Consider the following 71,821-nt stretch of genomic DNA (forward strand, 5'->3'; position numbering starts at 1 on the left):
GAATGTTGTGGTAACTTCACACCTACCCGTCTGTTTATATAGTGCTGCAGGTAAGAAGGTGAATCGTCAGGATTTTTACACCAGGCAAACAGTTGCTCGCACCCGCTTCACGGTGGGGCGCAAAAACCAAAATAGTGAACCTGCATGGTGGGACCGCTACGCACTCGAAAACTGTATCGTTTCTCGACAACGAGCTCAGGGAAGGTGTTTTTCGGACCTCCGGTTTCCTGAAGCCTAAGAGACTTTTTTCCCGGATCAAGCTCGTTACGAAAAACGATCTAGCACCACGAAGGGGCTACTGTTGGGACCATGCTTCGTCGCCGAAGGTCCTGCAGAAAAAGACAGCTTCAGCTGAAGCTGCTCGTACGTGACGCCGAAGGCACCATTCATGAAGCTTCGGTATTACAGCATATCCGAAGATGAAGGGTCGAACCGACTTAAAGATAGAATGACCTTTTAGTCCATAAGGGTCTGAGTCATTGTTGTAAACTTTTATGAGGGGCATGATTGTAATTTCTCACAGGCTGTGTCCTGTGCCTATAAATAGTGAACAGTATCCCTTTACTGTGCACGCATTCCTGTGATTGCGAACGCATCATTCGGGAATTATTGTTTATCAAGGCAAAGGTATAAATGTATCTAAACATTGTATTCAAGTATCTTAAATTCATATAATAAGATATGTGAATGATGTCATTTATTTTCAATATATTTATCTTTAATGTTTCATATTTTACTTTACTTTGTATTATCTTTATAAGTTTAATTACGAAGGTGAAACCTTCGTAATATTATGTTTGTGACCTTCGTCCGAAGTTCATTAAATGCTTGTGGAGATAATGCTTCGACGGACGAAGGGCATTGATATTTAACATTTTATGTTGCCTTGTTCTTAATTCATAGCATTTGAGAACAAGTCCCCAACAGTGTGCAACGGACAGTGTCCGGTGCACCAGGGAGAATCACTCTGAACTGCTCAGCTTCGGGAATTCGGGGAGGCCGCTCCGCTATAATTCACCGGACTGTCCGGTGTGCCAAACGGAGCAACGGTCGTCCGCGCCAACGGTCGTCTGCAAAGGAACAATGAAACGCTACAGTGCGCGCCTGCGCACGCAGAAGTCAGAGCAGGCGTCAGATGGCGCACCGGACAGTGAACAGGACCTGTCCGGTGCACCACCGGACTGTCCGGTGGCCCTGCTGTCAGAAGCTCCAACGGTCGGAACCCAACGGCCTGGTGACGTGGCTGGCGCACCGGACTGTCCGGTGCGCCATACGACAGAAGCCTTCACCAACGACCATATTGGTGGTTGGGGCTATAAATACCCCCCAACCACCACACTTCAATGCATCCAAGTTTTCAGCCATCAAACCTCATACAAGAGCTCTAGACTTCATTCCAAGACACAAACAAAGAGATCAAACCCTCTCCCAAGTCCGGAATCACTCCAAACAAATTAGTGAGTAGAGAGAGAGACTTTTGTGTTCTTTTGAGCTCTTGCGCTTGGATAGCTTTTTCTTCTTCCTCCTTTCTTGTTCCCAAGATCATTGTAATCAAAGCAAGAGACACCAATTGTGTGGTGGTCCTTGTAGGGACTTAGTGTCCCGATTGATTGAGAAGAGAAGCTCACTCGGTCTAGGTGACCGTTTGAGAGAGGGAAAGGGTTGAAAGAGACCCGGTCTTTGTGACCACCTCAACGGGGAGTAGGTTTGCAAGAACCGAACCTCGGTAAAACAAATCACCGTGTCATCCGCTCTTATTTGCTTGTGATTTGTTTTCGCCCTCTCTTTCGGACTCGTTTACATTTCTAACGCTAACCCCGACTTGTAGTTGTGCTTAAACTCTATAAATTTCAGATTTGCCTATTCACCCTCCTCTAGGCGACTTTCAGTGCCTCGAGATGCTGCATTGGTTTTAACTTCTCCGTCTCCTACGGCGGCCCCGAGGAGGCGCGGTACTGGCGCGAGCGGCGGTGAGACTTCTCTGCACACAGAAACCGGCGCACCAGGTGCATGACATGTGGGCCTGGGCCCTCATGTCAGAGGTTGGACCGCTGGTTGCAGTGAAGCCGAGGGTGCGCACAACCGCGAGGCGGTTGCATGCTCCTTGTGCGACGGTTCGCCTTCTTGACTGTTGGTTGCGGCGAAGATGAAGGGGCGCACAACCGCGGGGCGGTTCACCTTCTTGACCGTTGGTTGCGGCGAAGATGAAGGGGCGCACTACCGTGGGGGGTGGCATGCTCCTTGTGCGATGATTCGCCTTCTTCGTGCTTCGGGCCAGCTTGTATGACATGTGAGGCCTGGCCCCGTGTCATTGGATGGGAACCTTGGTGCGCATCGGGGGAGACCTTGCCCGTGACGCTTCGGGGCTGTGAATCATCTAGGCCCCTTTGGTGTTGTTTTGGTAATTAATGATAACTGCTTGTGGACTAACGGTTCTTGGAGAAATAAGAATGCAGGGTTGGACCACATAGAACAGCAAATGTTGGAGAATCATAAGCATTGGTTGTGGATCAGATGGAAGCAAAGGTATAATATAAGTTTTGTTTTTGCCGGTCTTGAGGAGTTTAGAGAAGATACCTGACCGGATTAGTAGGCTAGATAGCCGTACTATTAAGAGGGGTCAATGTCTTTGATCTGTGTAATGCTTAGTGCCTCATAGAGCATCAAGTAGTTGCATTTGCATGAGGACTAACAGCGCTTCAAATTAAGTGAGTTAAAAGTTCTTTCAAAAGCAAGTTTGAAAATTGCAAAGTGTTGGATGCGCGGACCGTCCGGGCCTTGAGGGCGGACAGTCCGCGATCCACCAGAGGGGTCCGAAGTCTAACCACTTAGGCAGCCACTTTGTTCTTTTGCACTGCGGACCGTCCGGGCCTTTGGGCCGGACCGTGCGCAGTCATGACCAGAGAAGGCAGGTTTCGAGCCAGTCCCTGAATTATAGAGCGGACCGTCCGGCTGTGATGGGCGGACCGTCCGCAAGTGTCAAACATGTTTTGGATAGGGACTGTGTGATTTTGTAGATTTATACTACGGACTGTCCGGGGGACTAGTCCGGACAGTACTACCTCAGGTCTCGGACCGTCCGGATTTATAGGCGGACGGTCCGCGCGTGTTAACTGTTCTTGGTCCGAGGCTCGGGTGCCTCATGCTGCCAGGTCGCGGACGGTCTGGCCTTGGAGGGCGGACTGTCCGGACCCACCTTTTCTGACAGTTCTGACAGTTTTCAAACGGGAATTATAGCCGTTATATGTACGGCGGACCGTCCGGCCCTAGGGCGCGGACCGTCCGCGTGTGCGCAGAACATGTGCTTTTTGCACATAACAGTTGGATTTTGATGGAGGGGTATAAATAGAAGGGTAGCTCGTATGAGAGAGCCCTCTTGGCCATTCCTTGCACACATTGAGCTCATTTGTGATCCTCCAACTCACTCTCTCACACTCTTTGCTTGAGATTGCATTCTAGTGAGAGATTGAGGGTTCCTAGTGCATTTGCATCATTTGGTGATTCTTGAGGCACTAGGTGGTACACCGAGCAAGCGTCATTGGCTTGTTACTCTTGGAGGTTGCCGCCTCCTAGACGGCTCGGGTGATTGTCTCCGTCGAGCTCTCCAAGAAGATTGTGGAGAAGCCGCGGTGTTGATTGTGAGGGGTTTGCGCCTACCTCGCCGGAGCGGCAAAGGTGACATTAGTGGAATCGAGGTATTGAGTGATTTCTTGTCCACTTGGCTCAAAGATCAAGTCGTGACTTGATAGAGGAGCAAGTGAGAGCTTGAAGTCCACCTCAACGTGGATTAGGGGTGATCGGCAAATCACCGATACCACGGGATAAATTTCGGTGTCTCTACCTTCTTGCATTACTTATTGCCTTGCAAGTAATTAGTGTTTTGCATATTGTTCCTCAAGTATTCAATCACCGTAGTTGTTTCTCATACATTGTTTACTTATTGTCACTAGGGAATTTATTCCTCTTGTTATATTGATTAAATTTACCTAGTGTTTTTTGATTTTAGTCAAAACCGCCTATTCACCCCCCTCTAGCCGGTGTTCTAGATCCTACAAGTGGTATCAGAGCCGAGGACTCCATTGTTTGTGGATCTAATCATCCCGGAGTGGAACAAAATGGCTAGTAACAACAATGTGCATATTGGGAAGCCACCGCATTTTGATGGGAATAATTATGACTATTGGAAAATAAGAATGTCAATGCATCTTAGAGCAATGGGTGGAAAAATTTGGCCAATTGTCAGGGATGGATTTGTTGTGTTGAAAGAAGATGAACCATCCGTCAGTGATAATGAGAATATCCTCACAAATAATCAAGCCATGAATGTCTTTTGTGATGCTCTTGATATAAATGAGTTCAATCGTATCAAGAATCTCACAACCGCTCATGAGATTTGGATTAAGCTAATGGAAATTCATGAAGGAACTACAATTGTGAAGAGTGCCAAACTATATGTGTGCAAAGGGAAGTTTGAGCAATTTATTATGAAAGAAGATGAGAGTGTATCTGATATGTTCAATCGGTTAAATGAGATAGTAAATGAACTCAAGGGACTTGGTTTTAATGTACCGGATGTGGATTTCACTCACAAGTTCCTTAGATCACTTCCGGAGAAATATGAGACCATTGTGACAATGTTAGTAAGGAGTGATCTATCTACAACTTCTCCAACCGAAGTATTGGGAGAAATTCTCACTCAAGATATATTTAAGAAGTCGCAAGCCGATGCTTTAAGTTTGGCAAAGAAGGTGAAAAATGAATCAATTGCTCTCAAAGCTAAGGCCTCAAAGGCAATTGAAAAGGAAGATAGTAATGATGAAGAAAATGAAAGTGAGAGTGATGGTGACATGGCTCTATTTGTAAGGAAATTCAATAAATTCATGAAGATGAAGAGAGGTCAACCTAGAAGAGGTCAAACATCTAGAAGAAATGCTTTCAATGATAGAAAGTGTTTTGAGTGTGGGGAACCCGGTCACATTGCCATGAATTGCCCAAGCAAGAAGAAGAAGGGTAAAGATGAAAGTGACAAGAAGAAAAAGAAATACTTTAACAAGAAGAAAGATGGCAAAGCCTACTTAGTTGAATGGGACTCGGATGATAGCTCGGATGATGATGATGACACCTCATCCAAGCTTAATGCCGGAATTGCCATAAAGGAAGCTCCCTCACTCTTCTCATCCCCCCATTGTCTCATGGCAAAGGGAGATGCTAAGGTAAAAATCATCACCGATTTAAATGATATAAAAGATGATGATGATATCGATGATGTTGATGATGATGGCTATTCATATGATGATCTTGTTAGAATGTTAGGTGAGGCCGATGACTACATGCACAAAGAAAAAGAAAAATTTAAGACCTTGAAGGAATTGTATAAAAACCTCCAAGTGTCTTTTGAGGAGCTCAAGACCTCTCACAATGACCTAAAAGAAAATTGTGAGAAGCTTGCGGATGCTCAAAAATCATCTATTGTGCATGAAGTTAAGGTGGTCACTAAGGATATTGGAGTCACTTGTGACTTACTTGATAGTCTTACAAGTGAACCACTATCTACTAACCCTATTTGTGATAAATGCAAAATTTCTCTCAATGATAACATTGCTCTTGATGAATCAAAAATTATTGTTGAGAATGAAGTGTTAGTAGATAGAGTAAACACTCTAACTCATGACCTAGAAAAGGCATATGGTGGTAAGGCCAAATTGAATTTCATATTGGGAAGTCAACGATGCTCTCTTAATCGTGAAGGTCTTGGATATGTTCCCAAGAAAGGAAAGAATGCTTTTGTAAAGCAAAAGACATTGTTTGTGAAAGAATGTGACAAAGTGTGTCACAAGTGTCACAAAAAGGGACATGTTAGGAAAAATTGTCCCAAGTTCAAAAATGTATCCTCAACTTGTTTTGAGCATTGTTATGTCCTTTCTCATAATGCAAAAGGTGTTCATGCTAAATTTGTTGGTACTTCAATTGTTGGAAACAAAAAGAAAGCTATTTGGGTGCCAAAGACCTTGGTCACTAACATCCAAGGACCCAAGCAAGTTTGGGTACCTAAAAGAGATTGATTTCCTTTTGTAGGTAAACTACAAGGCGGGAGGGAATCATTGGGTGTTAGATAGTGGATGCACTCAACACATGACCGGAGATATGAAAATGTTTACCCAAATGAGTGAGGAAGATTGCTCAAATTATGATAGTATCACATTTGGAGATAATCGCAAAGGAAAGGTTAAAGGTTTGGGTAAAATTGCTATTTCAAATGATCATTCTATATCAAATGTGCTCTTGGTTGAGTCTTTGAATTTTAATTTACTTTCTGTAGCTCAATTATGTGATTTAGGATTTTGTTGCAATTTCATGGTTGAAGATGTTATTATCTCTAGTGTTGATGGTAGCAATCTTAAGTTTAAAGGTTTTAGACATGAAAACCTTTTATCTTGTTGATTTCTCATCTAATGAGGCAAAGCTCACAACTTGCCTATTCTCAAAAGCTTCACTAGGTTGGTTATGGCATAGAAGACTTGGTCATGTTGGAATGAAGCAACTCAATCGGTTAACCAAGCATGACTTAGTTCGCGGCTTAAAAGATGTGAAGTTTGAGAAGAACAAATTGTGTAGCTCTTGTCAAGCCGGGAAGCAATTGGCAAACACTCATCCAAATAAAAGTCAAATGTCCACTCATCGACCTTTGGAATTACTTCACATGGATTTATTTGGGCCCACATCTTTTGTAAGTATTGGTGGTAATTCTTATTGTCTTGTGATTGTGGATGACTATTCAAGATTTACTTGGGTTTATTTTCTTCGAGACAAATCTAATGTGTTTGAAACATTCAAGTCATTTGCTATATTGGCTCAAAATCAATTTGATTTCGACATCAAAAAGGTTAGAAGTGATAATGGGTCAGAATTCAAAAATGCGAGAATTGATGAATATTGTGATGACAAGGGTATTAAACATGAATTCTCTTCCAAATATACCCCGGAACAAAACGGTATTGTTGAAAGAAAGAATAGAACTCTCATTGATATGGCTAGGTCTATGTTAGCGGAATATAGTATATCGGATTCTTATTGGGCCGAGGCAATAAATACCACTTGTCATTCATCAAATAGACTATATTGTCACAAGCTTTTCAAGAAAACTCCATATGAATTGCTCATTGGTAGAAAGCCAAATATCTCATATTTTAGGGTATTCGGTTGCAAATGTTATATTTTGAGAAAGGGAAGCCGGCTTTCTAAATTTGAGAAGAAATGTGATGAGGGTTTTCTTCTTGGATATTCATCAAATAGTAAAGCTTATAGAGTCTTCAACAAAACTCATGGTATTATTGAGGAAGCATATGATGTTGAATTCGATGAAACAAATGGGTCTCAAGATGAGAGTGATAATCTCGATGATGTTGGGGGAACTCAATTGATAAATGCAATGAAAACAATGGCCATTGGTGAAATAAAAGCAAAGGAAGATGATGATGAAAATAGTGTGGTTGTCATTCCTTCATCCTCAACTCTAAATGAGGAAGATCACCAAAGCCAACAACATAATGAAACCATGGATACTAATGATCAAGGTACTTCAAGACTTTCGGTTCCTCCTAATGCTTCAACTAGCAATTATCAAACGGTATCAAGAATTCATCATTCCATTGTGAAGGATCACCTGGTTGATCAAATTGTGGGTGATATTAGTAAGGGTGTTCAAACTCGCTCTCGCATAGCTTCGTTTTGTGAACATTTCTCTTTTGTATCTTGTATGGAACCTAACCATGTAGATGAAGCTCTACTTGATGTTGATTGGGTGAATGCAATGCATGAAGAATTAAATAACTTCGCTCGAAATGAAGTTTGGGAGCTTGTTGAGAGACCAAAGAACCACAATGTTATTGGTACAAAATGGGTGTTTCGCAACAAGCACAATGAAGATGGTGTGGTAGTAAGAAACAAGGCAAGATTAGTTGCACAAGGATATACTCAAATTGAGGGATTGGATTTTGGGGAGACATTTGCTCCCGTGGCAAGATTAGAAGCAATCCGGATTCTTCTTGCTTATGCTTGTGCACATAATATCAAGCTCTACCAAATGGATGTAAAGAGTGCTTTTCTAAATGGTAAGATTAGTGAACTAGTGTATGTTGAACAACCTCCCGATTTTGAGGACCCCAAAAGACCTAACCATGTGTTCAAGCTTTCTAAAGCTCTTTATGGGCTTAAGCAAGCTCCACGCGCGTGGTATGAAAGGCTTAGGGATTTCTTGCTTTCCAAAGACTTCAAAATTGGGAAGGTTGACACTACTCTATTCACTAAAAGAATTGGCAAAGACTTATTTGTTTGTCAAATCTATGTTGATGATATTATTTTTGGATCTACTAATGAATTATTTTGAGAGGAATTCGGAAAAATGATGTCAAAAGAATTTGAAATGTCTATGATAGGAGAATTGAGCTTCTTTCTTGGCCTTCAAATCAAACAATTAAAAGATGGAATTTTTATAAGTCAATCAAAATATTTGAAGGACATGATCAAAAAGTTTGGATTAGAAAATGCAAAGCCTATCAAGACTCCAATGGCAACAAATGGTCATCTAGACTTAGATGAAGGAGGTACTATGGTTGATCAAAAACTTTATCGTTCAATAATTGGTAGTTTGCTTTATATTACCGCATCTAGGCCCGATGTTATGTTTAGTGTATGCATGTGTGCTCGATTTCAAGCTTCACCTAGAGAGATTCACTTGAAAGCCGCTAAAAGAATTCTAAGATATTTGAAGTACACTCCCAATATTGGTCTATGGTATCCCAAAGGTGCTCAATTTGAATTAATTGGATATTCGGATTCGGACTATGCGGGGTGCAAAGTTGATAGAAAAAGCACCTCCGGTTGTTGTCAATTTCTTGGTAGATCTCTTGTTTCATGGTCTTCTAAAAAACAAAATTCGGTTGCTCTCTCTACCGCCGAAGCGGAATATATATCGGCCGGAAATTGTTGTGCTCAACTATTATGGATGAAACAAACCTTATTGGATTATGGAATTATTTTCAAAAATGTGCCTCTCATGTGTGATAATGAGAGTGCGGTAAAATTGGCTACCAATCCGGTCCAACACTCAAGAACTAAGCATATTGATATACGGCATCACTTCTTAAGAGATCATGTTGGCAAGGGAGATATCTCTATTTATTCAATTGGCACGGATGATCAATTAGCAGACATTTTTACAAAGCCTTTGGATGAAACAAGATTTTGTTCTCTAAGAAGTGAAATGAATGTGATCGATCTCTCAAATGTGGCTTGAAGTTGATTACGCATGTGTCGTGTTGCATCTCGATTCTACATATGCTCTTTATGCCTTTTATTTGATATTATTGATGCATTTTTCATTCTAACTTGCTCTAGATAGTTTAATGCAAAAATTTGCATAACTCAATTACATAATATGAATATGCATGCACACTAACTCTTGGATTGGTCGAAATGTCCATTTATGAGCACCAATTCGGATTTGAAATTCAAAATCAGAAAGTGGACAGACATTGGAAAACTGAGTATCAGGCCGCGGACCGTCCGCCCATGGACCGCGGACCGTCCGCGTAATCAAGAACTGGACAGTCCGATCAGCAATGCAGACCGTCTGAACTCATCAGGGCGCGGACCGTCCGCCGCCCCTGCGCGGACCGTCCGCGACAGGCAGTAAAAACAGGCAGAGACCGCAGACTTGTCATTTGTGTTACTTGCTCCTTCCCTCTTGCTCTCCACTGGCCAATAGTCTCCTTTGTCGATTGTGCGCGGACGGAGAAGTGACGTTGCGCACGGACAGTCCGACAGCTTGTGGCAACGTTCGATCAACATGTCTTCATCACGGTATTTCATAAATCTTGTGGATTTCATCAAATTTCTTCAAGTTTTGAGATTATTTGGGTTTCCTCTCTGATCTGAAATTAAGCAGTAGTTTTACAAATCTGATTGGTGGGATTGTTGGTATTACTCACTATGAATGCTGTGCAAAATTTTGAACTCGGTTGGATGGGTATTCTCTGCACAATCCTCACTTCAACATTTGTGGCGGCTAGGGTTCTTTGGAGTCACCCCTGGTCGGTCGCGGACCGTCCGCCTGGTGGGCGCGGACCGTCCGGCCCCCTAGCGCGGACCGTCCGGACCCTGGCAGAGCAATGCAGTTCTATTCCTTTCTATTGTGGTGATTTGTATCAACTATTTATCTATGGATGTCTGTCACATTATTGTAGTGGTTTTGGTGGTCTCCGCAAGAAACTTGCAGGTCGCTTTAAATCAAAGCGCCCTCGTGGAGATGATGATGACTATACACCGACCACTGATTCAGAGGCCCAATCCTCAGCTGGGGGCACTGAATCTATGGATACTGAAGACTTTCCCCATGTCCATCCTGATTATCCCATTGACACCTCTGGATGGACCTATCCAAAGCGAAGGTTTTCTATGGCTGAGTACTGCTCAAGGCGGACTGTGAACCAGTACACTCTGCCATCTGACACCAATATTCAATTTTTCCACACTCAGCTGCAGTTTGATGTCTTTTGGGGCACCTTGGTGGATACAAATTTTCATAAGCATCAGGTGATTGATTGGTCCTTCTTGCTAAGTCAATCAGTAATGGAGGGTCTGATCCCTAAGTTTGAAACGTGTGGACTGTATCAGTTTATGGGGCAACACACAGACTTCAATGAAATGGCTGTTAAGCAATTCCTGGCTACCTCAGAGATTGATATAGAAGAAGAATCTATCACTTGGATGACTGGCTTCAAGCGCTATTCTGCCTCTTTTGCTGACTTTGCCACTGCCAACAGTCTGAATTATGGCACCATTTCTGCTGGGCTGGATCTCTATACTGAGGATAATTTTGAGGATTTTGTGCAATTCTATGAGCCAGCCAGGCTAGGAATACCCAGGAGGTTTGGAGAGACAGCAGGACTCAGGCATCATCCTGCTGTAATCAACAAGATTGCCAGAGTCACCATTCTTCCCAAGAGTGGTGATAAGAGTAAAATACGAGATAAATTCTGGAACATTATCCAGCACATCATGAATGGTGAAGTCATGAATATTGTTCTTTTCATGATGAGACAGCTTAATGATTTGAAAATGGACAAGAATCAAAATTTAGCATATGCTCCTTACATTATGGCTCTCATCAAATCCAAGACAAGATTTGAGGGCCCCTGCGAGATTGTTCACACACCATTCAGACCTTTTAAGAATGAGATAGGGTTTCTCACCAGGCCACTCACTCCCTTCCCAGATAATGAGGAAGACCCTGGCTATGAGGGTGGAGCAGCTCCTGATGTTGAGGGCGCGCAGATGCCTCCTCCTCCACCTCCTCCTCAGCCTCAGCAATATTGGGAGCCTGGTCCAGGCTACTTTGATCCTTATTTTCACAATATGCAGCAGGGGCTTGAGACTCATATTGATACTCGCTTTGAGGGCATGATGACACATGTGGATCACCGCCTAGATGACATGCAGTCTTGCTTTGACAGTAACTGGGATGCGCTCAACTCTGAGTTTTCTGAGTTTTGTGATCATATTCACACTAATGTCACTGATCCTATCATGACCAGGCTGAATAATATGCAACAGAGTTTTCAAGATAACATGGGCGCTCTCTCCAGCCAATTTGACAATCTTTCTACAAATGACAGCATGCATGATATCAGTCAGAGGCAGCAGCAACTCCAGCAGGATTTTGGCCAGTTCTCCTCTCTATTTGACACTTTCAGCACTCACTACTACAACATGCATCCTCCGCCTAGTGATCAGTGAGGCCTCTCCTTTGTGGCAATTGATGCCAAAGGGGGAGAGAAGTGATGAGAAGAGAAGTTGTCAGGTGTCTCCTTCAGGGGGAGTTGGTGGTCTATGTGGACATTAAGACCATGCATATGCATATTTACCTTTTTATGTCGCATGCATTAGTTTATGTCTTACGCATTTGGAACTGGCTTGAACTATTAACTCTATGTCGTATGTCTGTGGACTATTATCTGTAATATTATGTGGGTTGAACTATGTTTTAGTTCAAATTACTCTGTGTGTGGTTGATCGAGGATATTGCTGCGCTTAATCTACGGATCATCTCTTGTATGCTTTGATAACCATGATTGTAGGAAACTCTCCATCAAACTCCGATATATTATGTGTGTTTTATCTTCAGCTTCAAATAATCCTGCACACACTAAGGGGGAGCCTTTCTTACATACTGAGTTTTTATTGGGATTTATCTATCTCTCGGACAGAACTTCAAATCTAGATAAGTCCTATGAAACTCATCTCCAAAAATCTATCATATACCTTAGGTATGAGAGAGATTTGGAAAAACTAAACTTCTCTTTAATATATTATGTAGTTTTGTCATCAATTACCAAAAAGGGGGAGATTGTGAATCATCTAGGCCCCTTTGGTGTTGTTTTGGTAATTAATGATAACTGCTTGTGGACTAACGGTTCTTGGAGAAATAAGAATGCAGGGTTGGACCACATAGAACAGCAAATGTTGGAGAATCATAAGCATTGGTTGTGGATCAGATGGAAGCAAAGGTATAATATAAGTTTTGTTTTTGCCGGTCTTGAGGAGTTTAGAGAAGATACCTGACCGGATTAGTAGGCTAGATAGCCGTACTATTAAGAGGGGTCAATGTCTTTGATCTGTGTAATGCTTAGTGCCTCATAGAGCATCAAGTAGTTGCATTTGCATGAGGACTAACAGCGCTTCAAATTTCGTGAGTTAAAAGTTCTTTCAAAAGCAAGTTTGAAAATTGCAAAGTGTTGGATGCGCGGACCGTCCGGGCCTTGAGGGCGGACAGTCCGCGATCCACCAGAGGGGTCCGAAGTCTAACCACTTAGGCAGCCACTTTGTTCTTTTGCACTGCGGACCGTCCGGGCCTTTGGGCCGGACCGTCCACAGTCATGACCAGAGAAGGCAGGTTTCGAGCCAGTCCCTGAATTATAGCGCGGACTGTCCGGCTGTGATGGGCGGACCGTCCGCAAGTGTCAAACATGTTTTGGACAGGGATTGTGTGATTTTGTAGATTTGTACTACGGACTGTCCGGGGGACTAGTCCGGACAGTACTACCTCAGGTCTCGGACCGTCCGGATTTATAGGCGGACGGTCTGCGCGTGTTAACTGTTCTTGGTCCGAGGCTCGGGTGCCTCATGCTGCCAGGTCGCGGACGGTCCGGCCTTGGAGGGCGGACTGTCCGGACCCACCTTTTCTGACAGTTCTGACAGTTTTCAAACGGGAATTATAGCCGTTATATGTACGGCGGACCGTCCGGCCCTAGGGCGCAGACCGTCCGCGTGTGCGCAGAACATGTGCTTTTTGCACATAACGGTTGGATTTTGATGGAGGGGTATAAATAGAAGGGTAGCTCGTATGAGAGAGCCCTCTTGGCCATTCCTTGCACACATTGAGCTCATTTGTGATCCTCCAACTCACTCTCTCACACTCTTTGCTTGAGATTGCATTCTAGTGAGAGATTGAGGGTTCCTAGTGCATTTGCATCATTTGGTGATTCTTGAGGCACTAGGTGGTACACCGAGCAAGCGTCATTGGCTTGTTACTCTTGGAGGTTGCCGCCTCCTAGACGGCTCGGGTGATTGTCTCCGTTGAGCTCTCCAAGAAGATTGTGGAGAAGCCGCGGTGTTGATTGTGAGGGGTTTGTGCCTACCTCGCCGGAGCGGCAAAGGTGACATTAGTGGAATGGAGGTATTGAGTGATTTCTTGTCCACTTGGCTCAAAGATCAAGTCGTGACTTGATAGAGGAGCAAGTGAGAGCTTGAAGTCCACCTCAACGTGGATTAGGGGTGATCGGCAAATCACCGATACCACGGGATAAATTTCGGTGTCTCTACCTTCTTGCATTACTTATTGCCTTGCAAGTAATTAGTGTTTTGCATATTGTTCCTCAAGTATTCAATCACCGTAGTTGTTTCTCATACATTGTTTACTTATTGTCACTAGGGAATTTATTCCTCTTGTTATATTGATTAAATTTACCTAGTGTTTTTTTGATTTTAGTCAAAACCGCCTATTCACCCCCCCCCTCTAGCCGGTGTTCTAGATCCTACAGGGGCGCGAGTGGGGAAATCTGCCTTTAAAAAGGGGTTCATCCCTCGAGTAGCAGTCATGTCTTGCTTCTCTCCCACTCGCGGTGTCCTTTCGCCTCCGAGCTCTCTGCACCCCTTTGCCTTCAAGGTCTCTGCTTCGCGTTGCCGTAGTTTGCCATGGCCTTGTGACTTCATCCCGAGCGCGCCTAGACTGAGTGAGTGCTCGAGATGGTATACCGCCTGCTTGGATGGAATGCGTCGTCGCTTGGCGGAAGGATTTGCGCCGGCGTCATCCACCCCGATGAACTTGCCGCTAAAGAGTTCATGCCTTTTGTCCTCCCTAGCGGGCTGGTGCTACCAGTCTTGTCTTTCCTCTGTTGGAGGTGCGCGGTCTTGTGGGAGCAGCGCTCTTCCACCGGTGCTTGGCTTCAAGGATGTTCATCAGCCTCGCGGTGGTGGAGAGCGAGCTGAGCCGCGGCTTCGCCTCCACATGGGCTGGTGGCCCGCCTCTTCCTCCAGCATTCGGAGGAAAAGGATGATCACCAGCCTTGTGAAGGAGGCAAACTTCGGCTACGCGGTCCCGGTCAGACCGCAAGCACTGCCTTTCGCCGTGCTCCTAGCTCCATGGCTTGGATGGTCTTGTCCTCACCCCCGTAGGAGGACGGGGGCGAGGACCTCTTCGCCATGGCGCGCACGCTGAGGTGGTCCCAGCGCAGAGGTGGTCGCCGCCGCTGGTGAGGCTGCCCGGTGCAGAGGTGGTTGCCTCTGCTGGCGAGGCTGCCCGGTGCAGAGGTGGTTGCCTCTGCTGGCGAGCCACTCGGAGCTGAGGTAGTCGCTGCCGCTGGTGAGCCGTCGGTGCAGAGGTGGCTGCCGCCGCTGGCGAACCGTCGGTGCAGAGGTAGCCGCCTCTGCTGGCGAGCCGCTCGGAGCTAGCTAACCACGCGGCCCTACTGGTGTGGAGGTAGTTCATACCTGTAGAGTAGAGATGGAGCTAGGACTCCACTTGAAGGTGGATGTAATACTTTCGCTTTTTGTAAGGTACTTTTGAGTACTATTTATCAAGCAGTATTAGCAGTATTAGTAGTATTAGCACTTAGTTGTCTACCACTTGTCCCTGTTGTGTGTGGTGTAACTGATTCCTCCTTGGTACCTGGCCCCCCCTGGGATGTAGGCTCGATTTGTCGAGGCTCCAGACCAGCATACCTAAGAAAGAGTTGGCAATGGCCCCCAGGAGGTAGCCTCTACTGGGACCTGGGCCTGCACATAGCTTCGGCTAGGGAGCATTATTAGTACACCCACAGGACCCGCCATCTGACACTAGCCATCCTTTGATACATGCTCGGGACCTGCAGGGTCTAGTCTGGGAGGCCAAGTTGTGCGTCCGGACCCCTTGGATGGTGGTTCTAGGTACTAGGACACCCGTCGTAGAGTGGTGGAGAGTGCAGGCCCATGGTACGGAACCAGGCTGAGCGGCTACACGGGCTCCGGACCACCCCAGGAGACAAGTGTCTATTCTCTAGTTCCGGACCCCAGGTTGCCGGACCCACAGGACTTATAGCTCCAAATACTAGGGTACCCGTCATAGAGTGGTGGAGTGCGCAGGCTTTCGGGTACGGGACCAGGCTAAGCGGCCACACAGGCTCCGGACCACCCCCATGGAACAGGCTCCCGTTCTTTAGAACCGGCCCCCAGGCTGTTGATCTCTCCTGCTTTCGCAGAGAGGTCCTAAACTGCAAGCCTGGCTGTTCAATTCGGATGTCATTATGTCTGATGGAATGGGAACTATTTGGGTGGGTTAGATAAAATAACACCCGAAAAACTGCAAGGTAAGACCATGGAGCAGTAGAATAAAACTATCATAGAGGCACATCTGAGGGGGTAAATCTTTTCTTTATAACTTGTCATGCATGGGTGCAGACCAACAGGCCAGGCTTATGAGGGCGGACCTCACCGGGTTGGCGTACACGTATGTGTTACCTAGTTACAAAAGGGAGAAAAATTCGACCCCTCAAATTTGCTCCTATGGATAGAACTTACAGAGATGCTCCAGTGGTCAGGAAGAGGTACTCCTTCAGTCATAGCAAGATAGTCATCCCCGGGTCGGTGTATTCCCGTCACCTTGAAGGGTCCTTCCCAGCTGGGGGAGAGTTGCAGAGCCCTTCTTGGCTTGGTACTTGCCGTAGGACTAGGTCCCGACCCTCGGTTCCCATCTGCGTTTGATGAGGGAGCCCTCGTCCTCGTGCTGTAGCCATTTCAACATGGACTTGTCAGAGGCCTGGACCCGTGGGGAGTCCAGAAGGGTTTCCGAGGGAAGGCAGGCTTCGGCCCCGTAGACCGGGGAGTACGGGGTCCCTCTGGGGGTCCATCTAGTTGTCGCCACCGGAGTAGGAATCTCCGGCGAAGACATCCTTCAGGTCCCCCTCGGGTGACTGATACCCGAGGTCCCGTTTAGCCGCGGCCACCTCGCCGTCGTCGACCTTTTCTTTGCCAGGTCGGCGACGAGGTGGGGAGTCGTCCTTGGAAGACTGCTCGCGCCGCTCGCTGACGCGTTTCGCGAGGTCAATGATCTCGCGACACTCCACGACGCTGTGGCGACCATTGGGGTGCAAAGGGCATGAGCCGCTGTTACCCCTCTGCGGCCGTGGGTGTTTGTTGCGGTCGCCCCGGCCCCCGATCGCAGCTGCAACAACTAGAGCGGTGGACCGCGGCTTCTGGTGGTCGTGGTCCTTCTTCTTTTTCTTCTTACCGTCTCAGGGGACGGCACCCGAGCCACCCGACTAGGCATCCCCGGTCTGTGGGGCCGAGTGCCATGCACGACCCTCGGCGGCTCTAGCGCATTTGTCAGCCAGAGCGAAGAATGTGGGGACAGTCTCCACGTCATGCGTGGCCAACTTCTCCAACATTTTCTCATCACGTACTCCCTAGCGGAAGGTCGTGATGATGGAAGCATTGGAAATGCGAGGTATAGTACCTCGCACCTTGGTGAAGCGGGAGATGAACGTCCGGAGAGTCTCCCCGGGCTCCTGCCTTACCGCGTGGAGGTGGGCCTCCACACCGTGCTGCTAGTAAGCGCTGGCGAAGTTCGCAGTGAACCGCGTGTAGAGCTCTTCCCAGGAGTAGATTGACCCTGGGGCGAGGTTCATGAGCCAAGTCCAGGCAGGTCCAGACAAGGCGACATGAAAATATGTCGCCATCACAGCGGTGTTTCCACCTGCTGCTGTGATAGCGGTGACGTACACCTGCAGGAATTCCGACGGGTTTGACGTATCGTCGTACTTTTCCGGCAGGTGTGGCCAAAACTTGGATGGCCATGATGTCGCGCGGAGATGATCCGCGAGAGCGGCGCAGCCTACGCCGGCCAAGGGGACACCCGCTTGGGACCAGGTGCCCATTGGGGCCTGTGGTGCTACCGCAGCAAAGTCTTGATCAAGGTTACGACCCTCGATGTTTTGCCGGCGCTCGCACGCCCTCTCTAAAGAGACCCGGGCGTCCTCTCCTGCACGCCTGCGGTTGAGTTCTGCCCGGAGATTGTTGGTCTGTGCGCCCCTCACTGAGGGTGAGCGCACAGACGCCGACGCCTCATGTTGGTGCCGGGATGACCGTGGCCTCGACCTGGCCGAGGTAGAGTGTGCCATGCCGAGCAGTCGGTCGACGTCGTCCCGCCACTGCTTCATGGCCCTCGGTGAGGTCGTGGAGCTTGGAGGGTGACGCAGCAACTCCCTGGCTGCTGACAATGCTCCCGAAGCCGTCCTCGACGGAGTCCGGGATGTCTGCGCAGTTGTGTGCTAACGTGCGGCATGCACAGCAGCAATGCCCGACACTGGGCGGTTGGAAACCTGTGGCGCGGAAGAAACAGCTTCTTCCTCCACCAGGAAATCCGTTGAAGTCTCGGTGTGGTGCTCAACGATTTGCACCATCATGCTGAGCGAGAAAACAAGCAAAAACCTAATGCCTAGCCCCCTACCTGGCGCGCCAAATGTCGGAGAGGGAATTCTCCGGCCGGGTGGCGGAATGCACCCACCCTAAATCCTAAGATGAGAAAGGGGCTTAAGCGTTTTGCCTGTCTTGCTAAGCGATCACCGAGCACATGAACACGCGAGGATTTAGAGTGGTTCGGACCACCGGAGCGTAACACCCTACTCCACTGTGTGTTGGATTGCTGTGGAAGCTTGAGAGCTGAGAGTCTCAGTTGGGTCTAAGTTTGGTCTCCCAGAGCCTGTGTTGTAACGTTGCATGCCTCCCCTTTTATAGCTAAGGGGGGCATGCAGTGGCGGAGCACCCATTATGGCCTACTATGGCTAGAGTCATACCTAAAAATCATGTTTGGTGTAGTGGTAAGTGCATACTACTTGCAATCAATAGGTTCCAAGTTTGAATCCTACATGTTACATCATTTTTTTTATTTTTTATCCTTTTTCAGCCATACCTAATTATTATTCCGTCCTCCGCCACTGGAGCCATGCACAAGGGTACTGAGCCCCGACATGTGGGCCCAGGAACATAACGGATGTAGTACTTGGAGCCACTAATATTCGTCGCTCGAGCAATCTTCTTGCGCCCTGACATCCGAGATCTGCGTAGTATCGACGTGCAGGGGAAGCTTCTCGTATAAGGGATGATGGACACAGTGCGCCGCACAGCACGGGTGCACTGTTTGACAATGGACTGGACAGGCGCGCCGTCTACAGGATGGCCCTGGCGCCACCTGCCAGTGGAGTGGACAGAACGCATTAAATGCTGAGGGGGCACATCGCCTGTCAGCAGGGTGGACAGGCGGCGCGTCCTCTCCATAATAAATGCAGAGACCGCACGGCCTAGAGGCCTTACGTCAGGCTCCGCCCACTGGCTTATGTTACGGGCAACAAGCCACGTGGCAGCAGCAGGTCTCCGCCTGAGCGGGGAGCGCAAGCGCACAGGATAAGGCCTGACACGTGTCAGTACCAGACCCTTGCTTATGCCAGGGTATCGGAGGGATCCGGACCCCGTCCAAGGGACCCGGCACGCTACTTGGGAGTTCCGTACCGTACTCGGGGGTCTGGTTCGTGCGTACAGGGATCCGGCGCTTCCTCGTGGAGGTCCGGTCCAACTAACTGCATCCCGGGATATACTATCTTTTCTGGCCACGTGGCGCCCCTTGAGCCGTCCACGTGGTGGGGTCAGGTGCTGTTCACCGCGCGGCTAGAGATCGCCGCACGGGCACCGTGTCTTCATACTGTAGTAATGGGTACCCATGATTCAGGGTACCGACAGATGTATTTCCTCTTTTCTAGCTAGACTTGTATAGTGCATTTCCTCCTTTTCTAGATACATAATATATCGAGATATATACTATGTCTTTATATTAAAAAAATAATATATTTAGAGAAGTCAAAATGCTTTATTTGTAAAGGATTTTATATAGTTTTTTACATTGTCAAAGTTCGCCTTTGCTAGACTCTATTTGAGACTTTTTTCGACCATTTCTCGAAACAAAACTGGATTTTAACTTCTTGGAGATTTAGGGTGCGTCTTGATGATGCCCAGTACCTACATTTTTCTCTCTCAGACAGCCTCCTATGGTCACTGTCGCCACAGGTACCGTACAACCTTGACCTTGAGGGAGAAGAAGCTCTTGGGTTTGGCCCTGTCGTGTCTTCCCTCATCGAGAGGATGAGGAGCGTCATGTCCTCCCTTGTTGCAAGGATGAGGAAGCATCGATTCGGAGAAGCTCCTAGGGCCGCCATCGTCGCCTTGTCATCTCTCGTTGACCTTCATCTTGAGGATGGACAACACTAGATCTAAGGCAGTGGTGCGTTATGGCAAGCCTAGAGGATTAAGCGGCAAGCTAGAGAAAGGGACAAGAGGAAAAAGATTAGACTGTCTCCGGACAACAATGTCTCCTAAATTTCGTTCTTTATAAAAATAAAAAAATATTCATTGTTCTTTACCACATTCTTTTAAAAAATTTGTCTTTTATATTTTTTCTATCTTTATCAACGTTCTCTAAATTTAATTTTCTATATCTATATTACTAAGATCTTGTTTGGTTTCAACTAGATTCTTAGAAAGTGGTTTTTAAAAGCTGCAAGTCCTCAAACAGGTCATGTTTTTATTTAGTTTCTAAAAACTAGTTTTCTGATTTCTTAAAAACCAAGAATCTGGTTATCCCTACTAAAACTAGTTTTTGGATGACTAATTACGTGTTACCAAGAAAAGAATTACTAACAAATACCCCTACTTTATCCGAACTGTTGGTTGTGTGTGCCTTCTTCTCCATTTGCTTTTTTCCCTAAAGTTTCTCCGTCCTGGCGGCTGAGGGCTGCTGCTTCGTCCCTGGTGGCGGCTGAGGGCTGCTGCTTCGTCCCTGATGGCGCCTGATTGCCTGGGCGCGATCCGCCCGTGCTTCCCATAGCGTACTCCGTCCCTGGCGCCCCCAGTGAGGTCCGTCCGTGGCGCTCCGCCTCCCGTCGTCTTCCGTCACCACGCTCTGGTCGTATCCCCGCCGTAGCGTCGTCCAGGTAATCCACTCCAGGCTCTTTTCTTACTTGGCTATAGAGCCCAAGATGCACCGCCTGCTTTGCTGATCCGTTTCCTCTGCAGTGCTGCCCTGCAGACCGCACATCTGTCCACCTGCTGTGTGGTTTGGTTCCCTCCATGGATTCTACCAATCCGAACCATAAAGATGACGAGTTCCCATAGAATTCGACCGCGAACGGGACAAATTTTGGTTCCAATATGTACAACCAGCTGAAGAAACCGGTTATATTATGGCAATTGAGACCTTAGATTTAAGTACTATTGTAATCCGTATGGTTCTTGCTATTAATTTCTAGGCATATGAAACAAATACCGATGAGCGTGCAATTCCTATATATTAAAGCTATGTAGCTAGACGCACAGCCACATAGGCCACGTCGTTCAAATTTTTGTAAGCCATCCGATACAAGATCGTTGGTTACCAGGCGCGGGAGCAAAGGTAGCCAACCACACGACGGGACTCTTCCAGATGGAGACGAAACACCACATGGCGGGGGAAGGAAAAGAGCGATCAGATCTCAGACGCCGTCGTCCGTCTCCGCCAAGCTGCATCGCCTCAAACGCTTTGTCCCGGCCATCACGCCGGCCATGGCCGCCATGTCGAAGAAGGCGACTCTCCATCCCTTCCGAGTTCCGAGTTCATGCTCCCCTCCGCCCCTGGCATGTAAGTTTTCGCCAAACCTATCCGCCATATCCCTTCGCTCCCTCCTCCTTCCAATGTGGACTGACCAGGTCCGTTCGTTTGCCTCAGCATGCCACGTCCCGCGGACCGTACTATCGCCTCCACAGCCGTGGTCGCTCGGCCACACGTACCGGTCGCTTCGCCTGCCGTCGCTGTTGCGACAGCCGTGATACCTGCCTTCATCAGCAACACGTCCCAAACCGACTAAGCGTCCCGGGCCACCGCGATACTTCATTTCCGAAATCGCTGCGGTGGCAGCAGTTATGCCTGCCTTGCTCCAAATATATAGCACTGTGAGACGAGTAGCAAATCAAGTTGAAGCCATCGGAAATTGTCAAACCTCTTTTTTCTCTCTCTTTTTGGTATGTTTTGAGTCCATTTTGGCTGGACCTAGAAATAATGGCTACGAGTTGGTCCACCCTGGCTTCCAACATATGAAACTTCTTGCATCTTCGTTAAATTGTGCTAATATAATGTGTGTTTCATTTTGTTTTGTCCTGCTACAGGGGTGAAGTCTATGTGGGAACACTGAACCTGCAACCGAGACCGTAGCGATTCGACAATATCACTAGAGGATCATACTTCTACTTAGGGATGGCAAATTTACCCGCGGGTTCGGATATCCGACCCATCGGGTTCGGATTCGGGTACGTAATTTGATCCACGGGTCTTGTCCGTACCCGACCCGTGATACAATCGGATCGGGTACGGGTTTTATCTCTTGCCCGTGGGTACCCGGTGGATATTCAAAATTTGTGATACAGCTTTTTAGCCCACCAAAAAAATCAGCCCAATGACCTACCTCATCAGCCCACGGCGACACGAGTGCTGGGCTGCTGTCCCTTAGCGCAGGTACTGGCCTAGCTCGTCGCAATTATGAGTAGTGAGCTAGTATGATATGAACGTGAACCATATGCAGCGTAAACCAGCTGGTGCATCATCAGTCGCTAGCTGATATTACTAATATAATGAAAGCTTGTACAGACGCGAGCGAAATAAAATGGTGGGAGCTGAGAACACTCTCTACACATATAAGGAGTATAATTGTCATTGTCGAAGGAAAAGTAGAAACCATTTTTGAAAAAATGATGGATCCAAACATTCCTATCCAGTTTTTTTCCTAACAACCGTTTTCTAGAAACCAAGTCTAAAAACCAGTCAGTTTTTAAGAAACCAGTGTGGATAAAAAAAAGGCCCTAAAATTATCTTAAACAATTTACTCATTCTCGTCCCTATATTCAAATTCTACTCTAATAATAATACATTCTACAATGTAGAACAATGTTTTGTATAATTATATAGGTAAACTGTTGGAGACAGTCTAACAAATTTTATAAACTACATTGTTTTTTTTTTGGTCATTAGCATACAAAAAAAACTTTAATTTGATATGTCATGAAAAAAACATGTTACAAATTTTTTGTTCAACGAATAAATTATTCATCGTTCATAATTACGAACGCAATTTACCAAAACTTTAAATTATACATTTTTTTTGCACACAAACAGGGAAAAAACGTTCGAGTGTGCCTCAATTGAATTATAGAGAACTTCAAAAAATTTAAGATTCTACTAGCATACATTATCAATTAAGCTAATAAAATATTTGCACATTCATTTCTATATTATACTAATGTACGTCAAATGTCAAATGAAAAAGATCATTCGTAAGCCTAAACAAAAGTTGTATTCGTCCAAATACAAAAAAAAAATGAATAGTCCGGTGGAGGAGCTCGTGCGAAGAAGATGGAGGCCGCGATGAGCATAAAGGACATTCCACATTTGAAAAACGCTGGCTATCCGCTATCATAGCGAACGGCTTATAGTACGTTGTTGGACACAGAGAGAAGCTCGTGATCCGCTAAATATAGGGTATCATCTGTTGTGGATATAAAGGAGCAATATGGGAGACCCCTCAACTCAAAAGGATGGCTTGCCAAGGCTCAAAGAGCTCGTTTAAATTCATTATATACTTTAAAATTGAGTTTAGTATAAGTCGTATTATCAAGGGTAAAGGTGTGCCTGAAAGAACAAAGTGCCCATGTCCATCTACATATCAAACACACCCAACGACAATCAGATGCTCGAAATTCCTATTCCTTCTCCACGCTCGGAGGCGGAGCCTATGGCCTATGGGTGGAGCCCCCGTGTTCTATCTAATTGGGCGGCTATGGGGCTGAGGGGGGTATTTAAACTCTCCCCTCTCCCCCAACGGTCATCTTTTCCATTCCCTCTACTCCAACCACCACTGGCTCTCCCTTGTCTTCCATTGATGCTCCAACAACCCTAGTCCAAGAACCTGGGCGTGTAGCCCCTGCTTTACATCAGAAATCAGACAAGACGATTTATTCAAGTAAATTACAAATTCGGAACTAGGATGCACACAGCATTAAACTACAAATGTTATACACGGTGATCTGCACATGTATGCAGATCGCTACAGAGCATAAAGTTCAAAACATGCACGGAAGCTACTATGCTAGTTTGCTACTGCACATACAAGGAAACGAATGTAAGAAACAGAAACCAGTTCTAACGCAGCTCTCTTGACTCGGACCTATCAGCCTGCCTATCGTCATCCCTGCCACCATGTCTGCCATCAGGCCTATCATGGTTCCTTTCATTATCCGAAGGCTGCCTATCAAACTGTCGACCATTTCTCTCATTGTGATTCTCATATCGCCTCTCGTTGCCTGAATTCTGCCTATCGTAATGCCGATCAGTCCTGGATGGATATCCCTCTGTGTTTGTTGAATGGGAGAATCTGCTATGTCCCCTTGACCCCCCATCGCCACCAGAGCGTGACTTCCATGACCTTCCGCCTGAGTCACCACCACTAAAAGCACCGCGGTGTCCAGAGTGCCTGCCCCCATTCTCTCTCTGTTGATTATTCCAATTAGGATTACCATTTGGTGCGTTCCAGTTCATGTTGTTATTTGCCTGACCTGGATTTCCCTGCACAGGAGCACTCCAGCCAACATTTTGGTTCATGTTTCCAGCTTGTTGGTTTCCCCAGGCAGGATAAGAATTTGCACTTCCTGCTGCAACACCACCCCAAGGGGCCATTGGGACTCCTTGCATCTGACCTCCCATCATAGGAGCCGCATTTGGAGTCCCCTGGCCTTGAGTTGCAGCCCAGATCATGTTCATGCTGGTGTTTCCTGGATTTGGTAACCAGCCCATGTTTGGAACTGCATTTGGCTGCGTCGGCATGGCTACACCCATGTTGTAGCCTGAAGCACCTTGAGCTGATGCTACCCAAGGCATATTCATATTGCTCTGTCCCACCATTCCCCAACCTAAGCTTGCGTCACCCTGAGGTGTATTTCCCCAGGTTAGATTTCCAGTTATCTGAGACTGGCCAGGTGTGTTCGCCATTTGTGCAGGTACAGCCCACCCACTGCTTTGATTATCACTGCGAGCAGTGGTTGTCAATGAAGGCTGTACTGATGCAGCAGATGGTGCTGACATCATCTGTGATGGCATCATTGACTTGGAGAGATCAATTGATGACATATGGTTTCTTGTGTCTGCAGGTGATACAACAACAATGCCATTAGGTTCATTAGGTTGGCTTACACTTTTCTTAGTAAGAGTAGAATCTGAATATGACTGAAATCACTGAATGTGTGGAAAAGTAAAAAAAAACAGAATCTGTGATATCTAAAAGTAAAAGGGAAAGCGAACATGGCACAAAGAGCAAGCGTTAAGCTGATACTTTCAAGTTGCTGAGCGTTTAGTTGCACTGGTCCAAGCTGTGCATCCTGTGGTCCGATAGCTGCAAGGGGCAAACAAAAAAAATGTTTACATCAAATACAAACATTTCTGTACTACAGTTTCCAGATCTCAAATGCATCGCACCTATTAAGATATAGGCACGACTTGATCTAAACAAATTTAGACCCCACAAATTTGGTTCCAGTTTCACAGTTCTGGGCACAACTCGAGGGATTTAAATGGGTGATTGACGAATTTCACTTAAACAGGAAAACCTTTTATAAGGGCCTACCTTCAGCCGAAGACCTCACTCTTCCATGTGAAACATCTTCTCCTGATTTGGATTCAATTCCATCAGCTAATCTGTCATCCGTTTGCGGTAAAGAAGACAACATTTGGTTCTGGGAAGTCAAATCTGAATTAACCATTTCTGCATTTGCAGTTGCAGGAGCCATTCCAGTAGTTAAATGACCCATATTTTCTGCAGCCACAATATTTTGTCCTGAAAGGCTTTGCATGGCAGGCTGGGTAGGTGTCAAAGGACTTATTGCAACCCCAAACTGACTTGACGTGGCATTCCAACTCCCAGTAAGAGATTGCTGGCTTGTGTATGCTGCATGGGAATTTTGCATTCCATAATAACCTTGTGAGCCAGAATGGATCATGGTTGTTCCAAGGTTCGTTGAACTATAATCATGTCTTTGATCACTGCTTGAGAAAGACTTTGCAATTACTGATTTTGGAGTTTGTTCATCAGCTATTGTGCTTTGCTCAAGAGGGGTTTTGTTAATTTGAGACAAACTAACATGTGGTGGTTCCCATGGAGGAAGGTCTTTCTCAAACTTCCCTGCCAAAGCATCAGTCAATAGAATGGAATCATCCTGCTTCTCACTAGCTTTCCATATTTTCAAACTAGGAGGGAAGTACCCATTGCTGTTCCATTTCCGCAGCTGTATGATTGAGAAAGGACCTTGGATTTTATTAGAAGGATCCATGTACAGCCAGATCTTCTCAGACTCGTTAATGGCTGATTGAGATGCAGTTTTTGCCCCTGAACCTATGTTAGTAGCTAGACTTCCAGATGAGGCACCAGGTGACCCTTGTGGAGCACTGCGCGTGGTGCCTTCCAGTCTAACGGTTTGTGCATCAATGTTCAAGCCCTCTGGCTTATTTGTATAACCAACACTTTCTCCTTGAGAAGAATATGTGGACCTCCGTGAAAGGGGTGATTCCATATGAGAACTCGATTCAGCCCTTGTGTTTCGATTAGATTCCCAGTTAGTTTTTGGATCTCGCTGTGCAGCATTTCTACCATCTCCTTTACCTGGAGACACAAGACTACCATCTTTCCTCAAGAAAGAACTTCTGGACTTATTGAAGCTACCTATACAATAAAATTATGGAAGCTCATGTCAGAGTTGTAATAATAATATCAGAAGATGATACAATGGGAGGTAAAATACTTCTTTCAATCTCCTGCTCCTGTTCTTCCGGAGATTCATAATATGGATCCATTGCAGGGTCAGCATGTATTTCAGGTTCTTCATTGAGCCTACGAGCACGCTCCTCAGGAGTGCTTAGCAATTTCAGCTTCTCTACACATTCCCTAAGCGTGAATACTGGTCAAGGTACAAAGGACAATTCTCACTGAAACTTGTTCCAGAGAAGGAAAAAAACGTAAAGCCTACCGGCGGAAGTGAGAGAAGCAGACCAACTGACCATTAGCACCAGTAGAAATTAAGTATACTGGCAATGTATAATGGTGCTTTATAAATGATAACAATAATGCATGAAAAAGGATATTCTTTTCTACGTCCCATATCACTTGCACGGTCACGAAGATGCCCAAGTCGCATCTTTTCGCTTTCAATCCACTGAAAAGTTTGCAATTGGCAGTAAAGTCAGCAAAATAGAGTTACCTAGCCAAGAAAAAAACTTTAATAGTTCAGTAGTATGAGCTGCTTACATCATTGACTTTCAGAGTTTGGAGAACCTTTGCCTTCTCCTGAACCTCTCCCTGGAAGATAAGATAGTTAAACAGAAGAAAACAGTGCATAAATGACACAAAAAATGTGCAAGAAACACTAGTAATAAGTTAATGATAACTTTACCACTGTCAGCCTTGGAATGAATCCATACTTTATGCTCTGACGCAAGCGTTTGCACTCCTCCTAGAAAAGAAAAAACCATTGCAAATCAGAAAAAGCATGAAATTTGAACAAAATAGAGTAGCAAATTTACTGATGAAGTGCATGTTTGTATCCATGAAGTCAAGTAACAAGGTCAAGGATCTTCCAACAGCAGTTAAAGTCAACAGTATTCGAAGTGAAAGACAACCTTATAAGTATTAGATTTTAGTAAACTGTGTAATACTAGTAAAACTATTAAGTTCAAACTGAGAAGAAAAATACTTCAGTGAACTCCTGGTTTGAGATTATGTCAATAGTTACTGCCTCCCGCTTGTCTAAGTTTAGTATCACTAGCGTTATATCAGTAGTCCTTTTCCCAGATTTATATTTTTCTGCAGATCTTCCAGTGCCTGGAAACAATAGAAGAAAATTTTAGTATAATGCAGTTAAGACAAACAATACCAACTAAGAAGTAAAACAACCCTTACCAACAATTTGTACAAGTCTATAAATGTCCTGTCTTTGCCCTGTACCAGGAATTCTTATTCTCACAAACGATCCAACAACTTTCTCATCAAAAGTGTCAACGTCATCAATCAATTCTTCCATTAGGTTGCGACGTAAGTACATCAAGCCAATGTTATGGTTATCTATTGCCGCATAGTCATCGATATTAGGCTGATGTTTCAGGTCATACTTACGTGATTTTCTTCTTTTTTCTGAACTCATAACAACTGAAGCTTCACTGTTACCATCAGCATCCTGACTAGGATCAGGGTCTACTACACCACCATGATTTTCATCAGCATCAATTGGTGAAACCTCACTCGTGGGAAAATGTGATTCAAGAAGCTTAAGCATCTCAAAATGCCCAACACGGTCTTTCCCGAAGAGACTTTGGAGCAAAGAATCACAAATTATCTGGCTTTTCCGACGAGGATCGCGCAGATTGTTGCGTTTGATATAGTCAAGTAAAAGGGGTTGGACGTCATACTGATTGATCACAGATTTATCACCATTTCTCGCATGAGCTACAAAGTTTATGAGCTCCTTAGAAGCCCAGCTGACCTCGTCAGCTGAGGATGTTGATGTCCCAACACTTTCAGAATCTTTTGGTGAATGCTGGCTGCTCAAAGAACGCCTGGATAATTTTCTAACCTTTTTCCCTGAAGAAGTCTGAGCATCACGAATGCCTGACAGACCTAGTTTGGCAGATTTCCCAGTGGTCTCTTTTCCTTCAGAGCCCTGCTCGATGGCAGCTTGTTTAGATCGGTTCCTGCCCCTCTTTTTCGATGTATTGTTTTCTAGATGACGCCCTGATGAACTCTCTGAATTAATTTCGTCATTAGTATCAGGTAATTCTCCACTCTTTTGAGACTTGGCTGCTGATATTTCCTCAACTGTCAATGACAAGTTTGTCTTCAAATTTAACCAATAGTCCTTGAACAAATACCACCAGCTGCTTTTGTCATCAAAATCCACCTCCTGTTAAAACAAATTTTCATAAGACAAAATTCCACAAATACAAAAAAACTACTGTTAAATCAGGTTCCCTTAACATGAACTACAACAGATTGAAAGTATTTCACGCCAACAATAATCGAAGGGGCCTCTAGCCGAGTTGGTTAGGTGGTCTGAGTAGCACTCCTCATGTCCTGAGTTCAACTCCCCGTGGGAGCGAATTTTAGGCTGTGGCCAAAGCGCAGCTCTAAGACCTAGCCCCGATCGCGATCGTCTACGGTGCGGCTGTGTATGGGTGGGACAACGGTTCGGGGGTTTCTCGACCTGTGTGAAATCTTCTTAATACAATGGCTGGTGTTGTCTTACCCACCGTTGGTCGAGTTTTTTTTACGCGCCAACAACAAGCTAGATTGATAGAGGAACAAAAAAACAAAGTCGAACATACAATAACCAACCTGAAGGTTTTCCAAAATAGTTGTAATTAATACAATAGCTAATGTTGATTAATGAGTATTTGAAACGGTGGCTGCTTAATTCTGCATATCTCACCTTGATTCCTAAGAAAGAGGAAGCTGTTAATCCTAAAGACTTTCGGCCGATCAGTCTTATTCACAGTTTCGGTAAACTTATATGAAGATTTTGGCCAACAGATTATCGCCTTATCTTGACACTGTGGTAGCTGCCACTCAGAATGCTTTTATCCGAGGGCACTGCATTCATCATAACTATCTTTTGGTGCAGCAAACTATTAAACGTCTCCATAGGAAAAAGGTTGCTAGCCTTTTCTAAGTTGGATGTGTCTAAGGCTTTCGATTCAGTTTCTTGGTCGTTCTTGATGGAGGTTATGCAGCACCTAGGGTTCGGTACTGCCTGGTGTAATCTGGTTTCAAATCTGCTTGGTACAGCTACTCGGATTTTGCTTAATGGACAGCCTGGGGATGAAATTAGGCACAAGAGAGGTCTGCGTCAAGGAGACCCCCTCTCGCCTTTGTTATTTATCTTAGTCATGGATGTCCTCAACATATAGTCACGAAGGACAGGATTCATGGCTTGATCGAAGGCCACAAAAATGCCCTGAATAATCTGACCGTCGTGAAGGGTGACGCGCACAGCGGTCACGGCGAAACTGGGTGAAGCGAGAAAGGAGGTGGCACCAGCGGCCAGGACAAAGGTAGGGCCCCGGGCGGCAGGAGGGACGCCATGGGTAACTTGGGCCATGCGCGAGGCGGTCGTCGAGATGAAGCCGGGGAGCACCGCCGGAGTTGAAGGAGGGCAGTGGAGCATCGGGGGTGCCACGGCAGCAGCTACAAGGGCAACCCGCGCCGGCGAAGCAGGGAGCGGCGTCGACCATGAGAGAATGGACAGTGGGGGTCATTGGCGGCTGGGGCAGGATTTGGACAGCTGTAGCGCGTCACCAGTGACCATAGCTGTCAACGCCGTGCAAGGGAAGAGGGCAGGTGCAGCCACGCCGTGAAGAGGTGGCGTCGTCCGCGCGCACGCAGTGGTGCAGGGCACGACCGTGCTGTGTAGGAAGCCCACGACAGCGAGCCCGCCCGCGCAGGGAAGGAGGTCGCTGGGGACGCCACGGCTGGCGACGGCGAGGCCGTCTGCCCTAGGGAGGAGGTCGCCGTGCAGGGGAGGTCGGTTCGCGACGGTGCATGGGGTGGCGGCTGGCTGGAGCAGAGGAGGGACGTCGGCGCAGGGTAGGTTGCCGGGGAAGGGGAGAGGAGCTCCATGGTGCGCCGACAAGGGAGAGGAGAGCCCTAGCGGCAGCGGCGACTGGCGGTGGGGAGCAAAGAGGCACCACGCTTAACGCAATAGTACTCATATGACATAGAAATGGGGGGTTTGAACCTTGGTTGTTAGCTCCACACTCACACCCACCTAACCAATGGAACACACATATTTTTATGTCTTCTTAAAACAAAGTTTACTCATATGACATATAGAAACTATGGCAATGCACGGGCAACTGACTAGTAAACAAATATATACGAGGCAGTAGTACTCAACATTGCATTTTAGGGGCAGTATGGAATATAGATGGCCAAAATACCACTTATTTGTGACTAAAGAGTAGCAAATCGTAAAACTATTTAGCACCAGTTCAGAAACACAATTCTGCATACAGAGCAAATTGCCTACAAGTTTAATCGATCCATTATATTTGACCAAATCAAATAAAAAGATCAAGAATTGATCAACAACTTAATTGTAATAGGGGGCATGGACACTGTGGAACTTTAGGAACAGAAGGAATCTTTGATGGGCCTCTCCTTCTTTGTCCACAACACTTCAATTCTTCACAGAGGAGACAAGGCTCTGGTGCTTTGCTGGAGCTAAAAGCTCCAGCCTCTAGGAGCTGGCCATGGTCGGGTAGAGGGTTGGTTTAGGTATCAAGCAAGGTTTTAAAGTCGAGCGAGTAGTCGCAACTAGTCGAGAAGTCGGTGCAGAGGCGATAGCCGACGGAGCGACTCGACTTTCTCTGCTAGTCGCTCGACTCGTAGTTGAGTTAGACGACTTATTTGGGCCTATGTATAAAAATGTGAGCCCACCCAACCATATCAAACCTAGTATATAGGATGCAAATGGACAAGCTTCCTACCTTATTTTGGACACCTTGTGCTACCCACTACTTGAACCTCATGCTAGAGGTTATTGGGAAGATAAAAGAGTTTAGTGGCTGCATTGCTAAAGCAAATAAGATAACCAGATTTATCTATGGACATGGAAGGATTTAAGACTTGATGAGGACCAAGACAAATGGTAGAGATCTTGTTAGGCTGAAATGGTAGAGACCAGCAATAGTTGAAATGTGGGCTGCCATGTGTAGAAGGATGAAGTAGTGTATTGATAATAGATGGGATACAATATATATATAGAGACTCAACCCTAACCCTAATGGGTCGGCAACCCAACAGTGGTGCCGGCCCACACACACTCACGCACACAGTCTAACATCCCCCCGCAGTCGCAACGGGGGCACCACACACGATGAGACTGGAGTAGAGGCCGAAGGTAGGAGTCGACGGGTTGAAATCCCCCCGCAGTCGCAGCGTCGTGATGGTGCGAATGTTGCGGCTGGAGTAGAGACCGGTGTGCGCACCAAGAAGACGATAGCCCCCTAGATGTCGAGGTAGCCGAAGTCGAGGTAGACGCGGTCAGGAGACACGCAGCAGAAGCCTGTTTTCGGGAGGGGTCGACGTTCGAGCGTCAACGATCGGCGAGGGCGACACAACAAAAGAGCACCGGCAGGCCGATCTTCCTGCTTCTTCGATCGTCCGGGCGTCAAGGAGCCCCGCCAGGGAGGCCGACAGCAGCGCACGCGTCTGCGCCGGTCATGGTGTCCGCGCCCGCGGCAAAATAGAAGGGGAACGACGGATCCGACCGGGAAGGCCACGGCAGCGACGGATCCAGCCGGGAAGACGCGATCCGGCCAAAGGGACGGCGGATCGAGCCGGGAAGGTCGCAACAACGGGGATCCGGCCGGGAAGGCCGCGGCAGCGACGGATCCAGCGAAGGCGATGAAGGGGGGTTGGGCGGCGGGGTGGGTCCAGCTGGGCAGGGGCCTGCGCCGGACCTGGCAAGGGGTGTTGACGGCGCCGGCACGGGAGAAGCATGAAGAGGAGGCCTGCTGGGGCGTAAGCGCGAGCAATTAGGAGGTGGCTAGCGCGATGACAAGGGGCTGCACGGGCAAAGATGCCGACACAGGGGAGAGGAGCGCAGGGTATCCATGCCGGGGAAGAGGTGGCCGACACTGGTGAGGACAGTGGCACGCGGAGGGCGCGCAGGAAGGCTGCGGGGCGCTGCGCGTGGGGGCGGCGGCGTGCAGGCCGCGCGGGAAGGCCAGGGAGGGCGTTGCGCGTGGACGCCGGGGAGGGTGCTGCACGCAGGGGCGGCGGCGCACAGGAAGGTCGCGGACGCCGAGTCCGGACGCGGGACGACGGCTGAGAAGGGAGCCGGGAGAAGGGGATGGGGATGGAGGCGGGCTGACGACGGCGCGGCTGGTGCGTCGGGCCGTTGCCCGCGCCGGGGCCGACGTGGCCGCGCCCGCGCAAGGGGCCACGCGCACCCGCGCCACCATGGACGGATGGCGGGGAAGGGAGCCAGCGGCCAGATCCACGGCCATGGCGGCGACGGCGAGGACCAGGGCCGCGGCGGTGCTGATGGCGGCGCCCGCGGCAGCCTATGCGCCCAGCCCGGCCTTCGCGCCCTAGGCGGCGCCGGCGGGTTGGATCTGGCGCCCGCCGTGCCTGGATGCGACTGTGCTGGGCCGCGCTTGGCCGGAGGCCGCGAGCCCGCGCCAGAGTTGGGGAGGGAGGGCGCCGCCGCGGGGAGGAGCACTAGGGTGGCGGCGACGTCCGCGCGCTTACACGTTCGCGGCTGTGAGGCGGCGGCTCGTGCCCGCACGCCTGTTCCCAGCGGCGGCCACGGTGCTCGCTCGCGACGGCCGCGCCCATCGGAGGGGAGGTGGGGAGGGCCAAGGGAGCCGCCGGCTGGGGGGGTGGCGGCGGCCGGCTGGGGAGAAGGGCCGCCCCGGGAGGGATGGATGAGTCTCCCGGGGCGGTAGCGCGGAAGCCAGTGGCGGCTAGACCTGAGCAGGGAGGAGGTGGCGGCTGTGGGGTGAGAGGAAAGCTAACCCTAAACCAGTCTGATACCATGTAGAAGGATGAAGTAGTGTATTGATAATAGATGGGATACAATATATATAGAGACTCAACCCTAACCCTAATGGGCCGGCAGCCCAACAGTGGTGTCGTCCCACACACTCACGCACACAGTCTAACACCATGGACCATGCAAAAAAGAGCATCAAGGAAGCTTTGAAACACAAATAGCAATTAATGGATGAAGTAATTTCTATTGTTGATAAGAGGTGAATACCAATCTGTATGGGGCATGCAGTATTTTTTAAACCAAACAAGTTCTTTGAAATCAGAGAGAACAATAGGAGACTTGCTACAAGACTGTTCAATCTTTAATGGTGCATTGCAGAAGATGGATGAAGGTATACTAAACGAGGTGTTTTTTTAGGGTTTCGGCGTGTCTTTAGTATTAGCATATATAGAAATTATAAAAATATAATCATCGACTTATATTCGACTAGTCACGACTAACCTGTCTTAGTCACGACTAGTCTACTAGTCTGTAGCTGCACTTCTCGACTCAAAAACATTGGTATCACGCCCGTTGTGGCCACTGCTGAGGTTAGTGTTGTTTTATTATAGCCAATTAGACCTGGTTGTATTTTTATTTTGCAACCTTCTTTGGCCTCCTAGAGGACTTCTTTCTTTCGCCTCCTAGAGGACTTTAAAGTGGCTAATTTGTGTGGGACACTTTATCTCCCTTTTTTCTCTCTAATACAAAAGATGCACAGCTTTCATGCGCTTCAAGGAAAAAACTTAATTGTACTGTGTCACTTCTATAGAACAAGTACTGGGAGAACATGGGGAAAAACAAGAAGCACCTTGCATGTCTGGTCTAAATCATTTGCATGAAAAAACATACAAAACAATAAAGTGGAGACCTCAGAGCCATAAATGAAGAAATGCAAAAACATAATGATAAAGAAAATAACTAGACTAAGGAAACTAGAATGGTGGAGAAAGATACCATTGGGTCTGCAGCCTCCTCTCTGTTCTCTATCAACATCACAGTGTTCATGCACGTAGCACAAAAGCCCTTGTTTTCTCTGACACAGCTAAACTTTGCATCTTTCATGCATGCCTTGCATAATGAAAAGGTGCAGGTGTAGCACATATGGCGGGCAGGTTTCTGACAGTTGCTACAAATGTGCCACCCTGGCAGTAAAGTAAATAAGATCAAATAAACCCTGAGTCCTTGTTTCAGAAGCCAGAATAACAGAACAATATCAGGTCTTAGAAGTAAGCTAGCATCTAAGAGTGTCCAGTGCAAAAACTAAACATATTTCTTAACTCATATACAGCAAGAGATAACATACTTTCTAATCCATATAAGTTAAACAAATCAAGACTGATTTCACTAGTCTCCATATTCAGGAACAAATTAAAACACTCAAGTACAATACTTCTGTGAACAATATAACAGGATCTCACAGTTCTGTGAACAACAAGATCTCACAGTTGCCCACATAGTTGTTAAGGCAAGGTAAGGCAACAAACCCCCTTTTTACCTTTTAAGCGGTAAAGCGTAAGGCAAAGCGACGCCTTAAATATATTTAAAAATATATTAAATATTGATATTTGAGAAAGTGTTTAGGACAAAAATATTAATAAAGAAGAGAAAATGATAAAGAAAAGAAAAAACTGCCCAGCCAGCCCAAATCAGCCCAGCTGCCCATTAAACTTAGGTCAAGCCCATTTATGGTTGACGGTGCAACCCCTAATGGTTGTTTGGGGAATTAAGGTTCCAGTGAGAGCAGATATGTAATGACATTTCAAAATTCAGTTCCAGGCAGGGGAAGATGTGTTAAGCTGGAAACTGGAAAAGAATTACATATTCTCAGACAAGTCATTGTACAATGGCTTTCCTGTTAATGATGTTGGTCCCTCATTCAAATATATTTGGAAAGGGAAAATTCTAGCAAAACTAAAATCTTCTTGTGGATAATGGAAAACAATGTTGTGCTAACTGTTGAAGTGTATAAATGGATTGGCTACCTTCTCCCAGCTTTTGGGTTGAACTGGTTAGTGCATCCACTCTAACATGGTATCAGAGCCAGAGGTCTCGAGTTCGAATCCTGACAAAGGCTTTATTTGTGCCTCCATCCATTTATTTTCATGTTTGCGCCTTTCTCTCTGGCTACACGTGAGTGGGGGTGTTGAAGTGTATAAGTGGATTGACTACCTTCTCTCATCAACTTAAGCTTTTGGGTTAAACTGGTCAGTACGTCCACACTAACACTAACTAAGGATAATATGATAAAAAAGAAGTGGGAAACCAATCCATTTTGTTGTCTTTAATATATACATATATTATGCACATATATATACATAAAATATGTACAATTGTACATTATGCAGTAGGCCCACAATGGTAAATGGTTGTGGCTAAGTATTGAATAAAAAGCCCTTTTAACCTAGTATTAGAGTAATGCCACGGTAAGGCATAACTGCATAAGCCAAAAGCCATCGATTCAAATCCGATAGAGGGCTTTTCACTTATTGCTATACAAAAACCATTGGTTCTATGCACTCACCTCATCTTAGTTTACCCAGTCGATAAAGTGGTGTGGAAAATTGTGGCTCAGAGCCTTGGGCTGATGACAAACCCAAAAACTCCGCCTATGTTGTCTCAGCATATGTTGGTGCAGCATTGCCTGGTCCCAAGTCCAGGTACAAGGAGGGTTGCGTTAGGCGTGGCGAGCCAGCTATAAAAAACTTAGCCACTCAAATGGAGATGAAACCCAATAGAAAATCGTTGGGGCGTAACCCTCTTAGCGAGGCACCATATCGGAACCCTGGTATGGTGTTAAACGGGCAAGGGACGGGACGCCACCCCCTGGGTGGCGCGCCGTGTCGTGATCTAGATGCGGTGTCAAGTGAGCAAGGATCGAGTCCTTGCTTCCTTAGTGGCGCGCTACATCGGTGCCCGGATGTAGTGACAAATGTGCAAGGGTCTTCGCATTTGTCTCAAAGGGTGTGAGGGGTAAGGAAGCTAGTTGAGCCGACAAGGATTCGTGTAGGTAGTTAGAACATAGGATCCCTTACTGGTAAGCTAAGAGAGTTAGTCGATGCAGCGAGCAGGAGGCGTGTTAATATCCTATGTGTCCAGGAGACAAAATGGAAGGGGCAAAAAGCGAAGGAGGTGGAGAACACTGGTTTCAAGCTTTGGTACTCAGGAACAGTTGCAAAAAAAATGGAGTAGGTATCCTGATTGATAGGAGCCTCAAGGATGGAGTGGTGGATGTCAAAAGGCAGGGAGATAGGATTATCCTAGTCAAACTAGTTTTGGGGATGTAGTTTTGACATTATTATTAAGTTGCATGCACCAACCAATTCAACCCAAAAGCTTAAGCTGATAGGAGGTGGTGGACAATTCACTTATATTATATTCCAACACTCCCCCTCACGTCGAGCCTCTCTTGGGTCTCAGACGTGGAATAGGAGCGAGCAACATCTAGCCAGGATTCGAACTCATGACCTCTGGCTTTGATACCATATTAAGTTGCATGCACCAACCAATTCAACCCAAAAACTTAAGATGATAGGAGGAGGTGGACAATTCACTTATATTATATTCCAACAATTATAAGTGCATATGCCCCTCGGGTTGGTCTCAGTGAGAGCGAGAAGAGGAAGTTTTGGGAAGACTTAATGGCTTGGTTAGAGCAGTACCCACCAATGAGAAGCTTTTCATAGGAGGAGATCTCAATGGTCCTGTAGGTCCAACAAATGCAGGTTATGAGCTGGCTCATGGAGGTTTCAAGTATGGTAGTAGGAATCAAGAGGATATTTTGAATTTTGTTGTAGCCCACAACCTAGTGATAGCCAACACTTTCATCAGAAAGAGAGATTCTCATTTGGTGACTTTTAGCAGTGGCCATCGTTCAAGCCAAATCGACTTCGTTCTCACAAGCAGAGAAGATAAACAACCATGTTTGGATTGTAAGGTGATACCTGGAGAGAGTGTTGTGTCCCAACATAATCCTGTGGTGGTTGCCTTCCGTTTTCGAATCCGTACCCATAGGGATAAAACAAGCCAAATTTGCGAGGACGAAGTTGTGGAAACTCAAAGGGGAGACATCCGAAGTTTTTAAGGAAACAGTTTTTGTGGAGGGCGCTTGGTCCGAAGAAGAAGATGCAACCAACATGTGGGTGAAGATGGCAACTTGTATTAGGAAGGTGGCATCAGAGGTGTTTGGAGTGACCAAAGGGAGCAGAGGTGAACCTAAAGATAATTGGTGGTGGACCGAGAACGTTCAAAAGGCAATAAAGGAGAAGAAAGAATGTTACAGGAGCTTGTTCCATGATAGAAGCATGGTCAACATAAAGAGGTATAAGGTGGCAAAGAAGACTGCAAAACGAGCTGTGAGTAAGGCAAAGGGTCGAGCCTATGATGATCTTTACCGAAGACTAAGTACAAAGGAAGGGGAGAAGGATGTCTATAAGATGGCTAGGATGGCAGAGGTATTTTGACAATCTTTTCAATGGTGAGAATGAGACTATGGACACCCAGTTGGATGACTCCTTTGATGATTTAAATAGATGCTTTGTACGCAGAATCCAAGAGTCAGAGGTCAAAGAAGCTTTAAAGAGGATGAAAGGGGGCAAGGCGATGGGCCCAGAAGGTATCCCAATAGAGGTGTGGAAATGCCTTAAGGATATTGCTATAGTTTGGCTAACCAAATTGTTCAACCATATTTTCGATCAAACAAGATGTCTGATGAGTGGAGGAGGAGTACATTAGTACCAATCTTCAAGAACAAGGGAGATATTCAAAGTTGTACCAACTATCGAGGGATTAAGCTCATGAGCCACACTATGAAGCTATGGGAGAGAGTTATTAAGCATCGCATGAGAGGAATGACGCATATCACCATGAACCAATTTGGATTCATGCCTGGAAGGTCAACCATGAAAGCAATTTTCTTAATAAGGCAGGTCAAGGAGCGATATAAGGAGCAGAAGGACTTGCACATGGTTTTATCGACTTGGAAAAGGCCTATGATAAAATACCTAGGAATCTCATGTGGTGGGCATTGGCTAAGCATAAAGTCCCAACAAAGTATGTTACGCTCATCAAGGACATGTATGACAAGGTTGTGACTAGTGTCCGAACAACTGATGGTGATACAAATGTTTTCCCGATTAACATAGAACTACATCAAGGTTCAGATTTGAGCCCTTATCTATTTGCCTTAGTGATAGATGAGATCACGAGGGATATACAAGGAGATATCCCTTGGTGTATGCTTTTCGTTGACGATGTAGTTCTAGTAGATGAAAGCCGGGAATGAGTAAATAGAAAGCTAGAGTTATGGCGTCAGACCCTAGAGTCAAAAGGATTTAGAATTAGCAAAACCAAAACCGAGTATATGAGATGTGACTTTGGTACTACAATTAGTGAGGATGGAGATGTAAGCTTGGGAGGCCAGGTAGTACCAAAGAAGGACACCTTCCATTATTTGGGATCGATGCTACAGAGAGATGGTGATATTGATGAAGATGTTAGCCATAGAATCAAAGCGGGGTGGATGAAACGGCGTCAAGCATCGAGAGTCCTATGCGACAAGAGAGTGCCACAGAAGTTGAAAGGCAAGTTCTACAGGACAGCGATTAGGCCTGCTATGTTATATGGGGCTGAGTGTTGGCCTACTAAGAGATGACATATCCAACAACTAAGTGTCGCAAAGATGCGTATGTTGCGTTGGATATGTGGGCACACAAGTTTGGACCGAGTGAGAAACAATGACATACACGATCGGCTAGGAGTAGCGCCAATTGAAGAAAAGCTTATTCAACACCGGTTGAGATGGTTTGGGCATGTCCACCGGAGACCCCAGAGGCACCGGTGCATAGAGGCATCATAAGACGGGACAATAATGTGAAGAGAGGTAGATGACGACCAAACTTGACATGAGAGGAGGCAATCAAAAGGGACTTGAAAGAATGGAATATCCCAATGGAGTTGTGTTTGGATAGAAGTGCTTGGAAAGAAGCTATCCACGTGTCGAACCGTGATTACGCCTTTTCCCTTTTAGAGCTCTCAAAAGATTTTCCCCTCCCTTTTCTCTCTCTTTCTCTTTGGTGACATCTTGTTGGGTTTCAACTCTAGCCTACCCCAACTTTCTTGGGACTAAAAGGCTATGTTGATGTTGATGTTGAGATGGTTTGGGCATGTCCACCGGAGACCCCTAGAGGCACCATAAGACGGGACAGTAATGTGAAGAGAGGTAGAGGGCAGCCAAACTTGACATGGGAGGAGGCAATCGAAAGGAACTTAAAGGAATGGAATATCCCAAAAGGAGTTGTGCTTGGAAAGAAGCTATCCACGTGCCCAACCCGTGATTAGGCATTTTCCCTTTTAGTTCTCTCAAAAGCTTTGACCCGCCCCTTTCTCTCTCTTTCTCTTTTTGGTGACTTCTTGTTGGGTTTCAACTCTAGCCTACCCCAACTTGTTTAAGACTAAAAGGCTATGTTGATGTTGATGTTGTAATGTTGAAAGTGGGCTAAGCAAGGTTTTGAAGTCGTCCGACTAATCGCGATGTGCGCCCTGCTCAGCGCCACCGCCTCTAAATACATTGAAGTCGCCCGACTCTTTTCTATGGTTCGGCCCACCATCTCTAAAGGTCTAAATACATTGTTCTGCCCTACCTAGAGTCCTAGATACGCAGCATTGTAGCCGCCGTCGCCTGTACGCGGTGTGCGCCCTGCTCAGCGCCACCGCCTTTGCTCCATTGCCCCCCTCTCCAGCGCCACCGCCCTGCTCTCCCTTCGCCCTGTTGTGCGTCTGTTGCTCCATCGCGTGGCTGCCCCCCTTCATCGTGTGACTGCTGTAGAGGCCCTTTGCTCGAGCCTCCAGTGTGCGGCACCTTTGCTCCAGCCTCCAGCACGCAGCGGCCTTCTGCAGCCGCGGCCATTCTTATGACTTTTAGTGAAAGCATGTTGCTACAGTTATATTGTCAATAGATCTGCAATTGTACTGTTTTAATGCTACCCTGCCTTTATGCTAAAATGGTATTTGCAATGTAGTGTCCTGTTGTCATGCATTAATCTTATGACTTGCATTTGAATTTTGAACCTATGCTGCTGCTACAGCTATATATATTAAAACATATAAATACATATGGTTCTGTTATAGGTGGACGACTAGGAGTCGACTAGGTTCGACTAATCGAGCAAATCGACGACTTGTCGCGATTAGTCACCTTATCGGTGCTCAGACGACTAGAGTCCCACATGATAGCAAGATAATTGCTGTCTGTATTGATTGATGAAGAGAGGAGTACAGGCGCACATATTTATAGAGGGACAGAGAGGTAGGAGATCTCAGGTTTATAGAAACAGTACCCTGAGATCTCCTGGAATGGAAGGAAACTATCTCTGCCCCTAAATGGGAGGATTGAATCCATATCTTCCTATATGCGGCTGTAGCTAGAAAGGCAAGGATGCCTGCACATGTATGGTAGGGTATCCTGCGCCTATATGGCAGGAGACACAAGTCTGATATATCAGCTAACACGCCCCTGCAGTCTGATCGTCGGTACCACAGACGTTCAGGCTGGATCTGAACTCCGTGAAGACTGTAGAGGGAAGCCCTTTGGTGAAGATGTCTGCATACTGGGAGGTAGTAGGCACATGGAGAACGCGGACATCACCGAGAGCCACCCGATCTCGAACAAAGTGCAAATCAATCTCAATGTGCTTGGTGCGCTGATGCTGGACAGGGTTTGAAGACATATAGACCGCACTGATGTTGTCACAATAGACCAACGTGGCACGACGTACGCAGCCAGGTGGATTCAGCAACAGTGTTGGCGACGGCCCGGTACTCGGCTTCAGCACTGGAGCGAGACACAGTCATCTGTCGTTTGGAGGACCAAGAAATAAGGTTATCACCAAGAAAAACTGCAAAGCCTGAAGTGGATTGACGTGTGTCAGGACATCCAGCCCAGTCGGCATCAGAGTATGCAATTAACTCAGCCTGAGAAGAAGGGCGCAACTGAAGACCCAAATGCAGAGTGCCACGAACATAACGAAGAATGCGCTTCAAGGCGGCAAGGTGAGGTTCGCGAGGATCATGCATGTGAAGACAAATCTGTTGCACAGCATATGCTATGTCTGGTCGGGTAAAAGTGAGGTACTGAAGTGCTCCAGCTAAGCTGCGAAAATCCGATGGATTAGAAACAGGAGTACCAGTAGTTGCAGAAACCTTTGGGTTTGTGTCGACAGGCGTAGAACAGGGCTTGCAATCTGCCATACCAGCCCGATCCAGAATATCCAGCATATATTGACGTTGCGAAAGAAAGAGGCCTCCATCTCGTCGTTGAACTTGCATCCCCAGGAAGTGATGTAGGTCACCCAAATCTTTCATAGCAAACTCCAACTGTAAGGCCTGAATGATGTGTCGGAGGAGAACAATGGAAGATGCTGTGAGTATAATGTCGTCGACATAGAGTAACAAGTAAGCTGTGTCAGTTCCTTTATGGTAGACAAACAGAGATGTATCACTCTTGGCCTCGATGAATCCCAGGGAAAGCAGATGAGTGGCAAAGCGACTATGCCAGGCATGTGGTGCCTGTTTCAGTCCGTAGAGGGACTTATTGAGTCTGCAAACATGTTGTGGACTGGCTGTATCCTCAAAGCCTGAGGGTTGGCTGCAATAAACAGTCTCAGAAAGAGTCCCGTGAAGAAAAGCATTCTTGACATCAAGTTGATGAATCGGCCAGCTGCTAGAGACAGCCAATGATAAGACGGTTCTCACAGTAGCAGGCTTCACGACAGGGCTGAAGGTTTCATCAAAATCAATGTCGGGTCGTTGCGTAAATCCACGGAGAACCCAGCGAGCCTTGTACCTTTCAAGAGAGCCATCAGCATTAAATTTGTGCTTGAAAATCCACTTGCCGGTCACAATATTGGCCCCATGGGGTCGAGGTACCAGATCCCATGTGTGATTCTGCAATAGTGCAGCATACTCATCTTCCATGGCAGCTCGCCAATTAGGATCAGCAAGAGCGCCACGGAAAGTCTTCGGAATTGGAGATAGAGGGGCGGCGTGGAACAATGCTGGCACCCGGAAGCCAGCCTTGGCGCGCGTGACCATGCGATGGTGGTTAATCACTGGGGAGACAGCCACCGCTCCGGGTGGGGGACGGTGATGCGATGAAGCAGCGACACTGCCAGGCGGGATGTCAGGGCCGTCCAGACCGGCCGGGTGGTTGTAGTGGCCGGGTCCTGGACAGGGGGTGTGGACGACGCGTGAAGACTTGGCCAAACCGGCGTGGTGCAGTGGCGTCGTGTGCACCACTAGCAGCACTGAGGGGAGTAGCGCCTGCTGCTGGGGTGCTGGGAACAGCAGCGCCGGGAGCTGCAGGGGCGCTAGGAACAGCAGCGCCTGTAGGTGTGCTGGGAGCAGCAACAGTGTCCGGTAGGATTCCTGAAAAAAACAGAGGTGGTGGGCCTATAGGTGGCGGCACCGGGTTAGTGGTAACTGTATCCAGGAAGTCAAAATCTTGGGAGGAGGCAGTGGGTTGCTGTTCGGCAAAGGGGAAGGTTGACTCATCGAAAACAACGTGTCGGGAAAGAATGACACGGTTGGATAGGAGGTCGAGGCACCGGTACCCTTTGTGGTGCGACGAGTAGCCAAGAAAAACACACTTAGCGGAACGGGGATCAAGTTTGTGGTTAGTGGTGGCAGATAGGTTGGGATAGCAGGTGCAACCGAACACGCGAAGATGTTCGTAGGAGGGTATAGTTTTGAAGAGGGCGGAATGAGGAGTGGAAAAATGAAGGGTTTTGGTGGGTAGAATATTGAGAAGAAGTGTTGCTGTGTGGAGCGCTTCAACCCAGAAGGTTGGTGGGATGCTGGCCTGAAAGAGAAGAGAGCGAATGGTGTTATTGGTAGTACGGATGATGCGCTCAGCTTTACCATTCTGAGATGAGGTGTAGGGGCAGGACATGCGGAGGAGGACACCGTGGGTGAGGAAGAACGTTCGGGAGCTGGAGTTGTCAAACTCACGCCCGTTGTCACATTGCACAGCTTTAATCGTGACACCAAACTGGGTTTTCACATAGGCGAAAAACTGAGTGAGAGTTGGAAAAGCATCAGACTTTAGTCGTAAAGGGAAAGTCCATAAGTAATGTGAGCAATCATCAAGAACGACTAAGTAATATTTGAAGCCCGAGACACTTAAAATGGGAGATGTCCACAAGTCACAGTGAATAAGATCAAAGTTGTTAACCGCACGAGAAGTGGACATGCGGAACGGAAGGCGAACATGACGACTCAACTGACAAGCATGGCATAAAGGAGAGCTAGCATCTTTATTACACATGGGAATGATTGATGCGAGCTTGGAGAGGGACTCGTGGCCAAAGTGACGGAGTGGAGCTGGCGATGAAGCTGTGTGCAACAGGGAGGCACAGGGGGTATAGGGGCCCGGAGCTATTGCACCTGACGATCACGTTCCGAGATAGTAGATCCTTCACAGAGCAACCAGAGGGATCAAATTCAATGGAACAATTATTATCGGTAGTAAACTGGCGAATGGAAATGAGGTTCTTAATAAGTTTAGGTGACACAAGAACATTGTTGAGATGTAAAGAACCATGTAAAGTAGTGGAGCCAGTGGAAATGACAGGAAGAAGCGAGCCGTCACCGACAATAATGGAAGAAGGTGCAGTAAGGGAGGGAGTTGAAGTATTGGATAGGGTATCGGCGTTGGAGGTCATGTGGGAGGTAGCACCGGTGTCGAAGTACCAGTCAGTCTGCTGGGGCGGAGTCAGGGACACAGTGCTGAAAGCGGATGCAAGGGACTGAGCGTCCCAAGATGGAGTAGTCGGCTAAGCCAGCATGCCGTGGGTAGCGCTTCCCTGCAAAGGGCCGGTCTGCAGAGTGTGCTGCAGGGGGGCGCCTCCCTGTCCTTGAAGAGCACCATGAACGTATTGCTGGGTCTGGTGGGCCAGCAGCGCCTGGTGAGGGGCGATGGAGACAGGAGCAGCGTAAAAAACCTGCTGTTGCTGGGCCGTCGGAGGCAGCAGGGCCTGGTGCTGCGCCAGGAGACCTTGTTGCTGCTGTGGGGTTGGCGCCCGTGGGCCGGGCCACATCTGGATGGCCCCAGTCCAAGGATTTTGGAGGGAGGGCCACAGGCCGGAGGCACTCCCGTGCTGGCTGCCGGGACCAGTGCCAGGGAATGGAAGAATACCCTGGCGGCCTTGGCCACCCCTCTTGCTGCGACGGTTGGGGTGGCCGGAGCGTGGAGCCGAAGGCGCCTTGTTGGAAGCAGCAGGAACCTTGTTGGAGGCCATCGAAGTCCCGCCTTGTGGAGGTTTGGTGGAGGTAAGCAGGGCGGCGGATGGAGAAGACGCACGATGGGCCATCGTGAGTTCCTCCAACAGGAGAGTGGCCCGGACGTCGTGGAACGTCGGAAAGGGGCGACCGAGGCGAAGATGACGGTCGATGTCGGAGAACCGGTCGCTGAGGCCGCGCAGAACATTGAGGACCAACGTCCGGTCGGTGACTGGTTCACCAAGATCACCGAGGGCATCTGCCATGGTTTTGAAACGGCGACAGTAATCGGAGACAGGTAGATCACCTTGGACGAAGTGCCGGAACTGAGCGTCGAGGTGGAGGGCGCGAGTTTCCCGATTCCCGAGGAACTGATTCTCGAGAGTCAGCCAAGTGGTGCGGGCAGTGGCGCCGCGTTCCATGGCCATTTCAGCAAGGTCCGGGGAGATGGAGCCGGAGATCCAGGACTTGACAATGCAGTCCATGCGTGCCCAGTCGGGGAAGTGAGGCGCGGGAGTGTCGTCGAGGATGTGGCTGTCCAGGGAGTATTTGCCAGTGACGAGAAGGAACACATTACGCCAGCGGGTGTAGTTGTTGTTGGCGAGGTCGAGGACGACGTGAACGAGACTCCGGATGTTTTGCACAGTGACGGCCTGGGAGTGGAGGTTGACGATCGCAGCAGCCTCGTGAAGGAGGATGGTGTCGTGGAGGCCCTTGTCAGCACCACCCGCTGGATCAGAGAGGTGGGACTGAGTATCGTCGACAGGGCTGCCATCGGCGGCAGTCTGAGCAGCAAGGGCGCGCGCATGGGCTGCGCGCTCGAGAGCAGCGCGAACACGGGCGGCGGCAACATCGCGCTCCTGGGCCGCGGTGGCCGCCTCCTGCTCTGCCTGAAGGGCTTGGGCGAGAGCAGCATCACGCCTAGCAGCAGCTTGGAGGCGAGCTTCATGCTCTGCTGCGACCTGGGTCGCAGCGTCGTCGAGGAGGGGTGGCTGTTCCAGACCAGCCATGGCCAGGGGAGGGCGCTGCCTGGATGGCGCGCAGAGGGAAGAAGAGGGCGTAGTCAAGACGTGGCGCGCAGGGGGAGGGAAGCGGCGCAGCTAGAGAACTGCGCGTGAGGGCAGCGGAAGGAGGATATGAACTTGAACTCGTGATACCATGATAGCAAGATAATTGCTGTCTGTACTGATTGATGAAGAGAGGAGTACAGGCGCACATATTTATAGAGGGACAGAGAGGTAGGAGATCTCAGGTTTATAGAAACAGTACCCTGAGATCTCCTGGAATGGAAGGAAACTATCTCTGCCCCTAAATGGGAGGATTGAATCCATATCTTCCTATATGCGGCTGTAGCTAGAAAGGCAAGGATGCCTGCACATGTATGGTAGGGTATCCTGCGCCTATATGGCAGGAGACACAAGTCTGATATATCAGCTAACACCACAAACCAATTTAATACAAAGACACAGTTCATTAATCATCAACTCAAGTACTCAACCACAAGCCATAGGCACCGCACATACATATAACATGTTCACTAATTCATGCGTAAACAATATGCATATAGTTTCGTTTTGCTGAAATGTAATAGCTCATTGAGCTCGCGAGCTGGCTCGTTAACAAACCGAGCTAAGATGTCATCTCGGCTCGTAAAAAAATCAAACGAGCCGAGCCGACCACGGGTAATTCGTCCAGCCATACGTCCACTGTCCACATGATTCAAATACAAAAAAAAATGTAAAGATAACGAGGTTGGTAAGACAAAGTTACTGCACATACCACAGTTCCACCGACCCTTTGACTTGAAGAAGTCGTCATCCCGATTAACACAAGAAGGATGGTAAGCTTTAGGGCAGCCCCTGAAATGAGGACATACAAATGAAGACGTGATCAACCCAAAGATGTAACATGTTTGATCTTCCGTATTTTGGAATAAAGAAATAAAAAAACTCCATGTGATGCACAAACCTACGATCACAAATCACAAGATCACCACCATCAAAGCAAATGAAGCAAACCTCCTCTTCATCTTTCCCCTTTACAGATGGTTTCACCACAGCCTGGACCTTGGAAGATGGACGGCCCCTCTTACGACGCCCTCCACCTTTCTTTGCCACTAAAGGAGGTGGCTCATCGTCATCATCGTCATCCATATGTGCAGCCTCTTGTTCAGGGACACCATCACCAGTTATGTCATTGACAGCTTCTGCAACATCTTCACCAACAATTTTGTTGTCATCATCATCATCATTGTTAGTCGTGGTAGCTGCCTCCATCAGTATGGTATTTTCTTCCACTCCATGGTAATCAGCTATCACAGCCTCTTTCGGCCCATTTTTATTGCCAATCAAGCCAGCTCCCCCCATTTGGAGACCCTCTTCTTCAGGGATATCATTACCAGCCTTGTCTATCTGAGGAGTCTTTTCTTCAGGGACATCAATACCATCCTTGCCATTTACAGCTTCGCCTGCAATGTATTCAACAGCAATTCTGCCTTCCTCAACCATGTCTCCAGTAATGCTTACGGCATCCACCTGCATGTCTTCCTCTTCCACACGATCTTCATCAGCTGTTGCAACTTCCTTTTGCTCGTTATCATCTCCAGACAGTCCACCCCTACCCATTTCTACCCTCTCATCAGACACATCAACACCGACTGCCCCATCATGTTTCTCACTACCATCTCTGCCCATGGTATCTTCACCCATGTGCTTGCCCTCCTCATCTGTGGCAGTGTCCGCAATAGTGCCAACATGTTTGTCATCTCCAGTTTGGATCTGCATATCCATATTTGTGCAGTCCTGTACAACATGGTCTCCAGCTTCGGCAATCTCTGTTTCCACCTCATTTAACAGAGCTGTAGCCACATCCAACTGTGAGCTTTCCTGATCCTGAGCATGCACATGATCATTAGCTGCAACATCCATATCAATCCTTGCACTGTCATCTTGTACATCATTTACCAAGGGAGCAACCTCATCAGCGTCAAGGGAGTCACCCCCAAACTCCTGAACAGTTTGGTCATCCGACCTATGCACACCACCAGTGATAACTATATTGCAGTCATCATTAACCAGGCAAGCAGCCACTGCTGTGTGATCCTGTGCAGATGGTACCAGGGCAGCACCCACCTCTATGAGATCATCCGCAGCAGCACTAACCTCTTTGGTTTGCATGCCAACCTCCATGGGATCATCCACCAGTGTGGAGGATGACACAGCAGCATCCACCTCTGTGAGAACATGCACAGCAGCACTAATGACATTAGTTTGCCCCCCTACATCAACACCCTCCTCTGGCTCTTTAGCCTTAAAAACATCGGGTTGGTTGGGGTCTTCAACAATACCCGCGAACTCATCAGCCACTATAACATCGCCACCTTCACCATAACAAGTTCGGCCATCCTTCTGACCCTCGATATCTTTGTATCCCTCGCCTAGCACAACATCCGGCGTTGTCAGCGTGGCCTCCTCCATTGCAGGAGGTGGCTCAGCGTCGGACATACTGATTCTATCAGTGGAACAGTGTCAGACCAGGATTTGGGTGATTAGATATTCCCAACCACCGCTACTACACACCATCTGGCGGACGTGTGCGCGCGGCGCTCGAACTCGACCCCGGGAGGCCGGGACGCCAGATGCTGCACGCCTCCTCTGCTTCCGCTGGCGCGCTGCAGAGTTCGCACACTAAGCGGTGGCCGCGCGGTCGCCGTTGTCCGCTTGTTGCACCGTCGCGTCGTTGCGCCTGTCGGCCTAGGGTTTGTGATTGGGGGATTGGTGTCGAGTTGTCGACTCAGAAGGAGAGACCGAGAGACGAAAACGGCAGGCCGCAAGAGAGATCGAGCTAGAGGCGACTCGAGATGAGGTGGGCGTCGAGTGGGCTGTGGACACAGTTGGGTACGGCTTGCTGCGACGGCCCGACAGCCCATGGATTTGCTCGTATCGGACATTGTCGAAAATTTTAGTTTTTTTTTTTTACCCAAACGATGAGTTTGGCAAAAAAATCTCTACTACGTAGCGGCGAGACGAGCCGTTTAAATAGGTGTCAAGTGGAAGTGCAGTGATGTATGCAGCTGAGGCATCCTAACGAACGAACGATTTGAACCTTGTTCCTACACGACCTGATCAAATCGATCAGGCACTTGCCATCTATCTTCATTGTTCAACTCTTTGATGAAAAGAAAAGATGAAAAAACCAAAAAAAACTCTACCCTTCCATCTCTTGGATAAATAGAGAGGGAGGGCAGAGTCCTTTGGTGTCCCTTCCAGTTAAGAATTGGGACTTCACAATTACTAGCCAATATTTCTCTCATGCATTTTCTCGTTCATGGTTCGATATTCTGGTGTCCTAGGCGTAGAGGAACCACACCAATCCATCCCGAATTTAGTGGTTAAACTCTACTGCGGTGACGATACTGTAGGGAAGGTCCTGCGGCAAAATAGCTCGATGCCAGAATGATAAAAAGCTTAACACCTCTTATTTGACTTTTTCACTATTTTGAAATACGAAAAAGATCCAAATCCAAAACGCAAAGGTCGTCTTATTCAAAACCTCAATCATCCCCTCTCAATAGTAGTCGGCCATTCTCTGTTCTGTCATTCCGATTCCCTCCTCCCCGCGCATAGCCCATTCCCATTCTCATTCCCCCGTACAGCCGGCGCCTAGCTAAAATTAAAAAAATACACATGGCCCAAGGGATTTGAACACATGACCTCTCAAGCAAATGCTAGCAGTAGCTACCACTACACCACATGTGTGTTTATGTCTACATCTATAATAGAAAACACATCTACTACATCTCTCCCCAAGCCCACCTGCTATCCTTGCACAAATATTAGATAAGTATCACCGAAATTCTTGAACTATATTTTTGGATGGAGTGAGTAGTATTTAAAGAAGAGCCTTACATGCAATTTCTTTTGTTTGAATAATATTTTCAACTTAAATTCTTTTTTTTTTGCATGCGTGACATTTATTCTTCGTAATATTTTTTCTATGGATCTGACTTGTGAGTCATTTTTATAAACCAACACCAAACATGAATCCATGTTTCTTACTTGAAAACCCTAAACAAACATCTTTAGCAGGAGGCACTTGTGTTGGGGTCGCTCATCGACGACAAGAAGAAACTTGGCGACTGCCAGTTCGACCTCTACAAACAGCCCTACGTGGCCGCATGTGCCGCTATGTACGACAAGCTCTGACGCCGCCGCCGCTTGGACGCGGTGCAGAGCGGCTGCTCCGCGCTGTCCATCATCAAGCAGGGGGACCTCATAGTCGTCGCCAACATCGGTGACTCTCGGGTTGTTCTGAGCACTGCATTCAACGACGACACCATCACGTCGTCCAGCTCATCGTCCACCTGAAGCCCAACCTGTCACGTAAGTCGCTACTGACTGGCCATGAATTTTTGTGCGCTGAGACGATGGTCGTTGCTGACGTTGTATGAGTGTCCTTGGACACGATGTATGTAGAGGATGTATGTAGAGGAGTAGCGCATCTAGTGGTGCAACGGTCAGGGGTACTACCTTGCTGATGAGCCTGGGGTGCACTTCGTTTTACAGCCCAGCCAAGAGTCATCAGTACTCGGTATGTCGCGCGCATTCGAAGACTACTATATCGAGGATTGTGGCGTCATCTTGGCGCCAGAGGTGACGCAGAGGAGGACCGACAACAATGACCAGTTCGTCATCCTCGCCATCGTTGGGGTAGCTTTTGTGTCGGCTTGCCTTTAATTCTCTTCGCAAACATACACTTGCCTTTTTGTTTATGCAAAAGCGTATGGTGGTATGTATCTGATGACTAACGATGTACGATGTAATTTCTTCCGGTATGTGTGGAACATGCTCTATAATGATGAGACCATGCAAATCGTGACATATATCGAAGTCTGCATGATACTGATGGTTGCAATGTAGTGGTGAAACAGATAGATTATAAATAACAAAATTTATGTATGGCCAGAATCATAAATTGATTTTGAAACATTTTCTCATAACGATATAACACACATTTTGTATATAAGTTATCGTAGTATACTCATAATATATATTCTCGTTGCAACGCACGGGCATTCAGCTATATAACTTAAAACATGTTGACCGCCCTAATCTCAACCGTTAACCCCCTAGGCGCCTAATCTCAACCGCTCAGCCCCGATCCAGCAGTCCAGATCACTGAATACCGCTTCACGTGAGCACCGCTGCCCCTGGGTCCCACTCGCTGGTTGCCTGCGCCCCTAGCACTGGGCCCAACCGGTCAGCCCGCCCTCACCCTGAACCGCTGACCGCCCTAGCCCATCTGTCAGCGCTCGCTCGCGCCCGCGCGCGGGCGCTTGCCCGCGGGATCTGATCTCAGTCGTCGATCTGAGATCGGACAGCCGAGAGCACCCGTTACCCCTTCGCTTGATAAATTTGTTAAAGAGCGTGTTTTAATAAAGCACAAAATATATGTTTTCTATTGATTAGGTGCGTGTGAATGTGGAGCCAACAACCAAGGTTCAAACACTCACTTATATATAATTTCAACTTATTTTTTACATAAACTCTCTGCTGGTGACTTGTTCTCAAATGCTATGAATCAAGAACAAGGCAACATAAAATGTTAAATATCAAAGCCCTTCGTCCTTCGGATCACTATTTCCCTTCGGATATAATGAATCTAGGACGAAGGTCATGAAGGACATACCTTCACGATCATGATAAAAGATGGAGAACATTCATACAAAATACAGAAAGTAACATAATTTTTGTAAACATTATTATTAATCTATTTCCATTTATATTCCTTGTATAAACAATAGTAAGTTACAAGTGTACCTTCCGCTTGAAAGAATGAAAATACAGGCGTGACGCAAAAGTGAATGCCAAGTCAGCGTGAATAGTACGGGAATACTGTTCACCTATTAATAGGCATGGGTCGCAGCCCATGCAAAATTACATTAATACCCTTTACATTTGTCAATAACTCTACAGTAATTCTTAGAGGTCTAATTTGGCTTTTCATCTTTAAGTCGGTTTCCCCTTCCCGTCGTTATGCCGAAGCTTTTCTGCACATAGCTTCGTGATTGTCTTATCCTTCGTCGTGATCGCCATCCCAGTCAAGCTTCGTCTTAACCATGCTCTTGTACACTCGCAATCTGACTTCGAAGGCACCTGTTCACATATTTCTCTTGGAAAAGTCAAATTACGTTTTTGAGGACCTTCGGAAGCCGAAGGCCCCCCAACAGTAGCCCCTCGCAATATTAAATTGTTGTAAAGACAAGTTTATATTGCGATATGGACGAAGGCTATGGGCCGAAGGTCCGAAAAAACACCTTCCTTTTGCTAGAATAGCAACAGTCATTGACAAGCGAGACCCTCCAGTTTTCGACATACTGGGTGTATAAATAAGGGCTCACCCCAAGTTATTTGGCACGCTCTCTTGCCATCTGTTTCACCTGCTTAAATAGCTTTCTGCCCACAAATATTTGACTGCCTCTCTAGTTTTAAGCTTCGGAGCCGAGAGGCAGAATTTCCGAAGGGATGTCTGAGGAAAAGAAAGTTGCTGTCGAAGTGAAGCTGAGCCTTTCTGAGGAGAAAAATCTGGGCTTCATTGAATCAATAGCAAAAACAAATACAGAGAAAATTACTAGGGAGATTTTGGAGGGCTTATCTAAAGATACTGGTGAAAGTGATAGTTATGATGCGGACAGCGGGGGTGAGGATTCCGAAGATCGACCATGGCGACCAAGCCATTCAGTCTTCGGAAAATCAACTATTGGGCAAAATCACCTTGAAAACATGAGGGGAAGATATTTTCGAGATATGTCCATCGTGAGGGCAGATGACGGAGAAAGGACTGTGCCGACCCCCGAGGATAATGAAGTCGTAATCTTCCGAAGCTTTTTTAAAGCTGGGCTACGATTCCCTATAAGCAAGTTTGTGGTAGAAGTTCTGAAAATATATCAGGTTTACCTTCATCAACTTACCCCTGAAGCAATAATAAGAATGGGAGTCTTCGTTTGGGCCGTGAAGAGCCAGGGCCTAGAGCCAAGTGCGAAAAGCTTTTGCAATATACATGAGTTATTATATGAGACGAAGCCCTGGGGCAAAGAGCAATATCATAACAACTTTGGTTGTTACAGCTTCGGTGCTCGCTCTGGATCAAGCTGTCCTGTGCCAACCTTTCGAAAGAGATGGCCCGGGGAATGGATGAAGGAATGGTTCTATGTAAAAAATGATTTGAAGGTTCGAGAAGATATTAAGGATATCATCATGTGCCTTATCTGGCAGCGCTTCGGACTCCAGAAACCGAAGGTAGAAATGGATGAAGTAGCCGAAGAATGCCAACGGGCCTTCGGCGTAGCCTGCTCTTTTATTGGGACAAGGGATTTAATACAAGAACATATTGCCTTCAGAGTGTGGCCACTTGCAGATAACTGGGAAATGCCAAAAGAAACTGTTAAAGAAACTGACGAAGGTGGGCTAGTCAGGCTGAAGTATACATTCAAGTACGGAGACAAGTTCGTTGAACCATATGATGATTGGTTAAAGAGCATTGAGACTGTGAGTGATGAATTGCTCGGGGTATATTCGAAGGCCGAAGACACTGCATTGTCAGCGGCCTTCGAAGGCCGAAAAAAGAAAAGACTCAATCGAGTGTTTGATGCAATTGGTTTTGTCTACCCCGACTACCGCTATCCAGCGTGGGGGCAGAAAAAGAAAAGGCACAACTTATGCGAAAGAAACTGCTTCATCTGCTCCTAGCGGGCCAGCGCCGAAGAGAAAAAGGGTAAAAGTTCTCACACACCGGCCACGCTATATTGAACCAGCCACAGTGCTTGAGTTCGCCGGTGAGACCTCTTCGGCCACCAAAGCTAAAGAACCAACCCTGTTGCCAGAAATCAAAGAGTTGGTCGAAGTGCCAGTAACGGAAAAGATGGAAGAACCAAAGACTGAAGAAGCAAAAACATCAGCCGAGGGAGTAAAAATATCAGAAATTTTAAGTCCTTCAGGAGAAATTGAAGTAGCAAAAATTAAAAAGGGGCCAACAGTGACCCCAAAAGAAAAAGAATGGTTAATGTGTTGGATGTTTTGGAGACAATTAAATCTTCAAGCATAACTCCAAAGAAGACTGTTGAAACTTCTGAAGCATCTGCTGAGGCATCTGTTGCTGAAGCTTCGAAGCAACAGACTGGAACTGAAGCCGGGCCTTCAGAGCCAATCAAGGTAAAACCTTTGGAAACAGTAGAAACGAAAATTGCAGAGGCAACCGAAAAAATGAAAGTGTCAGAGCCAGTTTTGGTTGAAGAAATTGATACTGCTGCCCCCGAAGCACCTTCCAAAATATACGACTATATTGTGCGACACGTTTCGGGGAAAAAATTACCCGAAGAAGAAGTTTTTGAAGCTAATCACTATGCCAAAGAATTGAAATATCCGAATGGGGCACTAGTGTTCAATGGGACAAACGAAGATGACTTCCTATACTGCCTCCCAGACAACAAAGAATTATCCGTCTGTCGGGAGATGGCTAGAAGTATGGGATTTCCGAAACTTGAAGCTGGACTCTGTGCTATGACGAAGGATGATCTTGCAGATAGCCTTGCATATAATAGCCTAAAGGTATAAGAACTTTGTGTTTGGAAATTTTATAATTTGCAAATCATTCTTTTATTCTTATACCAACTCTTTTACATATAGGGTTTAATACTAAGCAACGCGTTGAGAGTGCAAAAGAATGCCGAAGACGAGAGTTATGATATTGCTTTCAACAACCTTCGATCAGAGGTTATTAAACTGAGAAACGAAGCTTTGGAAAAGGATAAAATTCTGCTTACATTGGTGGACAAGATAAAAGATGACGAAGCTGCCTCAAAGGCCCAGGCTGAAGCCCAAAAACACGAAATTAAAGATCTTCAGAAACAGTTAGCTAGAGCTAAAGAAGAACGTATACTTGAAGAGACAAAACGAGAGCTTAGTGATCAATGGGCCAATCATTTAGAAATAAATGTTAAAGAGCTTCGTGCCTCCCAGAGAAGATGTTATGTTAAATCCATAGAGTGTGTTAAGAAGATAAAATCCAGCTTCGCCAACGTTGGTGCGTTCTCTAGCGAAGAGAATTTCTCAAGAGGCAATCCCGAAGGTCCGATGGAATGGATCAGTCACGAAGCTGAGGCCTTCGAAGAAATCCTGAATAGCCGCGGAGACATATGTGCTTTTTCAGGTGCTAGAGGAATTGCTACTGTTTTGGAGAAGAAAGGTTGTGAACATGTAAAATCTCTAGCGCAATCCGAAGCTACCTTGTCCTCCGAAGACATTAAAGACCCCTCAGCCGAAGCAAGCATGATCGGCGGAAAATTTTTCACCGATATCTGGGACAATGGCGGCCGAGAAATGGTGCAAGAAATTATTCAAAAGAGCGAAAAAGGCATCCACGATGCGAGAAAAGTAGCAGAAGCTGCCGAGAAAAGTACAGAGCCCGAAGGGCAAATAGGTATTAATTAGTGGTTTTTATTATGTTGTAATTTTTGATTCCAGACTTTGTTCGCGGTTTGTAATAGTAATATAGCCGTATCTTTTCTTCCCTCAGAACCTGCTGAGGCATCTCCGGGCCCCCACCCGAAGGGGGATGATGAAATTAGAAAAATGGCCGAAGCCATTATGGACAAGGTTGTCGACCAGCTACTGAACGAAGCTGCAGAAATAGTTCTTAAGGAGGATTAAATGCTATTGTAGAAACATTTGGAACGTAACATGTGTAATACATTGTAACTTTGAATGTAATATATAATCTATTTATAGTTTAATTCTTTACGATGCATGAAATTTTGCATACATACCATTTTTTGAGCCTTCGGCGAAAAAAACATCTTCCCTTCTTTTCATGCTTCGTGAAGAAAATCCTTTCTATATCACAAGAATTTGCATACTTCACTGATGAAGAATATCCAAGCTTCGTGGAATATTCTCCGAAGCTATAAAAAAGTTTTGTGTTGCCTCTCTAATGAAGCTACACTTCTTCTCGATTTGTCTTGTGCCTTAGCACGATTTTCTCTTTTCCAAAATATTCTCCGAAGATCAACACTGTGTCCCCTTCTTGTTCCACATGCAATATGTTGTATGATGCTTATGTTATGCAGAATGATGTGATGATGTTATGTTATGCAAAATGATATTTATGCCGCAGATACATATCCCTGTAATAGAGCACACACACTTTTTACATCAGCGCTGACTTTTCGCTGTAAGCCTCCCTTAGGAGCTTCTTTGCCTTTTACTTTCGGCGGAATCAGCGCTGACTTTTCGCTGTAAGCTCAAAAAACTTACTCTGCGCTCCCTTAGGAATGACTTTTTACTGTTTCGAACAATTTGCACTGTGTCCGTTAGAACAAATTTTTGATAATACAAAGGTCCTTCATGCCACCATAAATTCGTATGCTTCAGCAACTCAAGCCTATGGAAAAGACATATTTTTTATTATGGTAAAAGACGAAAGTGTTACAAGAAATTGAAAAACGATAAGGGACACTTAAACTTCCCATAATTGTTCCTTATTAACAAAAAAGTAATACTGAATGTAAAAATACGAAAAATTGTTGTTGAGGTAGGATATTTATCAATAAATGTGTTTCGACTCTGGCACAGTGCTATTGACTGTGTGAGCTTCGGACTCCTCTCTGAAGTCCCTCTGAAGGTGATTGTGCTGACTCCCTTCTGGCTGCTGTCCTCGCTGTGTCGCGGTGGCGGTGGAGGTTGTTGCCAAGATGCTTGGGGTTGGCTTGCCGAAGCAACAGAAGCTGCAGGGTGGTTGCCTACATATTCTGGAATATAAGGCGAATGATACGAAGCAGTATGCATGACCTGCTTCGGCTGACTTTGCTGCGCTGCTGCTTCTGCTATCTCCTTCTGCTTCTGGATGGTAACGTGGCACATCCTGGTGGTATGGCCCTTGTCTTCACCACAGAATAGGCAGTAAATTTTTCTTGGCTGATCTCCAAGCCTTCCCCCGAAGCCTCTGGCGCCTCTGCCCCTTGGCGCTGACGGCCGAAAAGAACTTTGCTGCTGCCCCGAAGCTTGTGAAGAGTATTGTGGCCTTTGCTGTTGGCTCCCTCGATCATCACTTTGAGTAGAGTTATGAATTGACCTAACATGCCTCGGGTGAAATCTTCCTCCGAAGACCCTGGTCATCTCAGAGAATCTGAATGCTTCCTCCCTTCTTTGGCGGAAGTCATTGTCAGCTCGAATATACTCGTCCATCTTCTGGAGCAGCTTCTCCAAAGTTTGTGGTGGCTTCCTGGCAAAGTATTGCGCTGAAGGTCCCGGCCGAAGCCCCTTAATCATGGCCTCAATGACAATTTCATTGGGCACTGTTGGCGCCTGTGCCCTCACACGCAGAAACCTTCGGACATACGCCTGAAGGTATTCTTCATGGTCCTGGGTACACTGGAAAAGAGCCTGAGCGGTGACTGGCTTTGTCTGAAATCCTTGGAAGCTGGTTATCAACATATCCTTCAGCTTTTGCCAAGAAGTGATTGTCCCTGGCCGGAGAGAGGAGTACCAGGTCTGAGCGACACTCTTGACGGTCATGACAAAAGACTTTGCCATGACTGCAGTACTGCCACCATACGAAGATATGGTTGCTTCATAGCTCATCAAAAATTGCTTCGAGTCTGTATGGCCGTCGTACATGGGGAGCTGGGGTGGCTTGTAAGACTGGGGCCATGGTGTGGCCTGCAATTCTGTTGATAGAGAAGAAGCATCATCGAAAGCAAAATTTCCATGATGGAAATCTTCATACCAGTCGTCCTCATTGTGAAAGCCTTCCTGATGGAGCTCTCTGCGCGGAGGCCTTCGGCTCTGGTCATCTTGAACAAGATGACGAACCTCTTCGGAAGCTTCATCTATCTGTCTCTGAAGGTCAGCTAAACGAGCCATATTCTCCTTCTTGCGTTGCACCTGTTGCTGAAGGATCTCCAGGTTTTGGATTTCCTGATCCAAGTCATCTTCCGGAGGCGTTGGACTAACAGTCTTCCTCTTCTGGCTTCGGGCCTCTCTGAGAGAAAGGACATCCTGATTGGGATCCAACAGCTGCAGAGTAGCAGCCCCTGTCGCTGAAGCTTTTTTCGGCGGCATGATAAAGGTGATGCTTGCCGAAGGTGTTCAAAGCTCAAGAAATGGAAGTGAGTTCACCGGAGGTGGGCACCAATGTTGGTGACTTGTTCTCAAATGCTATGAATCAAGAACAAAGCAACATAAAATGTTAAATATCAAAGCCCTTCGTCCTTCGGATCACTATTTCCCTTCGGATATAATGAATCTAGGACGAAGGTCATGAAGGACATACCTTCACGATCATGATAAAAGATGGAGAACATTCATACAAAATACAGAAAGTAACATAATTTTTGTAAACATTATTATTAATCTATTTCCATTTATATTCCTTGTATAAACAATAGTAAGTTACAAGTGTACCTTCGGCTTGAAAGAATGAAAATACAGGCGTGACGCAAAAGTGAATGCCAAGTCAGCGTGAACAGTACGGGAATACTGTTCACCTATTTATAGGCACGGGTCGCAGCCCATGCAAAATTACATTAATACCCTTTACATTTGTCAATAACTCTACAGTAATTCTTAGAGGTCTAATTTGGCTTTTCATCTTTAAGTCGGTTTCCCCTTCCCGCCGTTATGCCGAAGCTTTTCTGCACATAGCTTCGTGATTGTCTTATCCTTCGTCGTGATCGCCATCCCAGTCAAGCTTCGTCTTAACCATGCTCTTGTACACTCGCAATCTGACTTCGAAGGTACCTGTTCACATATTTCTCTTGGAAAAGTCAAATTACGTTTTTGAGGACCTTCGGAAGCCGAAGGCCCCCCAACACTCTCTTATTATAGTAGTAGAGAAGAGATTATAGGAGTGTGAGTTGATTCTAAAGAAATGTAGGTTTTTTTGAAAATATTGACGCGAGACGACCATTGGAACTGGTGCTTTAATATAGTAAAGAAAAGATAAAGAGCATGCAGATGTTACTACAAATTGTTTCTACAAGATAGTCTGCATCGTCCAATAACATGTAGTCTGTCTTTTCTTGGTTGGTCCTGACTAACATCTTAAAAATTCACACACCTTAACACTTGTTACACTACTTACCTTACACATACATGTGTACACACACTTAAGCAATATTCTTTGCTTAGTATCTAAAAGTTTGTCATCACTTAGTGAGAAGGAATTTTGCTAATACACTGACTATTAACAGCAAGTATTTCTTTGGCCAGTCCAATTTTTAATCTTAATTGAACTAATAATTATTTAAAATTACTTAAACCTCTATATTGTATTTAATTGGACTTACATTGTAAATACTAATTTGACTTCTCAAAAATTACTACAAAAATTACAGTGGGCAATGTTCATCTACCATACTCCACTACAAAAATTTCAATAGATTTAGACTATTATTTTTTACTGCACAAAAATAACAAGAAATAGTACAGGAAACAATTTTAACTACATTGTATTACCAAACTAGCTAAACAACCAAGCAATTTTAACTACATTGTATTACCAAACTAGCTAAACAACCATTATAATATTTTTCCCTATACTTCACTTGGCTTAATAACATGTCACAAAATTTTACAGAGACATTTTTATAAATCTTTTTCCATAATTTTTGAAGAAAACAACATTTACTATTTTTAAATTATAATTCAAAATTCTCCTATATAACTAATAGTTCGTATTAATTTCAGAGGTGGTCAATCACATAAGTTATGCTCACAAAAAGTTTCACATTAATACCACGTAGTTTGCTATTTAATTCTTAATTTCCAAGAAATCACTTTTTAATTCACAAAAACATTTTCTCAACAAAACATACCTCTCCAATAATTATCACGGACAGGTAATCTCAAGAAAAACCTAACAAAATTATAAATCCTATTTTTGACCACTAATCCATTCATATTAATACTTAGAAGGAAACTCGGTTTTTCTTGTTTAAATTCGAACCATATATAAATGTGTTGGAATTGTAACATGCAACATTTTTTAGACCATAGATCCATTATAGGGGAGTACTAAAAAATATACTTCTCCATTTTTCGAGTTGTAAAACTCGAGTTATGAATTTTCCAAAGTTCTTTACGTTTTAAACCGAAGGAAGATAAGCGTAAATCGTTTTGCATGTCACCCCTCGGGTTCTAACTGTTGAAAACTACGTTACCACGGATCACCAGATCCGCTCCCTTCCCTCCCGTCAGCAGTAGAGGTGCAAGAAGTTGTAGAGTACCCGTCTCCCTTCCCATAAACACGACGGAGAAAACACACGAGACACGATGTAGGGTTGGGCCTCTGGCCTCTTTCCCTTCTCTATTCCATATGAGGGGTACAGGTTCTATATATAGAGATGCGATAGCCCTCAGGGCTATATTCGGTATTTGCCCACATAACCCTTCATTAGGATTTCTCAACACTCCCCCTTGGGCGAATACCGCGACCAACACATGCCTCGTTAAAACTTCAAAAAACCCAGTGGAAAAATATGGAGAAAGAGTGCATGGTGATACAAATTACATTTGCACTTTGTTGCCTCGTTAAAAACCTCATGTGAGAAACTTCAAGAAAACTCACCAAGGGAAAAAGAGTACAACAGTTGTCATCGGGACAGATTTCGATCCTCTGGGATCTAGATTCTACCGAATCATCTACAAAGGCTAACTTTAGAAATGTGCTCCCCCTGTGTCGGGGACCATAATTAGGGGTACCCCCAAGACTCCTAATCTCAGCTGGTAACCCCCATCAGCACAAAGCTGCAAAGGCCTGATGGGTGCGATTAAGTCAAGGCTCGGTCCACTCAAGGGACACGATCTCGCCTCGCCCGAGCCCTGCCTCGGGTGAGGGCAGCCGACCCCGGAGGATTCACGTCTCGCCCGAGGGCCCCCTCAAGCAACAGACACACCTTCGGCTCGCCCGAGGCCCAGTCTTCGCCGAGAAGCAACCTTGGCCAGATCTCCACACGAACCGACCGTATCGCAGAAGCATTTAATGCAAGGATGACCTGACACCTTATCCTGACGCGCGCCCTTCAGTCGACAGAGCCGAAGTGACCGCAGTCACTTCGTCGCTCCACTGACCGGCCTGACAAGAAGACAGCGCCGCCTGCATCGCTCCAACTGCCGTGCCACTCGACAGAGTGAGGCTGACAACAGCCAAGTCCGGCCTCGGGCGCCATCGGAAGCTCCGCCTCGCCCGACCCCATGACTCGGCCCCCGTCTCGGCCTCAGACGACGAACTCCGCTTCTCCCGACCCCAGGGCTCGGACTCAGCCTCGGCTCCGGAAGACGACGAACTCCGCCTCGCCCGACCCCAGGGCACGGACTCGGCCTCGGCTCCAGAAGACGACGAACTCCGCCTCGCCCGACCCCAGGGCTCAGCCTCAGCCTTGGCCTCAGACGATGGTCTCCGCCTCGCCCGACCCGGGGCTCGGACTCGACCTCGACCTCGGAAGACAGACTCGACCTCGACCTCGGAGGAGCCTCCGCCTCGCCCGACCCAGGGCTCGGACCGACCATGTCACAGGGGGGCCATCATTACCCTACCCCTAGCTAGCTCAGGCTACGGGGAACAAGACCGGTGTCCCATCTGGCTCGCCCCGGTAAACAAATAATGATGGCGCCTCGTGTGCTCCATGACGACAGCGGCTCTCAGCCCCTTACGGAAGCAAGGAAACGCCAGCAAGGACTCGATAGCCCCGACAGCTGTCCTTCCGCAAGACTCCAGCGCTCCTCCGACAGCCACGACATCACATGAACAGGGTGCCAAAACCTCTCCGGCTGCCACGACGGCATGTACTTAGGGCACTAGCTCCTCTCTGCTAGACACGTTAGCACACTGCTACATCTCCTATTGTACACCTGGGCCCTGTCCTTACGCCTATAAAAGGAAGGTCCAGGGCTCTTGTACGAGAAGGTTGGCCGCGCGGGAGAACGGGATGGCGCGTATAAGCCTCTCGCTCCCTCCCACGCGGACGCTTGTAACCCCCTACTGCAAGCGCACCCGACCTGGGCGCAGGACAACACGAAGGCCGCGGGTTTCCCCTTTTGCCTGTCTCCTTTTTCCCCCCTTCGTGCTCTGTCTCGCACCGACCCATCTGGGCTGGGACACGCGGCGACAATTTACTCGTCGGTCTAGGGACCCCCCCGGGGTCGAAACGCCAACAGTTGGCGCGCCAGGTAGGGGCCTGCTGCGTGTTGACGAACAGCTTCCCGTCAAGCTCCAGATGGGTAGTCTCCAGCAACCTTTCCGGCCCGGGACGGTGCTCCATTTCGGGAGTCTTGAGTTCATGTCCCTCGACGGCAGCTATGACATGATACTCCTTCCTCCGCCGCGTGACAGCGACAATGGCGGCCGACAACCCGCCCGCCGGTGGTGGAATTAACGACGCCTTCCCCATGTGGCGGAAGAACAACATTCGGGTTTGTCTCGTCGCCTCCCCCGCCGACGGAGGAGGAGGTGGGGCAACCAAGGCCAAGCAGGAGGCGGCACCTCGTCAGTTATCGAGCGAGTCGACGGCGCCGGCGCCCCAACGGGGGACACGTCGGGCGTCGACCTTGCGTCTGAGACGAAGACGAGCGCCGTTTCCCCGCAACACGCCAACTCTGAGCAAACGAACGACGCTAGCACGCTCGCAAGGGACTTGCTGGGCGTCACCCTCATACCTGAGACGACGGTGCAGTCTGCCCCTAATGCGACTTCATCACCACCCGTCGACCAAGAGGTACCGACCGATTCCCATATCGTGCCTTTTGGATTTAGCCTCAACCCACAAAGCGACTTTGCTTCGGTGGAAGCCTTAATAGAGGCATGTCCAAACCCTCCGGGGTACGGTATGCGGTCACCCTGGGACCGGCTGACGACCGTCTCGACCTACGGACCCTCGGGTTCCGAGGAAGATGACGAGCCCGACTTTTGTTGGGATTTCTCCGGACTCGGTAACCCCAGTGCCATGCGGGACTTCATGACCGCATGCGACTACTGCCTTTCCGATTGTTCCGACGGTAGCCGCAGCTTCGGCGACGAGGACTGCAGCCCAAGTCGTGAATGTTTCCACGTCGATTTAGGGGGTCCCGGCGAAGGCAACCATCTTGGTATACCGGAAAACGGTGATCCCCCTACCCCTAGGCTTGCGCCTCGCGTTGACATCCTTCGGGAGCTAGCTGTGGTCCCAGTCCCTGCGGGGGGTCAGGACGCACAGCTCAAGCAAATCCGCGAGATGCAGACCAGGCTCGACGAGGGAGCAGGAACACTTGAGCCGTTCCGGCGGAACATCGGCCAGGAATGGGCAGACCAAGCTCCGGCCGGAGAAGCGCGTCATCTACCCTAGGGCATCCAGCACCGCATTGCCGACGACGTCAGGGCAAGGCCACCACCGGCTTCTAGTGGGGTCAGCCAGAACCTGGCTGTGGCAGCGATACTACTCCGCGCGATGCCGGAACCATCGACCACCGAAGGGCAGCGTATCAAGGGAGAGCTCAAGAATCTCCTGGAGGATGTCGCGGTCCGATGGGCCGAAAGCTCTGCCTCCCGAAGGCAGGGGTACCCCTCGGAGCATCGCGCCACGACTTCCTGATTCATGCGGGAAGCCTCGGTCCACACCGGGCGCACGCGCAACACAGCGCCTGCGGCCCCGGGTCGCCTCGGCAACAAGCACCACCACTACAACCGTCGAACCCACCTCGACGAGAGGGTGTGCCGAGGCTACCACCCCAGGCGTGGGGGATGCTACGACAGCGAGGAGGATCGGAGTCCCTCGCCTGAACCACCCGGTTCGCAGGCTTTCAGCTGGGCCATACGACGGGCGCCGTTCCCGACCCGGTTCCGAACCCCGACTACTATCACAAAGTACTCGGGGGAGACGAGGCCGGAACTGTGGCTCACGGACTACCGGCTGGCCTACCAACTGGGTGGAACGGACGATGACAACCTCATCATCAGCAACCTCCCCCTGTTCCTCTCCGACACCTCTCGAGCCTGGCTGGAGCATCTGCCTCCGGGGCAGATCTCCAACTGGGACGACCTGGTCCAAGCCTTCGCCGGCAACTTCTAGGGCACATACGTGCGCCCTGGGAACTCCTGGGATCTCTGAAGCTGCCGCCAGCAGCCGGGAGAGTCTCTCCGGGACTACATCCGGCGATTCTCGAAGCAGCGCACCGAGCTGCCCAACGTCACTGACTCGGATGTCATCGGCACGTTCCTCGCCGGCACCACCTGCCGCGACCTGGTGAGCAAGCTGGGTCGCAAGACCCCCACCAGGGCGAGCGAGCTGATGGACATCGCCACCAAGTTCGCCTCTGGCCAGGAGGCAGTTGAGGCCATCTTTCGGAAGGACAAGTAGCCCCAGGGCCGCCAGCCGGAAGATGTCCCTGAGGCGTCCACTCAGCACGGCACCAAGAAGAAAGGCAAGAAGAAGTCGCAAGCGAAACGCGACGTCGCCGACCCGGACCTTGTCGCCGACCCTTGAGGCCAAGGAAGCCCTCGGGAACCTGAAGGCGCTCCTTACGAACGCACCCATCCTGGTGCCCCCCGCTGCCGGAGAAGCCCTCTTGATCTATGTCGCCGCTACCCCTCAGGTGGTCAGCGCCGCGATCGTGGTTGAGAGACGAGAGGAAGGGCATGCATTGCCCGTCCAGAGGCCGGTCTACTTCATCAGTGAGGTACTGTCCGAGACCAAGATCCGCTACCCACAAATTCAGAAGCTGTTGTATGCGGTGATTCTGACGCGGCGGAAGTTGCGACACTACTTCGAGTCTCATCCGGTAACTGTGGTGTCATCCTTCCACCTGGGGGAGATCATCTAGTGCCGAGAGGCCTCGAGTAGGATTGCAAAGTGGGCGGTGGAAATCATGGGCGAGACAATCTCGTTCGCACCTCGGAAGGCCATCAAGTCCCAAGTCTTGGCGGACTTTGTGGCTGAATGGGTCGACACCCACCTTCCGGCAGCTCCGATCCAACCGGAACTCTGGACCATGTTTTTTGACGGGTCGCTGATGAAAACAGGGGCAGGCGTGAGCCTGCTCTTCATCTCGCCCCTCGGGAAGCACCTCCGCTACGTGCTACGCCTCCATTTCCCGGCGTCCAATAACGTGGCTGAGTACGAGGCTCTAGTCAACGGGTTGCGCATCGCCATCGAGCTAGGGGCACGGCGACTCGCAGCTTGTCATCGACCAAGTCATGAAGAACTCCCACTGCCGCGACCCGAAGATGGAAGCCTACTGCGACGAGGTTCGGCGCCTGGAGGACAAGTTCTACGGGCTTGAGCTCAACCACATCGCCCGATGATACAACGAGACTGCGGACGAGCTAGCTAAGATAGCCTCGGGGCGGACAACGGTTCCCCCGGACGTCTTCTCCCGAGACCTACATCCACCCTCAGTCAAGACCAATGACACGCCCGAGCCCGAGAAGGCCTCGGCCCAGCCCGAGGCACCCTCGGCCCCCGAAGGTGAGGCACTGCGTGTCGAGGAAGAGCGGAATGGGGTCCCACCTAATCGAGATTGGCAGACCCCATACCTGCAATATCTCCACCGAGGAGAGCTGTCCCTCGACCGAGCCGAAGCTCGGCGACTGGCGCGGCGCGCCAAGTCGTTCGTCTTGCTAGGGGACGAGAAGGAGCTCTACCACCGCAGCCCCTCAGGCATCCTCCAGCGATGCATATCCATCGCCGAAGGCCAGGAGCTCTTACAAGAAATACACTCGGGGGCTTGCGGTCACCACGCAGCGCCTCGAGCCCTTGTTGGAAACGCTTTCCGACAAGGTTTCTACTGGCCGACCGCGGTGGCCGACACCACTAGAATTGTCCGCACCTGCCAAGGGTGTCAATTCTACGCAAGGCGTCACCTGTCCGCTCAGGCTCTGTAGACAATACCCATCACCTGGTCATTTGCTGTGTGGGGTCTGGACCTTGTCGGTCCCTTGCAGAAGGCACCCGGGGGCTACACGCACCTGCTGGTCGCCATCGACAAATTCTCCAAGTGGATCGAAGTCCGACCCCTAAACAGCATCAGGTCCGAACAGGCAGTGGCGTTCTTCACCAACATCATCCATCGCTTTGGGATCCCAAACTCCATCATCACCGACAATGGCACCCAGTTCACCGGCAGAAAGTTCCTGGACTTCTGCGAGGATCACCACATCCGGGTGGACTGGGCCGCCGTGGCTCACCCCATGACGAATGGGCAAGTAGAGCGTGCCAACGACATGATTCTGCAAGGACTCAAGCCACGGATCTACAACGACCTCAACAAGTTCGGTAAGCGATGGATGAAGGAGCTCCCCTCGGTGGTCTGGAGTCTGAGGACGACGCCGAGCCGAGCCACGAGCTTCACACCGTTCTTTCTAGTCTATGGGGCCGAGGCCATCTTGCCCACACACTTAGAATACGGTTCCCCGAGGGCGAGGGCCTACGACGACCAAAGCAATCGAACAAACTGAGAAGACTCACTGGACCAGCTAGAAGAGGCTCGGGACATGGCCTTACTACACTCAGCGCGGTATCAGCAGTCCCCGCGACGCTACCACGCCCGAGGGGTTCGGTCCCGAGACCTCCAGGTGGGTGACTTGGTGCTTCGGCTGCGACAAGACGCCCGAGGGCGGCACAAGCTCACGCCTCCTTGGGAAGGGTAGTTCGTCATCGCCAAGGTTCTGAAGCCCGGGACATACAAGCTGGCCAACAGTCAAGGCGAGGTCTACAGCAACGCTTGGAACATCCGACAACTACGTCGCTTCTACCCTTAAGATGCTTTCAAGTCGTTCGTACACCTCGTTCACATACAAAGTCTAGCCATCAAGGAAGGGTCAGCCTTACCTCGGCAAAGCCTGACCCTCCCTCGGGGGCTAGAAGGGGGGAACCCCCTCCGCGTCAAAATTTTCCTCGGAAAAGATCTTTTCTGTCAGAACGTCTTTCGTGCTTTTCGACTATTTAGAAAGTGGGATCCTGAAAACGACGGAGTACACGTAAGCAGCCAAGGCTGACTGAGCCGAGGGACTCCTACGCCTCTGGGATACGGATACCTCACTCATCACCTTCTGCGATAAGTAACTCACACTCGGATAAGCGATTCCACGGACCGAACAAGTCTTAACGCTCGAAAACTCTTCAGCCGAAACGATTTTTCGTGCCTTCTCGACTATATCGATAGCAGAATCCTACGGACGAGTAAGAGTACACGTAAGCGGCAAGGCCGACCGAGCCGAGGGACTCCTACGCCTCCAGGATACGGATACCTCACTCACCACCTTCCGTGAAAAGTAACTCTCGCTCGGACAAACAATTCTGTTACCGACAAATAAGTCTAGATACTCGAAACAAGAGGAAAAGAAACGCAGCTTTACAACGCGACGACAATATGTTTGGGCCTCGGCGGCCGCAGAAAACATACGCACACTACAAGATGAACCGATCCTGCAGGCTCAGACGTCGACGGAGGGGGAGCAGCAGCACCCTCGGCGTCAACTCCACCTTCAGCGAAGTCTGACCGAGCCTCGGACGGCAACACGGTCGGAGGGTCTCCACTCCGAAGGACAACGTCAACACCACGCCCGGGCCATCGCCGCCGGGGTCTCCTCCAGGAATCCGGCCCGAGCAGACGGCTCGGCCGGCCGCCCCGAAGCCTCAGCCAGCTATCCTCCGAGGACACCAGCCCGGCTCGTGGCCTCAGCAACTCGACTCCGGCGTCGGTCCCGCCAGTGGACGGCCCGGCCAGGCTCCGACCGACAAAGTCTTCTTTTCGAGCCAACTCTGCCTCTGTCCATGCTGACACCGCTGCCTCCGGCTTCGGCTCATCGAAGAGCGGCCGAGGGTTCCTTTAACTAAGCAAGAGAAGCCTCGAACGGCAAGGCCGACCGAGCTGAGGGACTCCTACGCCTCCGGGATACGGATACCTCACTCGTCACCTTCGCACGAGGCAACTCACGCTTGGTTAAGCGGTTCAGTTAGCTGACAGGCGAATCCTAGTGCTCGAAATGAGGAAAAAACACGGCTCCGCTCGGAGGGGCCATCCACTCCGGCTGTGAGTCACCGGAGAGAGGGCGAAGCAAACCATCAGCAACAAGGGCCTCCAGGTCATCTGCCGTGACGGTGGAGAAAGGCCATGGGTCGCGCGGCGAAATAATGGTCACCCGGTCGGCCATCACCAAGCAGAAGAGGTGGCGGCGGAAAGGGCTGGGTGCGCGATTTCCTTTCTCTGGCTATTCCCTCGGGTTGCAAAAACCTAAGTGGGAGGCGAGCAACAGAGTAAAGAACCGTCAGCAGTCCCTCTCCTGAATATATAAAGGCCCAGGCGAGACCCGTTCAACACTTCGCCCGAACCCGCCGCGAGATTCAAAACTCAAAGCGAGACGCCCGTTCGTCGAACGGCTCACGCACGCACAACGGCCGCCCCACGGGCCACCCGTCCCGTCGCATTAACTCTGCGGCAGGACAGGCGACACCTTTGGTAGGAGACTCGGGGGCTGCTCTCGTAAACCCGGCTCTAGCCAAACCGTTGACAGCGTCAACATACCAGCCCGAGAACTTGGGACTCGACTATGCACCCGGGCTACGACCAGTTCGCATGAGGGAACAACCAGACCGGCCGAAGCATCATGAAACGCGCTAAGACCTCGAAGGAGTCAAATCACTCCTCCGAGGCCTCGGGGGCTACACCCGGCGGGTGCGCTCGCGCGCACCCACCGGAACGAAACGTAACCGAGAAAGGTCGGTCCCCTTGCAAAAAAGTGCGACAAAAGCCTCCAAGCGAGTATCAACACTCCCTTCGAGGCTCGGGGGCTACTGTCAGGGACCATAATTAGGGGTACCCCCAAGACTCCTAATCTCAGCTGGTAACCCCCATCAGCACAAAGCTGCAAAGGCCTGATGGGTGCGATTAAGTCAAGGCTCAGTCCACTCAAGGGACACGATCTTGCCTCGCCCGAGCCCAGCCTCGGGCAAGGGCAGCCGACCCTGGAGGATTCACGTCTCGCCCGAGGGCCCCCTCAAGCAACGGACACACCTTCGGCTCGCCCGAGGCCCAGTCTTCGCCGAGAAGCAACCTTGTCCAGATCGCCACACCGATCGACCGTATCGCAAAAGCATTTAATGCAAGGATGGCCTGACACCTTATCTTGACGCGCGCCCTTCAGTCGACAGAGCCGAAGTGACCGCAGTCACTTCGCCGCTCCACTGACCGGCCTGACAAGAAGACAGCGACGCCTGCGTCGCTCCGACTGTTGTGCCACTCGACAGAGTGAGGCTGACAGCAGCCAAGTCCGGTCTCGGGCGCCATCGGAAGCTCCGCCTCGCCTGACCCCAGGGCTCAGCCCCCGTCTCGGCCTCGGACGACGAACTCCGCTTCGCCCGACCCCAGGGCTTGCACTCAGCCTCGGCTCCGGAAGACGACGAACTCCACCTTGCCTGACCCCAGGGCTCGGCCTCAGCCTTGGCCTCAGACGATGGTCTCCGCCTCGCCCGACCCGGGGCTCGGACTCGACCTCGACCTCGGAAGACAGACTCGACCTCGACCTCGGAGGAGCCTCTGCCTCGCCCGACCCAGGGCTCGGACCGACCACGTCACAGGGGGGCCATCATTACCCTACCCCTAGCTAGCTCAGGCTACGGGGAACAAGACCGGCGTCCCATCTGGCTCGCCCCGGTAAACAAATAATGATGGCGCCCCGCGTGCTCCATAACGACGGCGGCTCTCAGCCCCTTACGGAAGCAAGGAGACGTCAACAAGGACTCGACAGCCCCGACAGCTATCCTTTCGCAAGGCTCCAGCGCTCCTCCGACAGCCACGACATCACATGAACAGGGTGCTAAAAGCTCTCCGGCTGCCACGACGACATGTACTTAGGGCACTAGCTCCTCTCTGCTAGACACGTTAGCACACTGCTACATCTCCTATTGTACACCTGGGCCCTGTCCTTACGCCTATAAAAGGAAGGTCCAGGGCTCTTGTACGAGAAGGTTGGCCGCGCGGGAGAACGGGATGGCGCGTATAAGCCTCTCGCTCCCTCCCACGCGGACGCTTGTAACCCCCTACTGCAAGCGCACCCGACCTGGGCGCAGGACAACACGAAGGCCGCGGGTTTCCCCTTTTGCCTGTCTCCTTTTCCCCCCCTTCGTGCTCTGTCTCGCGCCGACCCATCTGGGCTGGGACACGTGGCGACAATTTACTCGTGTAACAAAAGTCCATCAAAGATCGTAATCCATCAGGGATTTTTCATCGATCAGATACATCGTTATAGTCTGTCATTCTGGCATAATGGGGATATTTTTGACAGTAACACCTAAACCTTATAGGTTTCTGCCATCGGGGCTTTAGAGGATACCATAATTCTACATCAAGTGGAAAATACCATGAGTAAAACTCGTGGAATGCACATGTGCTTATTCGGTGAACTTCAAGTCCTTTGGTACCTCATCTTATTCTTTTTCGGGTTTGTATGGGTCTTTATCCCTTTATAGGGATTATCAAACTTTGGTGTTTAACACAGACTTTATTTCTTCTGGAAAGGTTCCATCAAGGAACTATAATCTCATCTAGGAGATATTCTCTCTATATATGAGAGTGCTCATTCGTCAGGAATGTATTATTCGGTACGAGATTTATATGTTGCATATTTATAATTCAAAGATATGAGTCCTCCTAGGATCTCATGACGGATCTTCAGAATCCTATTAACTGCATATTATAATTCATGCCATTTGCCAGATATATTACATAGCGGAACCGTGTTTATTCAACACATATGTGGGATGGGTCTCTCACTAGACCACTTGAACCATCGCATTCACCACACATTATTTCAATAGTGCCCATAAATGTCCGAACTTCAAGCTCGCGACTTTCATTTTGCGATTCTTGGTTCAGCCTCGATTGCATTTATCAATGACCCAATAAGAGAGCTTAAAGCACTCATGCCTAGGACTTTGTTTTGGATCCATTTGCAATCTAGAGCGGCAAGATAGGTGTCGACATATTTGTCTCCCACATTTAATAATGATCTTCGTCGTTTCCCAAAAACGAAAGATTCATTGTTCTGTATTCCCAGCACAATGATATTGCGCGCATTGCTAGGAACTTCATCATTAAGATGAACCTCTTCATGAGGCAAATCACCATCAGGGTGAATTAATCGGAGGAGAGTTATTACAGACCACGTGAATCTGCAATCAGAGCATATGCTTTGACTAAGGCTGATGGATCATATTCGCAGGCGTCCCCGAGAATAGATCAAATATCAATAAGTCAAATGTGGATATGATATTAATCCCGGGTATATCCACATCTACATCAGGTAGAAGCATTCAGACCAATATGGTTACTCAACGATTTCTGGCAAACTCCATATACATATGAGTACACACTAAACGACAAGTTTAGTTTGGCTTTTGTGCGTTTTATAGAATATTGAGGCATTACACTATATGGGCATTCCTCCCCCTAATGTCGAGATGTTCTAAAAGCATACAGATAAAATCCCCAACCACAATCATCCAGTTGTGGCCAATGTATGCTATTGTGGTGATTTATTTGGGAAATCTTACACACATTACAGATAGGGGTTTTATGCAGTGAGCATTGGACTTAGATTAATGTAGTGGCATGAATACTACATCTTTTTCCTTCAACATGAAGGGTTAGTCTCAACATCCAGTGAGACACGCAACAACAAGTTGCTTCGTGGTTACAATTCTGCAAACTTATTATTTTTATTACCAAATACACAATCAATCATTAAGATTTAGACTAACATGTACAACACTATTTTTATCCATAAGGGTCCTTCAGGGGCTAATGCATACCATTCGTCGTCTGGAGCCATTAGTTGACTTCAGGTCAACAAGTAAAATGACCATCAAGGTTTAGCGCTCACAAGGACATTCACTGGTTGCATTGTGCTTTGAGGCACATAGGAAAATGTGTGTTTATATTGGTAGTAAAGTGCACGGCATCAGGCCAATGCTGCTAAGCAAAGATTTTTATATGCAGAGATGTATAGTCCAACTCATTTTATTATTGCCCATGGTTTACCCAATTACTCATACCGTTCTGAAATTGGGTATCGATTTATGCAATATTTTTAGGTATTATAATTTTGAGAGAGAATTTATAACAATAGTGTCGGCGTTTCGAGATAGGGGGGTCCCTAAGCCGACGAGTGAGTGTGCTGCGTGCCCCAGCCCAGATGGGTCGAGCGCGTGGGCGAGCGCGAAGGGGGGAGAGGCGAGGCGGCCGGAGCCGAGCGTGAGAGAGGTGGAAGTCCCGCGGCCTTCGTGTTC

At 48.3% G+C, this 71,821-nt stretch overlaps 2 protein-coding genes across 2 annotated transcripts; one reads left to right on the forward strand and one right to left on the reverse strand.

Moving 5' to 3' along the window:
* Positions 1 to 20,320: 20,320 nt before the first annotated feature.
* On the forward strand, positions 20,321 to 21,758 carry LOC100381569 (uncharacterized). Its single transcript, NM_001174394.1, has 3 exons — positions 20,321 to 20,573; positions 20,656 to 21,256; positions 21,344 to 21,758. The coding sequence occupies exons 2-3, from the start codon at positions 21,062 to 21,064 to the stop codon at positions 21,569 to 21,571; spliced, it is 423 nt and encodes a 140-aa protein (NP_001167865.1). The 5' UTR covers positions 20,321 to 20,573; positions 20,656 to 21,061; the 3' UTR covers positions 21,572 to 21,758.
* Positions 21,759 to 23,562: 1,804 nt separating this feature from the next.
* Positions 23,563 to 48,310, reverse strand: LOC100194316 (Zinc finger CCCH domain-containing protein 19). The gene is made up of 12 exons (NM_001359453.1): positions 46,480 to 48,310; positions 46,291 to 46,370; positions 34,195 to 34,382; positions 27,609 to 28,605; positions 27,403 to 27,530; positions 27,103 to 27,162; positions 26,958 to 27,008; positions 26,795 to 26,865; positions 26,455 to 26,603; positions 25,284 to 26,375; positions 24,993 to 25,052; positions 23,563 to 24,804 (listed from the first exon to the last, which is right to left on the reverse strand). The coding sequence occupies exons 1-12, from the start codon at positions 48,012 to 48,014 to the stop codon at positions 23,807 to 23,809; spliced, it is 5,409 nt and encodes a 1,802-aa protein (NP_001346382.1). The 5' UTR covers positions 48,015 to 48,310; the 3' UTR covers positions 23,563 to 23,806.
* Positions 48,311 to 71,821: the final 23,511 nt, after the last annotated feature.

The sequence above is a fragment of the Zea mays genome, chromosome 3 (genome assembly GCF_902167145.1).
Source record: "Zea mays cultivar B73 chromosome 3, Zm-B73-REFERENCE-NAM-5.0, whole genome shotgun sequence".
Lineage (NCBI taxonomy): Eukaryota > Viridiplantae > Streptophyta > Magnoliopsida > Poales > Poaceae > Zea > Zea mays.

Bases quoted from the DNA above. Each gene is read 5' to 3' on its own strand.
- LOC100381569 (NM_001174394.1), top strand. From the start codon at position 21,062: ATGGAGACGAAACACCACATGGCGGGGGAAGGAAAAGAGCGATCAGAT. The intron at 21,257-21,343 runs GTAAGTTTTCGC...CGTTTGCCTCAG, and splicing joins CTCCCCTCCGCCCCTGGCAT to CATGCCACGTCCCGCGGACC.
- LOC100194316 (NM_001359453.1), bottom strand. From the start codon at position 48,014: ATGTCCGACGCTGAGCCACCTCCTGCAATGGAGGAGGCCACGCTGACA. The intron at 34,383-46,290 runs GTATGTGCAGTA...CTTTACTGCCAG, and splicing joins AAAGGGTCGGTGGAACTGTG to GGTGGCACATTTGTAGCAAC. The intron at 26,376-26,454 runs GTATTTTACCTC...TTTATTGTATAG, and splicing joins GGAGCAGGAGATTGAAAGAA to GTAGCTTCAATAAGTCCAGA.